This window comes from Lycium ferocissimum, chromosome 7 (assembly GCF_029784015.1).
Source record: "Lycium ferocissimum isolate CSIRO_LF1 chromosome 7, AGI_CSIRO_Lferr_CH_V1, whole genome shotgun sequence".
NCBI lineage: Eukaryota > Viridiplantae > Streptophyta > Magnoliopsida > Solanales > Solanaceae > Lycium > Lycium ferocissimum.
In genome coordinates, this window is record NC_081348.1 from 54,197,756 (window position 1) to 54,258,703 (window position 60,948).

Consider the following 60,948-nt stretch of genomic DNA (forward strand, 5'->3'; position numbering starts at 1 on the left):
TTCACCATAGCGGCCTGATTTTCTCCGCAACCGATTTTTCATGTTATATTTTACTTCTCTATAACAACATTTTACCTATAACAGCAGGGGGAAAGATCACGGATGCCCCCTCAAACCTAAGTAATTATCCGCCAATACCCCCATTTCTTTCGTACCTCCAAAAAAAAATAAAAAATATTTACCCGAGATGCCCCCAGTTATGATACCAACATGATATATAAATATACTGAGATGGTATCATGGAAGATGCTTCAGTCCTTCTCTTAGTCCTCCATGACACCATCACGGTATATAAATATACTGAGATGGTATCATGGAAGATGCTTCAGTCCTTCTCTTAGTCCTCATGATACCATCATGGTATATAAATATATTGAGATGGTATTATGGATAATTGTGTTCATTTATTCAAAAAGAGACATTTTTTTCGGAAAAAACCTCGATGATACGATCGTCTTATATACATATACCGTGATGGTATCATGAAGGACTGCTTCAGTCCTTCAATGATAAACTCCCCAGGACCATGCTACTATCATGGTATATAAATACACTGAGATGGTATCATGGAGGACTGTTTCAGTCCTTCACTTAGTCCTCCATGATACCATCGGGATATATAAATATACTGCGATGGTATCATGAAGGAAGGGATTTGACCGAGGGGTATGTTGGTTAAATATTTCCAGCCGGTGGGGGAAGAAACGAAAATAGTTCGGGAGGGGGTATGGATGGGTAAATATTTTATTTTTTTAGGAGATTTAGTGATGTTTTCCCTAATAGCAGTGGCGTTCATTATAGCCGTACACTCTTTGTAAAATTACCTCTCTATAACTGTCATACTCAAATATTGTGTAATACTCCCTCCGATTAAAAAAAAGTGTCTACTTAGCCTTTGTTTTTTGTGTTCAAATATACTGTCCACTTACCTAATTAAAAATGAATTAACATGATTTTTTTCAGATTTGCCCTTATTAGATATTAAGCGACCAAATCCCAATACTTATTTAATTTGGGATAGTTTAGTCAAATTACTTATTTTTGCCTAGGAGTCATTATTTTCTTAAGAGGTGTGTAAATGGCTAAGTGAATAATCTTTTTTAACAGGGAGAGTAATATTTTGTAAGAAATATATTATTTATAAAAATAAAATATTAAAATATTTATAGTAATCATCCAAAGAAAGCTATTGAATTCCTTTTTACTGAAAGTTTGGACAAAAAATCTTCATTAATTCAAGCATTATATGTCTGGAATTTACGAAACAACCTACAATTGTAGAGTTCTTACATCAAACTTGAAATATTTAAATTGCATATGTTTCTTAGATTTTAATTCTTTATCGGGTACGGTACAACTAGTTATGAATTTATTAGTTACTTCAATTTTTAATTAATGAAACATAAAAATCAATCTAGATTTTAGAATTAACAAGTATTTAGTTTTCGTTTATAACATAAAAAGTACAGAAAATAATTTTTACGTACTTTTATTTATAAGAGCTAAATAAGATCCAAACATCAAATACCAATATACATACATAGCACCACCTCACTAAAACAGCTATGAGATTTTCGGACAAACGCTACCAGTACATAGGTTTGACCTATAAGATATAAATAATAACTTCCTAGCATATTGGTTCTCTACCAAACATAATAACTTCCTAGCATATTGGTTCTTACATCAAACTTGAAATATTTAAATTGCATATGTTTCTTAGATTTTAATTCTTTATCGGGTACGGTACAACTAGTTATGAATTTATTAGTTACTTCAATTTTTAATTAATGAAACATAAAAATCAATCTAGATTTTAGAATTAACAAGTATTTAGTTTTCGTTTATAACATAAAAAGTACAGAAAATAATTTTTACGTACTTTTATTTATAAAACTAAATAAGATCCAAACATCAAATACCAATATACATAGCACCACCTCACTAAAACAAATTATGAGATTTTCGGACATAGGTTTGACCTATAAGATATAAATAATAACTTCCTAGCATATTGGTTCTCTACCAAACATAATAACTTCCTAGCATATTGGTTCTTACATCAAACTTGAAATATTTAAATTGCATATGTTTCTTAGATTTTAATTCTTTATCGGGTACGGTACAACTAGTTATGAATTTATTAGTTACTTCAATTTTTAATTAATGAAACATAAAAATCAATCTAGATTTTAGAATTAACAAGTATTTAGTTTTCGTTTATAACATAAAAAGTACGTAAAAATAATTTTTACGTACTTTTATTTATAAGAACTAAATAAGATCAAACATCAAATACCAATATACATACATAGCACCACCTCACTAAAACAGCTATGAGATTTTCGGACAAACGCTACCAGTACATAGGTTTGACCTATAAGATATAAATAATAACTTCCTAGCATATTGGTTCTCTACCAAACATGTAGTTTTACAAAATTGAAAGCTTTTTCTTTTTTTCCGTTAAAAAGAGGAGCTTATAAAGATTGAACTTGTGATTTCTTATTTAGAAATGTAGCTCATAAGGATTGAACTCTTGATAGATATTAGATCAATGGGACAAAGTCAGTTCATATTTTTTTACATAAAAAAGCTGATTCAAAATTTGAAAAAGGCGGAACATCATTAAATTGTTGGATTTCACCGAATGGCGACGAAATTTTCAGTGATTATTAATAGGTGGAGTCATGGCAGACTGGTAGCGTGAGAACCTGAATAAAATTTTTATAAAGGATTTCTAAGTGAATTTGATTAAGATAGAAGTGATTTGGAGCTCTTTGAGGGAAGGGTTAATCAAAACAAGGAGGAAAAATAAGTAAAACCGCAAAAAAAAAATATTAAAAAAAATAATAATAAAGAGAGACTGGAGTGAAGTCTGTTAAATAAACAAAAGGACACAGGACTGTGTGCCATATAAATTCGACGAGTGACCCTATTGTCAACAAGGTGTCCAATCAAATGAATTGTCGCTCTTCATGGTACTATACGTAGAGATTCTTTTACCGAGGTTAATGGTATGACAACACCAACCCCCCCGCCCCCCCACGCCCCACAATGATATACGTAGATCTGCCTCTGTAAAAAAAAGTTTATTTTGTTACCACTCTGTCTCAATTTATGTGATATATTTTTTTAATCTGTTCCCAAAAGAATAATACATTCATATATTTAGAAATAATTTAACTAGAAACTCCCCCTTTTATCATTTCAAATATCTATAGCTTGTTTTAAACCACAAGTTTCAAAAGTCTTCATTTATTTCTTAAATACCGTACTCAGTCAAACTATATCACATAAATTGAGACGGAGAGAGTACAAGTGTATTAGGCAAAACTCACAAATTTCTGGCTTGTAAGGAGATTGGTGGAGCAGTATAGGGAGAGGAAGAGGGACTTACATATGGTGTTCATCATTATAAGGCATACAACGAAGTCCTTGAGGAGGTTCTCTGGAGATACTTGGAGGCTAGAGGGTACCTATGACGTACACTAGGACGATCAAGGACACGTGTGATAGAGTCAAGACCAGAGTAAAGATCGTGAGAGGAGACTTGGAACACTTTCCAATTGTGATGGGGTTGCATCAAGGGTCAGCCCTTAGCCCACTTTTATTCGTCTGAGTAATGAATGTATTGACGTAGCAAATTCAAGTCGAGGTGCCATGGTGTATGTTATTTGTGGATGACATAGTTCTGATTGACGAAACTCGCAATGGAGTTAACACTAAGCTAGATGTTTGGAGACAAACTCTGAAATCGAAAGGGTTCAGGTTGAGCGGGATTGAGACAGAATACTTGGAGTGTAACTTCAGTGATGTAGTGCATGATGCTAACGTGAAAGTGAGACTTGATACCCAGGTCATCTAAAAGAGAGGCAGTTTCAAATATCTTGGTCTATTATCAAAGGAAATGGAGAGATTGATGACGAATGTGTTACGCATCGTGTTGGTGCGGTGGATGAAATGGAGGCTAGAATCAAGGATCTTGTGTGATAAGAAGGTGCCGCCTATTCCACAAACTTAATCAAGATCATTCCAATACCATTCTAAATCAATATTTTACGGAAGCGATGGTTAGACCAATTATGTTGTATGGAGCGGAGATCATCCTTCTCCATCAACATGTTGATCGGTCATAGAAATCTCACGTTCGGCACTTTCTTGAAGATTAAGGTGGCGGAAACGAGGATATTGCGATGGATGTGTAGGCATATAAGGAGAGATAGGACTAGAAATGAAGAGATTCAGGACAAGGTGGGGCTTTCCTCTAATATTATCATTTTGTCCCTAACCTCGGTGGAGGACAAGATGAGGGGAAAAGAATGTCGCCTTAATTTTATGATTCGGGCATGTGAAGAGAAAATGCACGGATGCCCCAGTACGGAGGTGTGAGAGGTTGACTTTGGATGGTTTTAGGAGGGATAAAGGTAGGCCGAAGAAGTATTGGGGGGAGGTGATTAGACAGGACATGACACGTATTTTAGCTCACTGAGGACATAACCTTAGATAGGAGGTTATGGAAGACACGGATTAGGGTAGAAGGCTAGTTGGTAGTTGAGCGTTGTCACGCTTCTCCTTTCATAGACACGGATTAGGGTAGAAGGCTAGTTAGTAGTTGAGCGTTGTCACGCTTCTCCTTTCATACTTTTAGTTGTAATATTATTTTTATAGTTTCTTGCTCTTATATTTTTGTTATATTTGTGTTTCTTGTACTTCCATTATAGTGTGATTTTATGGTAGTTATGGTATTGTCCTTTTTTTTTCTTTCCAGAATGCTTTGTCATGCTTTATACTGTATTTTGCCATTACTTCTATTATTTCTTTTTCCAGAGTGCTTTGGTTTGTTTTTCTTTGAGTCGAGGATCTATCAGAAACAGTCTCTCTACCTTCCAAGGTAGGGGTAATGTCTGCGTACATTCTAACATCTCCAGATCCCATTTGTCAAATTACATGGGGTACTATCGCGTTGTTGTTGTTTATTTTTATTTGGATAAGCAGAGCAATCTTTTAATTCCACTGTTAAAGTATTTTTTACTATAAAAAATATTGTTATCCGTAGTAAATTAAGTCTAAATATAAATTTTATGTCTAAATATTAAAAGATAATATTCATATTTACATCGAAAATATATATGTTATAAATCGTATTTTAAGCTCCGTCATTCTTTTTTAAATTAAATTATTATACATTTTTAATTCTCTAGTTTCATTATATACAATGTATTTGGGTTATTTGGAAAGGTGGAAGGATTGGTAGAGCTTTGTACATTATTCGTCAAGTCGTGCTAGAATATGAAGGTTCACCAGAATAAAACTAGCTATTCTTTATTGGGTTTGCCAGTAATTCAGTGTCTGATATTTGTTTTGAAATTCAATTTATTTAGATTCATATTAGAAAATTGCAATTTAATTAAAGAGGTCAATGACTCTTTAGCAAAAACGACTTCATAGCTAGAATTTAACCCGATATCATTGATTAAAGATGAAAGACATATTAATTACTTGCCACTCTACATCTACTATTGTTAGGGATATAAACTATTTTGTTATTTGTGGTAAGTTATTAAATAGCTTATTTGTGGTATGCTATTGACTTATTTCATAGTGATTTGGTAGACCGACATATCAAGAAGGTAGACGTAGGACAACACGGACTCTAATCTTTTTTATATTCTTGAGAAAATATATGTTCCCCACGTGTGTGGAGGGGACTGCGTGTTTTGCCAAGTCGGTGAAAACCTTTTAAAAAAAAAAAAAAAAATTGTAAGGGAAAGTGCACGTCTTATTCTTGGAAAAGTTTGGAGAATAAGAACCATGGAATTGGAAGTGAATTTTCTTTTTATAATCTCTCTATTTTTGTCAAGGAAATAATATTGGGAGAGGACATCTTTTCACGTTTCAATGATATTTTCCTTGATATAGCTATTTTGTTGTTTAACAAATCTATATTCATTGAAATATAAAATGTATTGCATCGCTTAAAAAGATAATTGACTTCATTTAAGTATACAAGTCATATTTTTACTCGCACTCCGTCTACATAACTATATACCATTACCAGTAAACTTCCTCATTTGTTTACATTTAATGGATGTCTAAATCTAAATGGTTCAAAATAGAGGTGTACATGGATCGAGTTGGTTTGAATTTTTTTTTCGTCGGGTTTTTAAATTTATACACCAAACCAAATCAATAAAATTTGAATTTTTCAACTTCGGGTTTTCTCGGGTTATTCTATTTTCTCGGGTTTCTCGGAGTTTTTTCAGGAAAAGTCTTCATACAAAACATATGAACTTTTACTTCAAATATTTATTTAGTCCTAATAAGATACAACAATACAATTAAGGTGTTTCTTAAGAAAATAACACAAAATATGAGATGAGTAATGACGTTGTATTAAAACATTCAACAAAAAGATAATAAAATCGGTTAAACTAAATATTGCTAATTAATAAGCCATAAAGAAAATGACCATAATCTAAAAATACTAAGTCATGCTAAAATAAGTACGGCTAATAAGTATTAATTACATGACAAGAAAAAAAGGTTAAGTTACGTATTTTCACTCTCTAGACCAATTATGCGAAACTAAAAAATAAATATCCAACATTATCATCATTCCTAATCGTAGAATTGAATTTATTTTGTTAGCATTAGTGTTGAGTTGATTTTGGTTTAGACTTTCTTTCAGTTATTAACATCCAAGGTATATAAAACTTATTGACATTCAAAATTCTAAGTTCAAGCTTGAAAAAATATGATAATAAATAAAAAACTACGATAAAATTTAAGAAATATTTATAAATTACATTACAAATAAATATTTTTATTTATAAAATATTTTAAAAATTGAATAAATGTATTGTCGGGTTGGTTTGGTTCGGTTTGACTTTTTTAAGCTAAAACCAAACCAAACCAAACCAATTATGATCGGATTTTTTTTCAACACCAAACCAAGTCAAACTGTACCACTAGTCCAGTTTTCTCTCTCGGTTTAACTCGATTTATCAGCTTAATACGGTTTGTCGGTTTACTTTATATACCCCTAATTCAGACCTTAGACCATTAAGTACATTTGTATACATATTCAAGTGCTGGAAAACAAACAGTTTTAATCATTCGGTGTTTAGATATAAAGACAATATCTTAGAGCCTGTTTGGATGGGCTTAAAATAAACAACTTATAAGCTGAAGACTTATTTAAAAAAAAAAAGTTGGGGTAGGCTAACTTATTTTTTTTGGCTTATAAGTCATTTTTTTATAAAACCGCTTTTTTAGATAAAAATGGCTAAGTAAAATCCAATTATTTTTTTCGCTTATTTTATACGCAAAAATGGCTTTTAAGTTACAAATTAAACACTCAAAAACTAAAAAATGTACTTTATAAGCCAATCCAAATGGGCTCTTAATCATTGCATTAAAATTTAGACGTCTTAATCTTAATAAAAACAAATCGCTATAATTTTCACTCAACCCACCTAAATGAATCAACAATTATATGTAATTCGAACTTTCGATCTACCCATCAGTGAGGGTAGTGCTCTAGCATTAAAACAGGCATACGTCGTCATGCTAACTAAATAGTATTTTAAAATTTAATGCTTTTCATTCTTGATGATCATAACAAACCTTTCTGTCAGTGCTGCATCTCCCTTTATTGTTTTATATTTTTGTAGTCATCCGTTCACTTTTTACTTATCCACTTTTATCTTTACACATCTTTTAAAAATTAATAAATAACGTATGTATTTACACTTACAATATATAACTTAAATTCTATTCCCTCCGTTCACTTTTACATCATCAGGTTATTTTATCAGTTGTAATAAATAACATAATTTTATTTTCATAATTTTTTAAGTTCTACATTTTAACGAGACTTTTAGATATATTTTTGAATGATCTAATGATGTAAAAAAATTATTTATACTAATAATTTATAAAACTGAAACTCGTTTTGTATATATTTCATCTATACTTTTACCATCAATCATTTAACTAATGTATCATTTCATCTAGTTCACCGACAAAATTCATTTTTTTCTTCCACAATTCAAGCTACCAAATATTGAATTATAATTATTTTCAAGAAAATATTGAAGAGGTATTTAGAGTTAAAAAGAAGTCCAAATTCTCAACTTGCGAATTAAGTAAAGATAATTTGCTCTGTCGTATTTTACTTTTTTCTTGGTTGAAAGGAAAGAAATCATGGAGAAACACCGTGAAACATACATTAACTACTAGGAGTATTAGAATTGCTTTTCGTTTACTTTTTGGAGAAACATAATTTCTTAATTATATATTCCTTTCCCGAATATTCAGCCAAAGTTCTGAAAATTCTCTGACTCTTAATAGTTGTTTGGTCAAAAACTTAAATCACAATTACTCCCTTCGTCCAAAATAAATGTCATGTCACCTTAACAAAAATCTCATCTATTAAGAACTCAATAAATACATGAAGTTTACTAAAACATTTCTATTTATTAAATATTTTAATAATTAAACAATATTAAAGAGGACTATTTCTTTAAAATTAAGGATATAATTGAAAACACTTACTAATTTTGTCTTGAATTCTTAACTTTTTTTTTTTGCACGGATTGCCCTTCATTTGGGGTGGTCTTTAATTTTTGCCCTTCATCTAATATCTCGGAGATTACTGGTTCAACCCCCGACTTAGTAAAAACAAAAAAACAAAAAGAAATTTTTGCAAGACAGATGTTTGGATTCGCAAATTTTACCTTCAGGCCAAAATTCTGTCTTGCGAATCCAAACTCTACCTTGCGAATTTTTAAAAAAATTTTGACTGAGAGTTTGAATCTGAAATCAAAGAATTTTTAGCGAAGCCAAAAATTAAAGATCACCCCAGCGAGGAAAATCGTGCAAATTGCCCAATTTTTAATGACACTTATTTTGGGATTTTTTTTTTTGGCTAATATATAAATGCATTTCGTTTTCTTTTTGGAGAACAATAAATTCTTAATTATATATTCCTTTCCCGAATATTCAGCCAAAGATCTGAAAATTCTCTGTCTCCTTAGTTGTTTGGTCAAAACTTAAACCACAATAATAATTAATTAAAAAAGCATTAATTCTCTACAATCAAGATTTAAATCTGCGTGCAAAAACTGTCATTATCTTATTGGCTTAGTTTGAAAGTCAAACTACGTTATTAATCGGCGCCGGCTAGCCGATTTTTACTCTCCGCGTAGCCGAGTAATTTACATTCCATGGCCCACCGAAAGTAATTAAAACACACAGCTGCGATAAACGGTTTGTCACTCGAGGTAACGCTAACGAAGCTTCGGTGATATTATTCTGATGCCACGTGGATTACTCTTTTCAAAATCAAGTAAACTTCTCTTTGTACCGTGATGTTTGAGTTTCGAAAGTCAAACTGTTTAATTTTAATAATATATTTAAATATATATACATCTTTAAGCAGTAGGCGTTTGGGCATATGGTTTGGGATTCAAATTTGAAATCGACATTCGTATGTGAATAAAACTTCAACTTCAATTCAAAATCATGACTTGAAATCTCAAATTCTCCAACAAGCTGTGATATCAATTTTTTAAAATGTAAAACTTAATTTATAAATTTATATACTGCTATTTTGTTAAAAAAAGACTCATGCTCGAAGTGAAGAAATTGTCTTACCATGTGGAGGGATTGTATTAAAGAATACATAATTACTACTACCGTTGATTTATTGGTCAGGTGGATCTTTGCAAAATTATGTGTATATGAAAATTTGTAATTGCAAGTATTTATGTATAAAAAGAATTACATGGAGATGAACAATTTATTAATGCAACACCTTAAGATATTCCGATACCTTATTTATGAACTATGATTTGTTCATTTGTTAAGATTGTATAAGAGTCGGAAAGTATTGATAAATTCACAAATTGTGGGGCTTTCGTGTTCCTAAGGAAAAATACAACTTAAGAATTGGAAATTGCATGCTCAAACAATTTTTTTACTTCAAATCAACATAATTCTAAAACAATGATTAGAAATCATGTCCAAACAGGCCCTTAAACTTTTTAAAATAAATTTTACATATTTAGGAACTAGTTAAAAAGTACTACTTCTTGCGCCCCATAATAAGTGTCACCTTAGCCAAAAACACGCATATTAAGAAACCAATAATGTGATGTCAAGTTTACCAAATTACCCCTATATAATAAAAATAAATTACTTTTACCTCTTGATTAGAGTATACACAAGAAATAAACCTTTTGACATTGGGAATCCAACAATACCAAGTTACTACGTGGCTTTTCCAATCATCATTAAGGGTAGAATTGGAAAAAACTAGCCAATTTATGTCTTGGTTTCCTAAGGTAACACTTATTATGGGACAAAAAAATTTGGCTAAGGTGACACTTATTATGGGACAAAAAATTTGGCTAAAGTGACACTTATTATGAGACGGAGGGAGTATAAGTCACATTTATTGACAATTCAAAATATTTAAAAATAATATGAAAAATTGCTAAGGAAAAACCCGTTTATCTATTAAAATTCGGACAAAGCACATAAATTAAGATGAAAGGAGTATTAAGATAGAATTATAATGGTGGTTGAGATCACTTTGCTCTTAAGCAAAAATCTTTAATTTAAATTTTCAAACATAATAAATTGTTTGATAAGGAGTGTTTTAACCCTCTTAGGGATGGTTTGGTAACCGAAATTGAGTATTGTTATATACACACAGCGTTTGATTGACATTTCGTCTCCACTATAAGAAATACTTGTGGAATTGTAGTGTTATTTCATATTATGAGATTACTTTTACAACGATAAAACTTAAAATATCATGATACCAATAACCTTGAGTTTATTTCTAGAGAGGTAAAATTACACCCTAAGTAGGCAGCTTAGCTGTCCACAAAATTGGCTACAAATTCTAATTCCTAAGAAGATAACAGTTATCTAGCTGATTTTTTCTTATTTATTTAAACATTGATAGGTATAGTTGACATGCGCACAATTGACCGAAATACCATAAAACAATAATAATAAAAAAAAATATACTTAGTGTAATTCCATAAATGTGGTGCGGAAAGAGTAGTGTGTATGCAGACCTTACCTTTACATTGAGAAGGTATAGAGGCTGTTTTCGAGAGACTCTCAGCTCAAAGAAAATTAAAAGAGGTAGTCGCAACAAACAAAGACAATAGCAAGAGAATAAGATAATAGAGACTAAAGAAATAACATATAGTACTAGAAATCTAAGAATAAGAGAACTCACGAATAATTTCCCAATTACCCGCTGCCCTTCTATCCTAATTCTCGATCTCCATAACCTTATATCAAGGGTCATGCCCTGCCCAATCACCTTATCCCGATACTTCTTATGCCTACCTCTATCCCTCCTCAAGCCCACAACGGCAAACCTCTCGCACTTCCTTACCGGTACATCTGCGTCTCACCTCCTCACATGCCCGAATTATCTCAACCTCACTTCACATCTTATTTTTCACGGGGACTACTCCTACCTAGTCCCGGTATCTACATTCCTAATCTTATCTCTCTTGGTGTGCCCACACATCCATATCAGCATCCTCATCTCCGCTACTCTCATCTTCCGAACATGAGAGTTTTTGACTGACCAACACTACATCCCATATAGTATAGTCGGTCTAACCACCATTCATGTAGACCTTACCTTTAAGTCTTGGCGGCACATTCTTATCACACAAAGCACTAGAGGGCCTCTATTTCATCTACCCCACCGCAATACGATATGTGACATCCTCGTCAATCTCTCAATTACCTTAGATTACATACCCCAAGTACTTGAAACTTCCTCTATTGGGGATGACCTGTGTATCTTCTCACGTCCACGACCGCTTCAAGAGTCACACTGAGCTTACACTCCAAGCAATAGATTTTGTCCGCTCAACTTGAAAACTTTTGACTCCAGATCTAAACCTTCAGCCTCGCGTTAACTCCGACTCACGTCTCGTCAATCAGTACTATGTCATTCGCAAATAACATGCACCAAGGCACCTCCCCTTGAATGTGTCGCATCAGTACGTCCATCACTAAAGCAAATAAAAACGGGTTAAGAGTGGATAACCCCATCACTACTGAAAAATGTTTCGAATCTCCTCCCAAAATCCTGACCGAAGTCTTAGCACCATCATACATGTCCTTAATAACCCTAGCATAAGCTATAGGAACACCTCTAACCTCCAAATATCTCCATCATTATTAAAATAAAAAAATAAAGGTAAAATTATAAAACTTTTGTATTATACCACATAATTTATTTTTAATGCAATGAACTGAACACTGAATAATTCAATTACTATTCTCTTCTAATCCCTATATAACCTAATTCATGAATCAAACAATCCTTTTGAACACTGAATAATTCAATTGCTATTCTCTTATAATCCCTATATAACCTAATTCGTGAATCAAACAATCCTTTTGGATCTACGATGCAAATCTGTATTAATTGGATTAAAGTTCCTTCAAGTAAAAGAAGGAGAAAAAACAAGAATACAAAAAAAAGGGACATAAAACACAAATTGACCTTAAAGTCCTTTAGTGTGACAGACGTCAGTTGTCTATTGGATTGCCTCTTAGTAAATGTTACACTTGATTAGCACCAAAAAAAACCAGAAAAAACATTACTTTAAGAAAACAATAGCAAAAAATATACACTATTAAACATATTACACACTCCTCCTCTCTATTTCTTCTTTCTTTTTCTCTCTCACCAGCAAAAGCCAAAACTCTGGTTAAAGTTTTGTAACTCTTTTGATTTTTTGGGGCTTTCTTTTCCTCTTGAGAAAAGGAAAACCTTACAATACATATAGAAAAAATTCATATTTTTATAAATATATATTTATATATATTGGTAGTGTTTTTAGTTTGTTTGGTATTTGTGGAAAGTGGAAGCTATGGGTTGTTTCTTTTGTTCTGGTGATCCATCATCAATCAAGAAAAGAGAAAGAAAAAGAATCCAAGGGAATAATAATCAATATAAAAGAGATGATCAATCAAAACCCAAACCAGGTTTGTGTCTTTTTTATACATAAAATAAAGTTAGATTAATCAAGAATTGTCAATATTGTGCTTTTTGTACATAAAAATATAGTTGGATTAATCAAGAATAGTCAATATTGTGTTTTTGTACATAAAATAAAGTTGGATTAATCAAGAATTGTCAATATTGTGCTTTTTGTACATAAATAAAGTTGGATTAATCAATAATTGTTGATATTGTGCTTTTTGTACATAAATAAAGTTGGATTAATCAATAGTTGTTGATATTGTGCTTTGTATACATAAATAGAGTTGGATTAATCAAGAATTGTCAATATTGTGCTTTTGGTTTGTGTGTATTTGGAAAATTCAATGTGGGGTTTGTTGGGAACTGATAAAAGATTGAGTTTTGGCCTAAAAAACTGATCTTTTAGTGATTCTTGATTTGTGTTGATCTGATTATTTGTTTTTATCATTGCATGTATCTGTGATTTGATTGTTGTTTCTTGATTCTTGTTTGTGATTATGCATGTTAAAAAGGGTATGTTGAATTGAAATTCTTGATGTTTTGTTGATTGTTCTTAGAAGAAAAGAAAAAGTTTAATTCTTGATGGGTATTTTTGATTTAAAAAAAAAAAAAAAAAAGTCGGTGGTTTTTTAATTTGAAAGTCTAATTTCTGATTTCTAGGAAACCTCTATTGTACCAGCAATTGTAGACATCATCTGTTGGAACTTTTGACTTTTTGGTTATTTGTTTATTTATTTATATTTTTTTTGGGATGGTTTTGATGTTGCTGATTGTTGATGTACCACAGAGGTATAATTACCCCTCTTGCTGTAATGCAATTTAAAAGTCTCTTTCTTTGTTTTGTCTTTTGTGCTCAAGAACTTCTTTCTTTCCTTTTAGATTATGTCATCATTGGTGTACTATTTTGTGAGAATCAGTACATTTTTGGCTTTTACTATACATGTGCTTGTTCATGTCCTTTTCTTCTTCAAATGGTCCTCAGTTTCTTTCACTCCTCATGGTTTTTGTTGCCTATTTGTGTGTGTTTTTTTTTTTTTCGGTGGTTTAGATACGCTAAAGGCGAGCGAGAATAAAGTTGTGAAGAAGGAAGAGGCTGTAGATGCAAACCAATCTAATTCAACTAGGATGGATGGCGATTGCAGTAGTGTTTCCAGAAATGAGGAAACTGATGGCATTCAAATTAACGGAGTGAATAAGGCACGGCCATTTAAATTTGATGAACTGGTAGCCGCAACAGAAAATTTCAAAGCAGCGTACTTCTTGGGTGAAGGAGGCTTTGGGAAAGTATATAAAGGACGTTTGGCAGATACTGGTCAGGTCAGCTCGACTCCATTGTTTGCACGGCTCTCTTGCTTTTTTGAAACTTTCTTGCATTTATTCTTTCTTTGTACTCATAAATGGTTGAATATAAGGGGTCGTTTAGTTCGAAGATTAGTTATGCTAGGATTAGTAATGCTGGGATTAGTTATGCTAGCATTATTTGTTATGGATGTTTGGTTTGTTGTATTAAAAATGACACGCATTGCATAATTTCTAAATAGGACTAAATAGGGTGTATAAGTATAAGAACAATACTGGTACTGTTAATGCCATGATTTACTATGTGTAAGAATAGTACTGAATAGGGTGTATAAGTAACTCTACGTAATATACCCTACCAAACAACCCCTAAGGATGATTGGTTTTTGCTGAGGCCTTTTTTTTCGCGTGTGTGTGCAGGTCGTAGCCATCAAAAAACTCAACCCTGATGGATGTCAGGGCAACAGGGAATTCATTGTGGAAGTACTCACTTTAAGTATGGCTGACCACCCTAATCTTGTAAAATTAATCGGTTATTGTGTCGAGGGACATCAGAGGGTGTTGGTCTACGAGTACATGCCTCTTGGTTCATTAGAAGACCATTTACATGGTATGCCATACACTGAAGAAATACCATTGAAATTTTTACTTCCCAACAAATTTTAATTTCTTTTCTCTGGATAATGTATGTTGCTGCAGACCCTTGGCCAGATAAAAAACGCCTTGATTGGAACACCAGAATGAAGATAGCTGCAGGTGCTGCAAGGGGCCTGGAATATTTGCACGATAAAATGAAACCGCCTGTTATTTATCGTGACTTGAAGGGATCAAATATTCTGCTTGGAGAGGGGTACAATCCAAAGTTATCTGATTTTGGGTTGGCTAAAGTGGGTCCGCTTGGAGACAAGACCCATGTCTCTACAAGAGTAATGGGCACATATGGATACTGTGCACCAGATTATGCTATGACTGGCCAACTGACATTCAAATCAGATATCTACAGCTTTGGGGTTGTTCTTTTGGAGATTATCACGGGCAGGAAAGCAATCGACAATACAAAATCTGCTGCGGAGCAAAACCTTGTTGCTTGGGTAAGATATCTTTTTCTCTAGGTCTTTCCATATGTAAATTTGTGAGGTTAGTTGTTATAGGACATGTTGGTCCTTTATTACTCCAGTCAAAATATCTCTGTCTCTTAAGTCTTGCCATATGTAAATTTGTGTGGTTATGTTGTTATAGGACATAGTTTGTCCTTTATTACTCCCTCTATCCGAATGTATGTTGCACTTTGATTTTTAGTTTGCCCCAACAAGAATGAAACCTTTCTATATTTAAAAACAATTTAACTATAAACTTCTCAGTTACCGTTGATGAATGATTTATAACCACACAATTATATGTGGCTTGTTTTAGAACTCTTTTCTTTTTTTCTTAATCTCCGTGCCTAGCCAAAGTGCATCACATAAATTCGGACTATATAAATTTTACCCTCCCGCATGTGTAATCTAACTCTGGATTTTTTTTTTTGATTGGTAATCTAACTCTGGATTTAAATGTGGGCATTAATGCGGAGTTACAAGTGTGAGGATGAGCTAACTAGAGTTAGCTCTGATATTATATTATGTGACAGAGTCCGAGTGTCAACCTAAAACATAAGGCAATGATTGGAGATTTTGAGCGATCCAAGACCTTTTTAAATCCCATCGAATGCCTTTTATACGTAACAGTTTAGAAGGTCAAGATAGAAGTTCTTAGTCAATAAGTTTACTGCTTCCTACTTGAAAGAATGCCTGTAATTGATTTAAGCAGCCACGAAGAACGGGCTAACTTTTATTAAGAATTGCTCCAATATTTTTCTGGTGTGAAGGTCAAGGTGTACATTTTCCCCCTTCCCTTCTTCCCTGGTCATTTCAAGCATCGCTTAAGAATCTAGTGTTGGTTTAATCAGATTGTTATTGCATTTGTGCCTTTTAATCGTCATAGTTGTTTAGAGTCTTTAGTTCAGAATCCTGATAAGTGACTGGAAAATTACATTATCACACAGATTCATCAAATAAAAATGTAAGAGGTATAGCACAGAAATACGTGCTAGCTTTTTGGACATGATAATCGGGTATATATGGGTTGTAAAATATTCTTGCTTCTGTATCATTGAAACATCTATTCAGCAGCTGTGCCTGATATATTAGATGAAGCCCTTATTTGGCATGTGTGATATGTCAATTCATATGTTAAATACTGATCATAAGCTTTTACACAGCTACAATTTGATTTCCTTTGGGTAAGGAAAGATGTATTCTGTCAAAAATTCTACTCTATCAATAAAGAAAAGTTGATCTGAACACCATGCTCTGACTTGTTAAGAAACTATTCTTTTCTTTATGTTTAAGACACCTGAAAACAGCTAACAACTATGTGCTGAAACATACTTTCGCTATTTGTTGATATCATATTATTCTAGTTGCTGCTGATTGTTAGTTTAAAGAGTAATACTCCCTCCGTCCCAATTTATGTTTCTCTTTACTATTTATCCGTCACTCTATCATATCATTCTAGTTGCTGCTGATTGTTAGTTTAAAGAGTAATACTCCCTCCATCTCAATTTATGTGTCTCTTTACTATTTATCCGTCCCAAAAAGAATGATAGCTTTCTATATTTAATAACAATTTAACTTTAAAATGACCATTTACCCTTAATGAGATAATTTATAGCCATATAAATATCTATGGCTTATTTTAGATCACAAGTTTCAAGAGTCTTACTTTAATGCTCTAACTCCATACCCAGTCAAACACCTTCACATAAATTGGGACAGAAGGAATATTGCCTTTTATGCAACCATATACACATGCCACTTTGGCATGGAATGAGCCCCTAAAACCTGATTTGATAATCGTAAATAGCCTGTGATTGGATCTGACCGATATCCTCCTCGTCCTCTCACCCGAGGGGTAGCGGCTACGGGTTTCCATGTCATAAAACAAAAAAAAAAAAAAACGATTAGACCAGTGAGAAACACCCCTTACAGATTATAGTATTTGAGAGTCCTACTTCTGTTTTGTTCAATCATTACAAGATTCTGCTGATGAAGCTCTTTATTTTAACATGATAACTCTACTTGTGCAGGCGCGACCACTGTTCAAAGACCGAAAGAAATTCCACCAGATGGCAGATCCAGTACTAGAAGGTCATTATCCAGTGAGGGGTTTATACCAAGCTCTTGCAATTGCTGCAATGTGTGTCCAGGAGCAACCTAATATGCGGCCTCTCATTGCCGATATTGTCACTGCTCTCAACTACCTTGCCTCCCAAAAGTATGACCCCGAAACACAGCCTCCTGTCCAAGGATCACGTAGAAATTCGTCTTCTAAAAAATCCAGATCAATAGATGAACAAAAGACCCGTGTTAATGTTGATGGACATGAAAGAACGAATTCAGAGGACTAAATTAAAGAACCAAATTGGTGCCCCTTACTGGTTTTCATCCAGGCTGGTCTCGTCTGTTCACAAATCTTGGATGTTGCTTTTTTGCCTGAATCCGACCTTTTCGGGTTAATGAAGGCTTTTAAGCTAATAGACAACTTGCCTTGTTATCAATTTTTGTTTTACATGATAACAGGTGCAGCTCAAATTCTAACGTAATATAAGCCGAGTTCTTGTTTTGCATGATGATAGTACTCCATTATGTGGTGTAAATGGAAATGCTAGTTAGTGTGTAGATTCAAAGGTATAAAGAGGACAGAAAAGATGAAAGTTAGATGTAGGAGTATTAGCACGAACAATTATCCCATTGTTTCGACCTTCCTTGGTTTTTTAATCTATGAACCTGTTGACTGGTTTATGGTCATTCTTCTTTTGTTGCTTCTAAAATTTAAACTTCTCCTTTGCTTTTTTGAGTGTGTCACTGTTTTGAGGTGGAAAAAGAGACATTTCAGGATGAAGAGAGTAGTATGACAAAGTTGGTTACTGTTACAAGAAAATGGGCCTTCAGCTTCAGCCTATCTTAATTTTCAAAGCTACTAGTGTCCAACATCATACAAGGAAAGCATAGCATGTGAAATTTATAGATTCGTGATAGTGGCTATTTTTTAAGACATGGTTGCAAAGTGGCTATTTGTGAATTTTAGCGTGGCTGTTTTGAGATAGAAAAAGAGATACTTCAGGATGAATAGTAATGCGACACACAAGTGGTTACAGGGAAAATGGACCTCTAAGCCTAATTCAATTCTAAAAGCTAATTTTATGAGTCAAAATTGTTTGAGATTATACAAGGAAATAACAAAACAATTTTTCAATTAAGTGGGACAATAAACACCTCTTTTTCCCGGTACGGCGATAATATAACATGGGATAAATCAAGAATGAAGATTGCTGTAATTTTGATACCATATTAAGAAAATAAACAGGGTGCGTAACTATATCCGAGACACAAGCTTATAAGGTAAGACTTGTCCTTACAACATACTGATAAAACAATTTCTATTCACCCAACAAATGTTAGACATTTTACGTAAACAAAACGATAGTCCTTTCGAAGTAAAGTCTCATTTTTTGAATGTATTTTTTAGGGAGTAAATCGTTTTTTTTTTTCAATAATTTTAAGTACTTGATTATTCACCATTTTTACTTTATAGAGTATTTTTCATACAATTTTTAAAAATCTAAATTTTATTTTAAAAAATGGAAGAATATATATTCAAATTTACACTGAAATTTAAATACTTTGATCCTCATACTCTAAACTCATAAAGTGGGACAAAACAGCACTACTATTTTAATACTCCTATTGAGTATTGAGTTCAGACAGTATGTGATGATAAATCTTGTGGACCCAATTGAAAGAATAAATTAGACGATTATATTTTAACCTCTAACTTTAACACTAGTATTAAAGTACTCCGACTGTAACTTCTCCCTGCACTAAGAGTACACCTTCAAGATTTGAAAACTTACCGCGAGCTTAATAGCACAAAAGGATCTTATGTACAAATGTACAATAATGCTCTGTCCTTTCAATTTAAGCGTCTTATTTTCCTTTTTAGTTTGTCCCAAATAGAGTGTTTTTTTCTATATTTAGTAAGTTATCCAACCTTCAACGTTTTACATGACAAGTTTAAGACCACAAGATTTTTTTTTAATTTTTTTTTATTACATACAAGGTAGGGGAAGGGGATTACAAAGTTGGGATTCGAACCCTCACCAACAAGGTGAGCATTCAAGTAACCAACCAACTAAGCTACTAGATCCCTACTAAGACCACAAGAATTAAATGACTACACACAACTTTAATTTAAGACCACAAGATTTAAAAATCTCTCTTTATTTTTTAAACTCCGTATACAGTCAAACTAAAACACTTAAATTGAGACCTAGCAAGTAACTTGTTAGCACCCTTCTTTTATTTCATTTTTTGTTTCTTTCCCAATATGAAACCGAAAGAAATTAAAGCCCACTTCTGCAATCTTCATGTGGGAAATTCTCCCGCCTTACCAACAAACTTAACCGCAAGTTGTAACAAATATAAGAATCAATCACACTTTCATATCAACCCCTTCTTATTAATTCTTTTTCTCCTAAACCTCTTACTCTCTCTAGATAGCAATGCAGAGAAATAAAGATTTGTTCCATCCAAGAAGGAAAATGGAGGATAATATTCTTCCACTCTACTTTAACCACTCCTCAGTTTCTCGTAACAGGCGCATTTCTCTTCCTAGTTGGCTTTCTGGAAAATGGATTCATCTCATTCCTATAGGCATCTTGCTCTCTTTGTTCATTCTTTGGTGGTTCTCTTATCCAGGTACTACATTATACTACTTCCCCGTTTCAATTTTTTTGTCTGGTTTCGACTTGACACAAAGTTTAAGAAAGTAAAAAAAAAAAAAAAAAAGAATCTTGTGGTCTTAGATTGAGTATGTCAGATGAAAAGGTGGAATTAAATATTTGCCAGAAAATGAAAGATGTTCTTTTTTAAACGGACTAAAATGGAAAGTAAGACAAACAAATTGAAACAGAGGGAGTTTGCCAAATTCTTCATTAATTATTCTGTTTTGCATATACCCAAATTCTTGATTAATCGTTGTGTTTAGCATATATCTAGATTCTTGATCTGAAAGTTAAGCTAAGTACTTGTTTTGATTGTGCAAATTGCAGTGTTGTTGGAAATAAGGGATGGAAGAATAAAAGATATTCACAAGATTATTATTGATGAAGTTGTGCCTGAGTCATTGAATGAAAATACTGCTCACATTGATCTTACTATCCTGGCTATAGCAACTACAACTGTTTCTGCACCGGCTTTTTCGTCAATTCCTCAGAGACAACAAGTTGAAAATGGAAATGCTGAAGTGTATAATGAAATTGCGGCAGAGCCAATGAGCAATTATAAGTTCGGTTGAAACAATTTGTTTTTTTTTTTTCCAGGTTTTACAAACTATATAGTTAGAATGAATTCTTGAATATAAGTGTTGGTCTGATTGAGTTTTGAAGCAGAATTAGTGGTGAAAATCTGTTTTGGATAGTTGCAGAGTAATCTTGATCTGATAATCAGTTTTTGTACTTAGTTGTTGTAATCTGGGAACTGATTACTATTGTCTAATGACAAAAAAGAATCTTCATGTTTTATCATTTAGTACAATTCTTCTTCATTCTCTTATTACTCAAGCTCACTTTAATTTGTCAGTAGCATTTTTGCTGTCTTGTTAAACCAGGATTTTTCTTAAATCAATCATTTTGAGCCAATCATAGTGTTACAGGAGCAAGAACTTATGGTAATATTAATTTATTATGATTAAATGATAAGATAAGGTGTGAATGTGTATTACTGTCGTCTCACTTTATGTGAAGATTTTACTATTTGGGGAGTCAAATAATATTTTCTTTGACTATAATTGTCTCAATCTTTTTTTAAATATTTTGAATGGTTTGTTATGTCAACTTGTAGTAATTTTCATGTAGTTTATAAATATATAAATTTTGTTTCAACAAAAAATAATAAATGATTTTATATGGAATTCATAGTAAAAATTAAGTTTTACAAGCTTCGTACTCCGAACACCTTCACATAAATTAAGACATAGGGAATAGTTAACAATAATTTTGTGATAACCATATTTATAAAGACATATGTCATATTCGATTTATATAAATACCAGGTAATTTTTTTTTTACCGGATAGGTTGGTCTAACTTTTACACAACATAAGAATAATCAATTATAGCTCTTTCCTATTCATATTCACATAAAGCGAACCAAAAAATAAAGCAAATTATTTAAATAACAGTATTTCATATGTTCTAGTTTATGTGATACACTTTTCTTTTTATACTATTAATTGCAAAAAAATAAATAAAATGAAACACTTCTAAATTTATAAACAACTAATTTTACATCTCTCTATTTTACACTTAATGATAAGCTTTTATAAGCATACAAACATTATGCTATAATCAAGGCCATAAGTTTAAGAAGTTTTATAGTCACACAAACGTTATAACATGGAACACAAATGTCGATTGTCTTTTATCCTTTTTTTTTTTTGTTAAATTCCATATCGATTCAAATTATGTCACATAAATTGAAATGGAGGAGTACTATATTTGAAATCTATCGGTAACCTACATTACTAATACATGTGTAACCCTAACCAGCTACCGAACAACCCCACTATTTACTGAATGTGGTAAGAGCCCCTAGTGTCGAGAATATATTATTTCTATCTTTTATAAAAATATGAGTACTATTTTTTTCTTAATATATATGTTAAAATTGCCTTCGTAAATTTGTCCCCTCCTTTTTATAACTTGTTTGAGAAAATTTACATATATTTATCATAAAGTCATTCCAAAATTTACTCAAAAGTGTAGCACTCCAAATATTTACCGTCTTCTTCTGCATTCCCATTCTCCCAATTACTCACATATAATTTCCACCAGATTTTAAAGAATTACAGCGTAATAGCAACAACAAAAAAAGACACGTGGCAGTGGCACTCCAAAATATATATATATATATATATATATATATATATATATATATAAAGAATTTGGCCAAATTCAACAAATTAACCGACTTTTAACTGATTAGCTACTATAATAGTCTTACATCTCATGTAACTGTTGCATACGCATCCCACTTTACAGAAAAGAATTCAAGAAACTCCTCTCTATAGCTAAGCTTTGTGTTCATTGATTGATTCATAATGTTCATCAAATTGGTAAACTGGAAGAAGAAGGCGGACGAATTAATGTTCCACACTTTGATACGTGTTCATCCACAAGTAATACAGCAACACCCCGCAAGAGCCATGAGAGGAATAAGGCTAATCAACTGGTTTATTCTTCTCTTTGGTGTCATCTCCGTCATCCTTCTTTTCTACTGCTTCTTCACCTCTGCAGGTATATATTACATGCTTCTTTTCTTAATTAGCTTGCCTGTTCAAATTGGTCCAAGAAAAGCTTTCGGTTTCCAATTGTGTTAGTTCTTTGTTGTTGCAGCATAATATTTTTCTCTGTCCTTTCTTGTTGAAATGAATGTAAATGTTTTGCTTTTTTTGCTTTCATTATGATGATCTGTTCATTTTAGTCGAAAAGCCTTTTCAATTGTGGTTTTTGCTTTCATTATGATCATATTCTCAGTTCATTTTTTGGTCCAAGAAAAGCTTTCAGTTTGTAGCTGTTAGTTCTCAGTGTCAATAGATAGGGTTTTGCTTTCTTGTTTTGTTTTTTTGCGTTCATTATGATGATCTGTTCAATTTAGTCGAAAAACTTTAGGTTTCTGGTTCTGAATTTTTTTCTTTTCAGTTTTCTTGTTTTTTTGCTTTCATTATTGATGATCAGTTCATTTTAGTCGAAAAGTTTTCGGTTTCTTTTCTTACTTTTCAGTTTTCTTGTGTTTCATTGTCCATAGATTTGTGATAACTTTCTGTGAAATACGTGAACTGTTAAGATCAAAAGAGGGTTCTTCTTCTAATTGTCACGCTATTCTTTCCTTGTAATTTCTTGTTGAAAAGATTTGTTGTCCATTGGATTAAACTCTCCTTTAGATATATTTTTTTGGTGTTCTTTATGGTTAACCATCTTTCCCCTTTTGTCTTTTATGATGATTTTGTTGGTAATTGGAACATTTATGATTGTTGGAACAGTGAAATTGTTGGGAATTAGCACTGGAAGTGGAAATAGAAACATCACTGTTTACAACATGAATCATTGGTGGACCGAAAATAGAAAAATGGCTACTTCCAACAACGATCAATGGACTGAAAACAACACCAATTATTTTGATCTTTCAATCTTAGCATCAGAGACGACAGCGAATGTCAAAACTCCACTGCATAATACTAATGGAATAACAATCGATCCGATTGAGCATGTGAATGAAACTGATCAAGTTCCCGTTGTCTCTTTAGCATCAACAGACATAACAAGTGGATATCTCACTCGTCCGAAAGTCAATTGTGCCTTAAAATTTGGCACGACTGATGAGACCACGTGTCATCCATCACTGGTTCTGATGCCGGAACAGCAGCTAACAAATAATCTTGATGCATCTTCGCCGATTGGGGTTGACAATGAAGCTAGCTGCTTGGCATTCGATGTGGTTCAAGAAATGAACACTGAAATTGAGCAAAATTGATTGAAGGTGTTATAAATAGTAAACTGTTTTCACTGTTATGGTAGATGTTAGTACATGTTAGGTAGGTATTTCTATAATGAATTCTTACAAGTATATGTGTTTGGGGTTGATTGAAGAGTAGTATCAAACTGAGGAACCAAAGTTGTGGATTTGCAATCGAATTAATATCTGATTCTTTGTAATGGAACTATTGATATAAGTGAATGAAACAAAGTCTTGCAATTGGTCCCACTGAAATGAGTATATTCAAGGTCATTTGAGTATTTGTTCTACATAGATATTCAAGTGCGACGTTGTTCAAAGGAGTAGTAAAACTGGTTGTGAAGATCACATTCTAACATGCTCTTTTTGTTAACTACTATTTTTGTTAGTTTTCTATCTTTGTTTGTTTATGACAATCTTTTATGAGCAACAATTTTAGATATCAACTTTGTTTTCAGCGTTTGTACAATCTATACTTCGAATGAATTTTTAGCAATAACTGTTGGGTTGATTGAATTTTTGAAGTATATCAAACTGATGAATCACAATTAATGGTGAAATCTGTTTTGTATAGTTGCAGAGAAATTTTGATCTGATAATCAGTTTTTGTACTTAGTTGTTGTAATCTGGAAGCTGACTCTTACTACTATTGTCCAATAACAAAAAATAAAATCTTCCTGCTTTATCATTCAGTACATTCTTCTTCATTCTCTTACTCAAGTTCACTTTAATTTGATAGTAGCACTTTTGTTATTATTTTAAACCGAGGTTTTTTCTTAATTGATTAATTATTTTGAGCCAAGCATAGTACTATAGGTTGGCGCAATTTTTACATACCAAAACAAAATAATTAATTACTCCTATTTTGTTATTCAAAATCACATAAAGCCGACCAAAAAATAAAGCTAATTACTTAAATAATAAGTAAGATATCTACCAATATACATACAGAATCAGATCCTAGTTTTATTTGATTCAAGGTGTTACTAGATACTGATAACTGATTGTGGTAAGAGCGCACGGTGTGGATGAGAATATTATTTCTATTTTTATTTTTTATTAAAATGTGAGTAGTATATTTTTCATAATATAATAATTTTTCGTGCGTTTTGAGAGAACTTACATAAAATTTAATCAAAAAGTTACATTCGAAAATTTACTAAAAAGTGTAGCGCTCCAATTTTGTTTACCGAATTCATTAATAGGACGTCATGCATTCCCTTTTTACAACACGCATGCAATCATATTTTAATTTCCACCTGATTTTTATACAATAAAAAACCCAGCATAATAGCAAGAAACTGACATGTGGCACTCCAAGTTTTATCCTTTTTCTAAAACTCACAAGTAATTGTATTTTAATTTCCTCCTTATTTTTATTTTATACAACAGAAAACCCACCGTTATAGCAAGAAAATGACGCGTGGCACTGCAGGTTTTTATTCCTTTTTTACAACTTACATGTTATTGTATTTTAATCTCCAACTGATTATTATAGAACCAAAAATACACAGTGTAACAATAGCAAGAAAACAACACGTGACAGAAGCACCCAAAACAACAAAAAGAGTTTTGAGCCAAGCATGGTACTCTAGGTTACGCTCCTCACATAACATTCACAGACGGATCCCATTTTACAGAAGAAGAAAATAAAAGAATTCAAGAAACTCCCCTTTTCTTAATTGATTAATCATTTTGAGCCAAGCATAGTACTCTAGGTTGGTGCTATTTTCACATACCAAAAGAAATGAATTAGTTACTCCTATTTCTTATTCAAATTCACATACCAAAAATAAAGTTAATTACTGAAATAATAAATACTAAATCTATCAATATTTTTATAGAATCAGATCCTACTTTTACATAGGAATATTTGATTGAAGGTGTTACTAGATGGAGTACTGATTACTGAATGGGGTTAGAGCCCCTATTGTGGATGAGTACATTATTTCTATTTTTAAATTAAAATTTGAGTAGTATTTTTTTCTTGTTCATAATACGGTAAAGTTTTCTTCGTAATAAACTTATTTTATAACTTGTTCGAGAAAAATACACACTCCCTCTATTTCAATTTATGTGAACCTATTACTGTTCGCGGAGTCTACACGGTAGTTCTTTCACCACGTTTTCTTACATTTTTTCTAAATTATATCAGTTAAAAATTATTATGGCTTATAATACAACACCTTTTATGTAATTTCTAAATATATAAAATTTATTCTTACAAACTTGAAAATTTATTTCAAAATTAACGGTCAAAGTCATAAAAGTTGATCCGCGTGTTCAGAAAAAATTCACATAAATTGAAATGGAAGGAAGTATAAAATTATTAAAAGTTACACTCAGAAATTTACTCAAAACCTGTAGCATTTCCATGTTTACAAGTATTTTATCGAAATGGTTTTTAAGGAATCAACCTACAGGAATAGCGAGAAAATAAGACGTGACAGAGGCACCAAACAAAAAAAATAAAATGAGTTGGCGCCAGTTTGAACAAATTAAACTAGGGCCTCAACTATATACTCCTTAGGCTCCTCACATAATAATAATCACAGAAAAGTAAAAAAAGAATTCAAGTAACTGTTCTCTATAGCTAAGCTTTGTGCAGAAGTGATAATTGATTAAAGATGTTCAGCAAATTGCTAAATTGGAAGAAGAAAATGGATGAATTCATTTTTCTAAATTATTTTCAACCACGAGGATGGGTGACGAGAGGAATAAGGCTAATTATAAATTATCATGTTCATTCTTAAATATATAAATTTTATTTTTATCTGAATGATACATTTTGATGAAATTGAATTTATGTCAAAATATAAGGTTGGAAAGTTATAATGCTTTTTCTTTTCTTAATTTATTTGCTCATAAACTCTTTAGTTGTGTGTTGGCTTTCATTATGAGATCATCTTCTCTGGTCATTCTTGTGTTTCACTGTCCATAAAATTTGTGATATCTTAAGAATCGATATTCTTCTAGGAATATGAAATGATTGGACATCTTGAATCTTCTTTGTTCATATTCTCTTGTTCTTTTATTTTCTTGAGTTTCAGTGTCATTTTGTGAACTCTTAATAATCTGAAAAGAATGGATGGGGTTTGATATCTGAAAATAGAAATAAAAATGACTAGACCAGTGAGAAACACCATTCGAATGACCTAGATCCTATTTATTAATCATAACTCTCAAATCCAGGTTATAGTATTTGACAATCTTGTTTCTGTTTTGTTCAATGACGATTACAAGAATTTGCTTGATCAAGCTTTGGCTTGCGATTTTTTTTTACTCCTTCCTTTTTTTTTTTTTTTTTTTTAACAAGCAAGGGGGTTAGGTCTAAACTTTGTACAGAAAAACAATTACCATATCCATGTATATAATCACATATATACAAATATTTCATCTTAGGGACTCATTTCTATACACTAAATCATCTCTTATGATTATTTAACTCTTTATTTTTATTGAATAAATAATTGTTCTATAATAAATGTTATATCCAAACACATGGTTAATAGTATATATCTCAACAAAAATAATCTTTCCCTAAACAAGACTCTTTAATGACTACATTGTAAATATTATTGTGTTTTTTGTATGAGAAGAAAGCTTTTGAAGAAAAATGGAAGAGTCCTTTTCAAGTCAATTATAACATAGAATTAAAAAAATGAAAATTATTTGTGTTGAAGGGGAAAAAAATTAAGGGAAAATGACATAGGCTACCTACTCAAGGCTCTTTATTACAAAACATAACGATACTTTTCCTCATTTACAAAATATAACGGATCTTCATTTTTCATATTTTTTTAATTTTTAATTTTTATTTTAAAAAATATATATATTTTAATTTTTCTCCGAAAAAATTCATATAAATTGAATCGAAATGTGAGAATTTTTGTATGTCCAAATTCATATAATCTATATACATGTATATATGTGCGTAATTTTTAATACAACTCCGCCACTGGGACCTTGTCGATATTCTCCTCGTCCTCTGAAAAGAATTGAACGGGTAGAAATAAAAATGACTAGACCAGTGAGAAACACCCCTAGCAGGTTATAGTATTTGACAATCTTGTTTCTGTTTTGTTCAATGACGCAAGATATATTTTTTTAATATTTCATACATTTTTCTACACGAAATTTGAGAGATTTTTTTAGGGCAATCCGTTAAAAAAATGAAAATATTGTATAAAGGCTCTTTATTACAAAACATAACGATCCTTTTTCCTTATTTACAAAATTATATATTTTTCAATTATATATATATTTTGTTGTATAAAACCGTATTAATGTATTTTCGTAATTTTTAAACAGTTTTCATAAACAAATTTTTGAGCGTTATGAGCGAGATACACATAAAATGTGATTTTGAGAGATTTTTTTAAGCCTTAAATATTGTATAAAAGTTATATACAATTATATACAATGTTGTTGTAGCTGTATTAATTTTTCAGAAACCTAACATGAACGTTATACGCAAAAAATGTGAGTGAAATTTTAAGCCTTGAGCTAGATATACATAATTCATACTGTTTTTATACACAAAATGAGCGAAAATTTTAAATCTTGAACCAGATATACACTATGTATATATTTTGTAAATTAGATGCGAAATGGTATTTGGCTGTAATTTTCTCATCCTAATATGTATTGATGGTGTAAAAAGTGTTTAGACATTAAGTCATTTACTCCATTAGCTAAATTATAATTTCTTGATAAACATTATTTGGCTGTAATTTTCCCATCCCAATATGTATTGATGGTGTAAAAAGTGTTTAGACATTAAGTCATTTACTCTATTAGCTAAATTATAATTTCTTGATAAACATTACTCCCTTGATAATTTGATAAATCTGATAATTAACCTACTATCACAATTTAAATTCAGTAATAGTATAATTTTTTATATTATTAGTGTATATATCTCCAACTTTGCCCTCCTAGTTTAAAGTAGCAGTACATACATACTCCCTGCACCAACAGTACACCTTCAAGATTTGAAAACTTACCCCGAGCTTAAAATCACAAGACTTTGGGGTGTACAAAGGAAACCGACAAACCGCACCAAATCGACAATTCGAATCAAATCGAAAAAAAATCTAATTAGTGGTTTGGTTTGAGAAAGAAAAATCCGACCGCCATTGGTTTGGTTTAGTTTTAACTAAAAAAAGTCAAATCGAATCAAACAACCCGACATTACATATATAAAATTTTAATAATATTTTATATACAAAAATGTTTATTTATTGTATGAAAGTTATATACAATGTTGATCAATTTTTGTACTTAGTTGTTGTAATCTTGGAACTGATTACTATTGTCTGATGACAAAAGAATCTTCATGCTTTATCATTCGGGAAAATTCTTCTGCATTCTCTTATTACTCAAGCTCACTTTAATTTGTCAGTAGCATTTTTGCTGTCATTGTTAAACCAGGCTTTTTCTTAAATCAATCATTTTGAGCCAATCATAGTGTTACAGGGGTAAGAACTTATTAGCATCAATGGTAATATTAATTTTATTATGATTAAATGATAAGATAAGGTGTGAACATGTTTTACTCTCGTCTCATTTTATGAGAAGATTTTACTAGTTGGAGAGTCAAATAATATTTTCTTTGATTATAATTGTCTCAATCTTTTTTTCAAAAAATATTTTGAATTGTTTGTTATGTCAATTTGTAGTACTTTTCATATAGTTTATAAATATGTAAATTTTGTTTCAATAAACAAAAAAAAGACTTTATATGATATTCATAGTAAAAAATTAAGTTTTATGAGCTTCGTACTCTAGCACCTTCACATAAATTGAGACATAGGGAATAGTTAAGAGTTTTGGGTTAAACTTGTCCCTTATTTATGAGAGTAGGTTCATTTTAGTCCCTTAAATATTATCCTGAGCATATTTGATCCCTTATCTATTGGAGTAGGTTCATTTTAGTCCCTTAAATATAACACTAAGTATATTTAATCCCTTAACTATGCTAAAGTGGGGCACTTTTGGTCCCCTAATAGAACCCGTTTAAAAAGTAACGGTACTAAATCCATGTGATACTCATGTGACTCGTAAAAGGCTAAACCCATCGGATAAAATGCAATGCAGAGTAATGACATTTCTCTAAAAAATGCAACTCATATAAGATATTAGCAAAGCAACCCATAATATTTGGATCATATGGTTGGTAACCAACTCTTAAACGGTAATCTGACAGTACACATGGAACCGTTCCACTTATTTTGGAAGCATGTGAATATAAAGTTTTTTTTGTTAAATATTAAAAAATCAAAATTCTTTTTAACAACTGTTATAAATTATCTTAATTTGCATTTAGAAGCATGTGAATGCAAATTTCAATATATTAGATAAAGTTTCTGCCTGTTTTAAAGAATGAGTTTAGTATTTTTGTCCAATGAGTTTAGCCTCTTATAAGTCACGTGAGTGTCACATTGGTTTAGCACCGTTACTTTTTAAACGGGTTTTATTAGGGGAACCAATAGTGCCTCACTTTAGCATAGTTAAGGGATTAAATATGCTTAGCATTATATTTGAGGGACCAAAATGAATCTACTCCCATAGATAAGGGATCAAATATGCTCAGGGTAATATTTGAGGGACCAAAATAAACCTACTCTCATAGATAAGGGACAATTTTAACCCAAACCTCGAATAGTTAACAACCATTTGTGATTACCATATTTATAAAGACATATGTCATATTCGATTTATATAAATACCAGGTAATTTTTTTACCGTATGTGTTGGTCTAACTTTTACACAACATAAGAATAATTAATTATAGTTCTTTCCTATTCCTATTCACATAAAGCGAACCAAAAAATAAAGCAAATTACTTAAATAATAGTACTTCATAGGTTCTAGTTTATGTGATACACTTTTCTTTTTATCATATTAATTGCAAAAAGTAAAATAAAAAATGAAACACTTCTAAATTTATAAACAACAAATTTTACATCTCTCTATTTTACACTTAATGATAAGCTTTTATAAGCATACAAATGTTATGATATACTTAAGGCCATAAGTTTTAGAAGTTTTATAGTCACACAAACGTTATAACATGGAACACAAACGTCGATTGCCTTTTATCTTTTTTTTGTTAAACTCTATATCGATTCAAATTATGTCGCATAAATTGAAATGGAGGAGCACTATATTTGAAATCTATGGTAACCCATATTACTAGTACCTGCATAATCCTAACTAGCTACCGAACGACTCCACTATTTACTGAATGTGGTAAGAACCCCTAGTGTCGATGAATATATTATTTCTATCTTTTATAAAAATATGAGTACTATTTTTTTCTTAATATATATGTTAAAATTTCCTTCGTAAATTTGTACCCTCCTATTTATAACTTGTTTGAGAAAATTTACATATATTTATCATAAAGTCATTCCAAAATTTACTCAAAAGTGTAGCATTCCAAATTTTTACCGACTTCTTCTGCATTCCCATTCTCCCAATTACTCACATATAATTTCCACCAGATTTTAAAGAATTACAGCGTAATAGCAACAACAAAAAAGACACGTGGCAGTGGCACTCCAATATATATATATATAAAAGAAGTTGGCGCCAAATTCAACAAATTAACCGACTTTTAACTGATTAGCTACTATAATAGTCTTACATCTCATGTAACTGTTGCATACGCATCCCATTTTACAGAAAAGAATTCAAGAAACTCGTCTCTATAGCTAAGCTTTGTGTTCATTGATTGATTCATAATGTTCATCAAATTGGTAAAGTGGAAGAAGAAGGCAGACGAATTAATGTTCCACATTTTGATACGTGTTCATCCACAAGTAATACAACAACACCCCGCAAGAGTCATGAGAGGAATAAGGATAATCAACTGGTTTATTCTTCTCTTTGGTGTCATCTCCGTCATCCTTCTTTTCTACTGCTTCTTCACTTCTGCAGGTATATATTACATGCTTCTCACTATGTTTTCTTGCAGCATGATATTCTTCTGTGTTCTTTCTTTTTGAAATGAATGTACTGTTTTTTTTGCTTTCATTATGATCATCTTTGTTCATTATTGATGTATTGAGGATAATGTGGTTTTTGCTTTGATTATGATCTTCTCATTCTTGTCGAAAAAACTCTTCTCTGTTCATTTTGGTCCAAGAAAAGCTTTCACTTTCTTGTTGTTAGTTCTTTGTTTTGTTTGTTAATTTTCTTGTGTTTCAGTGTCACTAGGTAGGGTTTTTCTAATTGTGTTTTCTTGCAGCAAAATATTCTTCTCTGTTCTTTCTTGTTGAAATGAATGTAAATTGTTTTGGGATTCTAAGATTTATGATTGTTGAACAGTTAAATTGTTGGGAATTAGCACTGGAAGTGGAAATAGAAACATCACTGTTTACAACATGAATCAATGGTGGACCGAAAATAGAAAAATGGCTGCTTCCAACAACGATCAATGGACTGAAAACGACACCGACTATTTTGATGTTTCAATCTTAGCATCAGAGAAGACAGTGAATGTCAAAACTCCACTGCATAATACTAATGGAATAACAATCGATCCGATTGAGCATGTGAATGAAACTGATCAAGTTCCCGTTGTCTCTTTAGCATCAACAGACATAACAGCTGGATATCTCACTCGTCCGAAAGTACATTGTACCTTAAACTTTGGCACGACCGATGAGACCATGTGTCATCAATCACTGGTTCTAATGCCGGAACAACAGCTAACGAACAATCTTGATGCATCTTCGCCGATTGGGGTTGACAATGGAATTAGTTGCTTGGCACTGGATCTGGTTATGAATACTGAAATTGAGCAAAATTGATTGAAGGTGTTACAGTAGTCCTTTGTTTTCAGTGTTATGCTAGAAGTAAGAAAGGTTTTAGTAGGTATTTCTGTAGTGAACTTTTACTAGTATATGAGCTAGTTTGGGGTTGATTGAAGAGTATTAGACTGAGATATCACATTTGTGTATTTGCAGTACGAATTAATATCTGATTTTCTGTACTAGAGCTATTGATCAAGTAAAACTGAAAACAGAGTCTTGCAATTGCTTCAATTGAGTATCATGGTCATTTTGGTAATGCTCTATAGTTATTCAAGTGCCAACGATGTTAAAAGGTACTTGAAATAAATGTTGTCAAAATCACATTTTAACTTGCTCTTTGGTTATTTTTGTTAGTTTCCATCTTTTACTTTTTTTGTTACTCTATCTATTTTGGGTAAGGTTTATGTTGCACAGCAAATAGGAAAAAAGGCACATGCGAAGTTGGAGTCAATTCTAACAGATTCACTTTGTTGACATACGCACAGTATATGTGTTCATCATACAATGTATGAGTCATATACTTAAAAGTTTTACTTGCAAATGAGGAAAGCTAAGTGACTATCATAATCTTTGCTTCATTGCAGTTTTAATAAGTAATACTGGCAATTAGTTAACTAGCTATGTTTAAGATATTCATAAAAGAGGTCAATGTAATGCAATATAATCATTTAGGCTAACTGACCAGAAAGCAAAAAAAATATTTCAGTTGATGTTTCGTAATTAATTAGGCCACAGGATTACTCAAACCAGAATGTCGTGAATGAGTTACGTTGAGCAGGTTGAGTTATGACCAGTTAGTTTACACATTGACAACCATTATCAACCCAAATTAATTTAGGGCGAGGGGTGTTTCGGTTACCCGTTTATTAATTTGACCCATTTTAACCCATCCGAATTTGAGCCAGCGAGATCTCGAATTTGAGCCCTATGAATGAAAAGAGAGTGTTTCCATTTTTAGGGAGCCTTACACAACAAAAATTCGAATAAGTTGCGGCCCAAAGTTGGTGCTGAACGCATGATAGGAGACCCATAAAGATCTTACCCACATTTTGATGTTTAACACATTAAGTTACTACGGACGAGAGGATGATCAAGTATAAATATAAGTGTAAATGATATATATCATGTATTTATTACTTTCGTGTAAACATTGAACGTGAGTAAATTCTTTGCTTATGTGTACTAGTACGATAGAAGAAAAATCAACGGAAAATATTTTTCATAGTGAATCCAATCATATCATCTAGCGATCGAATGAAAATAATATGTAGACTGTCTTTCCAATCTCTAATAATCATAGTGTAATACTCCGTAGCAAGAAAATAACTCGTGGCAGAGGCACCCAAATTAAAAGAGTTGGCGCCGAGTTCAACAAATTAACCGACTTTAGTATTATTAGGACTAAAGAAATTTATGGAGCACAAGTTATATTTGTGATATGAAGATCTTATCGGGAAAAAATCCGATAAAATCAAAAAATTGGAGAACAGTCAAGATTGAAAAAACCCGATTTTTGTTAGTTTGACTTGATTTATAAAATTTAAAACCCGTCAAAATTGATTTGATTTGATAATTGAAGAATCCGAAACAACCCCACCTGTGTACGTCGCTAATAAAATGTGTAAATTTTTCAGACATCATTTTAACCTTTTCCTAAAGGATACTTGCATGGAATCATGTGTCTTTCCCAAATTTGTATCCAAAGTGAAACAATTACGATTTTTATGAGATCTTTTAAAGAATCGTTTCCTAATTAAACTCGGATTATTAGGTGAGTTATTAACTTATTACTATCTATTAGAGTCAATCCCACTTTACCCTAAATATTTAAGGGTCGGAAAATGATACCCCCTTCAAATATATATTGAGAACGATAACAACGATAACCCCTTTATGCAATATTTTCCGGTAAATTTTTTCTTTTTTGTGAGCAAAGATCTTTTTTCCTTTTTCTTTCTAGAATTAAAATACGAAAATATAAGTAATTCTTATTATTGTCTCATTCACTTATTTCGTTGAAAATAATGTACTTCTTTTAGGACTACCTGGAATAATCTGTTAATAATTTCAAGCTACGTGGCATTCGTTTTACCTGCATGCGCATTAAATTTTTGGGTTCTTATTACACATCAATAGTCTACCTAATTTCACCTCTAATTACCTTTGGGTCATCTATGAATATTTTGTGTAGTAGTAATTAATTCCATCCGCTAAGATATATTTCACAACTATTTCCACATAAATTGATTATTTAAGCATATTTTTTTATTTTCAAAATCACTTAGATAAGCCAAGTATTTTTTTTTTAATTTTTTCTGAAACTATATAAAAAAAATTCTAATATATTTATATAAACAATTCTTTGAGGGTTATGAACGAAATACTTGGTTATATGAAATCAATTAGCATCTTATTTGAGTGTTTATGTTTATGTAAATGTATGGGCAACTTAAATCAAATAAATAGGAGTTATATATGTATGTCTTTTTCTAAAAAATCGCTATTAAAAAAATGAAAAGTCTCACCAGAAAATATTGTATAAGGCCTAAGGGGGTTACCATTCTCATTCAACATGTGGAGGAGGTATTGTTTTTTCCAACGCATAAATATTAAGGGGGTAAATTGATTCTTAGCTTAAACTCATCAAAAAAGAGAAAACACAAGCTTATGCTAATCAAGAAAAGTACCTGAGTTAATAGTTCTTTTGCTTTATATATATATATATATATATATATATATATATATATATATATATATATATATATATATATATATATATATATATATATATATATTTGGTGTGTGTGTGTTCAATAAAATAATGTAAGAGATGAATTAAAGAATTCATAAATTACCCAAAAGGTAATGTTACAGGGAGAAATTAGGTAGACTGTTAATGTGCAATTAAAAGTCAAAAATTTAATAAGCATACAGGTAAAACGAATGTCACTAAGCTTGAAATTTATTAACAAATTATTCCAAGTAGTTGTTATATCCTAAAAGAAGTACATTATTTTTAACGGAATAGGTGAATGTGACAATAATAAGATTTACTCCCTCTGTTTCAATTTATGTGAACCTATTTCATTATTAGTCAGTGCAAAAAATGAATGACTCCTTTTTATATTTGAAAATAACTTACCTTTAGATGATTTATAACCACACAAGTTTAAAAGTCTTCTTTTCTTTTTTAAACTTCGTGCCCGGTCAAATAGATTCACATAAATTGAAACGGAGGGAGTATATTTTTTCGTGTTTAAATTCTAGAAAGAAAAAGAAAAAGAAAATAGATCTTTACTCAAAAGAATTTTTTTTTACCAAAGATCTCGTATAAAAGAATTATCGTTCCCATTCAATATACGGAGGCTTTCCCAGCCTTTAAATAAAGTGGAATTGACTCTATGTATTAACAATAGTACAAATAAGGAAAAAGAGGATTTTACGTTCATAATATCAAAAACTGTAGCGCTCCAAGTTGATAGGACATCTTTGCATTCCCATTTGTTGGCGCCAATTTCAACAAATTAAACCGACTCTTAACTAACTAATGAACTACATATACTCTTACGCTGCTCACATAACAGTCACAGACAGATCCCAGTTCACAGAAAAGAGAAAAAAAAAGGATTCAAGAAACTGTTCTCTATAGCTAAGCTTTGTGTAGAGAAGAGATAATTGATTAAAGATGTTCAACAAATTGCTAAGTTGGAAGAAGAAAATGGATGAATTCATGTTGAACCTTCTTAGTCGAAACCAAGTTGCGTACATGCATGATTCTGAAGGTCAACCACGTGGATGGGTGACAAGAGGAATAAGACTAATCAACTGGATTCTTCTTGTCTTAACTTTCGGCTTTGTCGCCCTTCTTACTTTCTGGTTCTTCACTTCTGGTAATTAATTTGCCTCTTCTTATTGATCATAAGTTCTTTAATTGTGTGTTTGCTTTCATTATAATGATGATCTTCTCTGTTCATTCTTGTGTTTCAGTGTGATAGTTTTCTATGAAAATTCATGAAGTCTTAAGATCAAAAGAGAGTTCTTCTAATTGTGTTTTCTTGCATCACGATATTCTTCTACGTTCTTTCTTATTGAAATGAATTTAATTGCTTTTTTTTGCTTTCATTATGATGATGAATTGATGATCTTCTTTGTACATTTTCGGTTTCTGGCTCTTGTTCTTTTTATTTTCTTGAGTTTCAGTGTCAATTTTGTGAACTTTTAAGAAACAAAAGAGAGTTTTCCTTCTACTTGTGTTTTCTTGAAATCTCTGAAAATTATGGGGTTTGTTTGATTAATGTTCTCCTGTATCTGAACGATACCCATTTTGATATTACGAATTCTAACATCATTGCAGCAGACAATTGATGATTAATTGTATAGTTGCTTTCATAATGATTTACCCTATTTCCCCTTTTTTTTCCCATGCTGTTGATTTTGTTGGCAATTGGAATATTTACTATTGTCGTTGAAATGATTAAACAGTACTGAAATTGATGGGAAGTGCACGTGGAAGTGGAAGAATAACCGCTTTCAACAACAATCCATGGACTGACAATGATACTCTTTATACACTATCAATCTTAACATCATCACCAGAGACAACTGATCAAAATGTCAAAACTCCAGTGAAGCAAATTGAGTATGTGAAAGAAACTGATGAACTTCACATTGTCTCTTTAGCATCAACAGAAATAACAGCTGGATATAGAACTCGTCCAAAATTACATTGTGCCTTACCATATGACGATGAGACCACATGTCACCCATTACAACAGCTAACAAATAATCTTGATGCATTGTCGCCGATTGTGGAAAGTCCTGACAGAAATCCAACTTGGTCTGAAGTTGAAACTAATGGAGCTAGCTGCTTGGCGGTCGACCTGGCTGAGGAAATGAATACTGAAATTGAGCAAAATTGATTGAAGGTGCTATAGTAGTATTCTGTTTTCACTGTTATGCTAGAAGTTGATAGGTTCTACTAGTAGGCTTCTCTATAATAAACTTTTACTAGTACTGTCAAACTGTGGATATGCAATCGAATATGTGACTCTTTGTACTAGAACTGTTTATATAAGTGAATGAAAAAGAGTCTTGCTATTGGTTTAATTGAAATGAGTATTCATGGTCATTTTAGTATTGCTCTGTAGCTATCTATCTAAGTGCCAACGATGTTAAAAGGAGTAGTGTAGTAATAAAGGTTGTCAAGATCACATTCTAACTTGCTCTTTTATCACTATTTTTTTTAGTTTCCATCTTTGTTTTTTATTCTATTTTGGGTGAAGTTTATGTTGCACAGCTATTAGAAAATTAGGAACGTGCCAAGTTGAAGTCGATAGTATAACAAATATACTTAGTTGACATAAATATATGAGAGCCTGGACTCTTTAATGGTGTGAAGTGTGCTTTATTTGAAGTTCAGATTCTCTGGAAATTATGAGGGATAATTGTATGGTTGTATCTTGTAGGTCTTAATGGTGGTGTTTTCAATATACAAAATAAGTAGCTCCTTGAAACGGTTTCCATCCAATCATTCGTGAAATTCGAACTAACGACCTTAGATATAGGAGTAAAAGATTTAGCAGGCTTTTGGACATAATTTGATTGAGATTAGAAGAAAAAAAAAATGGTAAATTTGAAGTTGAAGCTGAAAAATGGTAACTTTAAGTCAAAGTTATGTTTGGACATGAAAATAAAGTTAAAATTTTGTGAGTAAAAAACTACTATAAAAGATTAAAAGAATTCCTAAAACATGTTTTCAGACTTCCAATACAATATATGATGAAGTTTGGAGTTGAAATAATGGGTTAATTTGATAAACAAAAAATTATTTGAATAATCTCCAAATATTATTTTAAATTTTGAAACCAAAATCTATGGCCAAACGGGGTTATGATCTATGTTAGTTAGAAAGAGCTTAGTATAATGTGTTTAGTTAGGATGAGGTTACCCCTGTTTAACATATTAATTTATTAGGTCAAGAGATAAATTAAGGTGAAAATATATACTGTATTAATTAATCATGATTAAATATAAACACCTATATAAATGATACTGTATTTATTATTTTCGTGTAAACATCGAAAGAGATAATCTGAATTTATAGAATTGTTGATCATCAAGTACACAAAAAAGATTAACTAAAGCACTATCCTTAGCATATCCTATTTTATTAAAGGGAAAAGGGTCAAAAATACCCCTCTATTTTGGAAAAAATTTTTTTTTTAAAAATATCGCTATATATAAGCCGAACTTATTTCTCAAAATCTCAATTATAATTATTTTTTTAACTCGTCTTATTATAAATCTTAAAGTTTTCAAATATATTGTTGGTGGAGCCTTGACGGAAATTTATCCTTTGACTTAAAATAATCCGGCCCAAATTCATTGCAATTTAATTCTAGCAATTTAATTTACCAATTTAATTTACGTAATTTAATTTGTTGTAAATCTTGTGATTTATTTGATTGTGATTTAAATTAAACCAAATATTAAACTCCATATTGTTAGGGGTGCGATCATTTGTGGAAGAAACACCTTATTGATGTTGGTGGAAATTCTCTCAAACTTCATACCTACGAACTTTAAGTGATGAGTAAACATGCAGAAAATCATGGAGAAGTGATCCTTTAGAACTCGGGTTATTATTTATGACTAAGAATAGGGAAAGTTTAAATGTGACGGTATTTAGTTTTGGGTTTAAATCATGAATTTGAGTTATTTTGGCGGATCAAATGTGGAGGGATTCAAATGACGATAGCAGATAAGTATCTAAAATACATGACATTTTATTTTCCATCGGGCATTATTCGACCCAAAATATTTGAGGGTATTCCTAGAAGTACTTGTAAGTAGATGATATTTTGATAGTCCTTTTTCCAAAGTAGAGGGGTATTTTTGACCCTTTTTCCTTTATTAAATTATACCAAACCAAATGTTAGAAAATGTACGTCTTCACTTACTGAAACAAATAGTGCCTGCTTACGCTATTCAATTTGTATAACCGATTTTTGTTTTCTTTTAATTGGCACGTGCAAGGCTCTAACGAAGTCTCCCGCCATTTCTAACAGAACAGACTGTTTTAACTATAACTGAATTTCTCCTTTCGTTTGCATATATCAAAACCGCTACACATATTCATTCTACTTTAAGAGATCCCAATTTTAACAGAATAACACCTTACATTCTTTAACTCTCCATAGAAAAAAAAAAAAGAAATCCATGAAAATGGCGGGCAGTTTCTTCAACTTTCAGATTCATAATCCAATCAGGGGTAGAAGGGTCAGAGCTCTACGACTGAATGATATTATCCCTATCTTTGTCATTGTCTTGTTCCTCTATCTGTGGATGTTCTCAACTATTGGTACGTATGAGTTTTTACATGTTCTTTTATGGATTTTCTCGAGTTTCATACATGGGGTCTTTCTTTATTTATTATGGTTGTAATTTTCTTCAGTTTTGTGCTTTTCGTTATAGATCTTCTTGATATTCTTACATGGGTTCTTTCTTTATTCATTATGGTCGACTTATTTTTCAGTTTCTTGAGTTTCATACATAGGGTCTTTCTTATGTTCATTCTGGTTGAATTTATTTTCAGTTTTGTGCTTTTCTTTGTTGATTTGCTCGAGTTTCAGTTATTAATTAGTTGGGTTTCTGTACTTAAAATGATGAGATTCTTTTACTTTTTGTGTTTTTGCATTGCCATAATCTTCTTTGTTCATTTTGGTCGATTTATTTTTTCAGTTTTGAGCTCTTTTTTTTTTCACTTACTAGTTGTGTTTCTGTACTAAAATGATGAATTGGATATTCTTTTACTTGTGTTTTTTTGCATCACCATTCACCATATTCTTCTCTGTTCTATCTGGTTGATTTTCTTTTTCTTTCAGTTTTGTTCTCTTCTTTTTTGATTTTCTAGAGTTTCAGATACTGTTTGTGTTTCTGTACTAAAATAATGAAGATTTTGAGGTGTTTTTTCTTTTTGCATCACCATAGTCTTCTCTGTTCAATCTGGTTGATTTTTTTTTTTTTTCCAGTTTTGTGCTCTTCGTTTTTTGTTTTTCTTAAGTTTCAGATACTCCACTGTTTTTGTTTCTGTACTGAACTAAAAATACTCTTTTACTTGTGTTATCTTGCATGACCATAAATTTCTTCTCTGTTCAATCTTTATGTTTCTTTTCTGATAATAATTTTCTTTTGAATGCTTTTTACAGTGAGAATGGTGATAAATGGAAGAACATTTCCCCCAGACAACCTTGATCAATATCTGAATGACACCCATTTTGATCTTTCATTTCTCAAATCATTACCAGCAAAAACAAAGCAATCACTGTCAAAATCAAACTTGAAGCTCAACAATAGAGTAACACACATGCCCAAATCTCTCAACCAAACTCAACTCCATCTAGTCTCTTTATCATCATCAACACCACCGCCGCCAACGCCACTAACACAACACCAAATCCAAGAACAACAACTAAGCAACATCGTGGCAGCATTAATCGGAGCAGGTGATTTCGCGGGTTGGGCTAATTTGTTATCCTCATCAGACTTATCATCACTCCCACTAACCGCAACTTTCTTCATACCTGGAAACAATGCCATGTCAAATCTTGAAACACAAAACTTAGACCCTTTCCTAATTGCTTATCATATAATCCCACAACGCCTTCTTTTCTCTGATTTACAACAGTTTAAACCAAACACTCGTATACCAACTCTGTTACCTTCAAAATTCATTGTTGTGACTAACAATTCTGTGTCCAATTTTACTATTGATGGGTCACACATTACGTATCCAGATGTGTATGTGAATTCTGATTTTACAGTTCATGGGGTTGATAAAGTTCTTGAATACTCAGTTTATGGTGCTGATCCTTTGTTTACAAGTCCACCAATGAACTATACTGTGCCTAATAGTGATGCTGATACTGATGATGTTGCTGCTAGTCCACCATTAAAGCAGCCAAAACCAGTGTTACCGTCGCTTTTTCCTGCTGGAAGGGGATTTAATGATGGATGGAAGAGTTCTGATTCGACAAGTTCTTCATTGGCTATTGAGAAGTTTATGATGATAATAATCTTTGTGTTTTTGATTGTTATATTTTTGCTGCAGTGAGAACTTATGGGATACTATAATGTTCTAGATTGACATTGTGATGAAGAGAATGTATTGAGAAACTAGTCAAATGCTTTGTCTTTCATCTTTGAGTCATTATGGTGAATTCATGAAGAAATGAGAAAGTTGTGCAACATTGGAACTTTTGCTTCTTAGTCTGTCTAATCGTACTTTTCTTAATTGTGTATAGTTATGTTCTCGTCTGTGCTATTCGTAAATTCTGTGCATTTGACTTGTATTTCAAGGTTAATAATAGTACTAAGTAATACCTTTTGTATTTTCAAGTGCATTAATTTTGAGTATCCAGGAAAATATGTTGGATTAGCTTCTTCTTTTGTTTGTTATTCTATTTTATTATTTAAATCACAGGCATTGAAAAAATTGATTAATCTAATTCTACGTTTGTCATTTCGTCCTAATTTGGGTAAGATACCTCTGCAATTCCATGCTTGTTGGAGGCAGTACGCTAAGATGCACAAACAATGGGGCAATCTTGTCTAAATTACTTTCAAGACTTCATACTCACTAAACTTCAATTTTTTAAATTTCGATGAATTCTCTATCAAATTAACTTTTCTTTCATCATTATTAATAGTATAATAGACAAGTCAAAATATTATCTTAAACATTATTTTATATCCAATCAAATAACGTCATATAAAATGAGACAAAAAAGTATACTACATTAGTTATGATAGGATATTCTCACAAAATATGACCTTATGTGCAGTGATATTGTTAGGAACAATATTCATTACGCCATAATCATATAATACTACAAAATAAATGTGTTACCTTTGAATAATTTAAGTTGGGAGTGGGCTGCAGAGAACAATGTTGTTATTTTCCAAACCGTCAACTCTCCAAAGAGTGATGAAAAAAAAAAAAAAAAAAAAAGAGAACTCTCTAAAGAGTCGGTTTGGGGGAGGAACTAGGAAAAAGTCTATGAGTTAAAAACTTGATATCATGATTTGTCCTTTGGTTGGTTTGGTATTAACTAATACCGATAATTTATACTTCTTCGGAGTTTTTTCACTCCAATCTATGTCACATAGTATGTATTAACATGAATTAAGAAAGATGTTTTTTTTTAACTTGTCTTAAACATGCTATAACATTTATAGCGCTTTTAAACTTTTGAAACTTGCAGTTTTAAATTTGTCATAACATTGACGTGACTATAAAGGCTTCTCATTAAGAATAAACTAAAAAATATAAAATTAATTATTTTTAAATATAATAACTATAAAGACTTCTCATTAAAGATAAAATAAAAAATAAACAATAAATTATTTTTAAATATAGTAATGTATCGTTCTTCTTTATACAACAAACTAATAAAATAGAACATAAAGAGTAACCCAATTTAGGTAACTAGTTAATACAACATAGGACAACTAATACCGATGCTAGTTATACAAATATTATAATCTTCATAAAATAATTCCTCTATAATAATCTTTGTATAACTATTACGACTCTCTCCATCCCAATTTATATGACATAATAAAAAAGAATGACGGCTTTCCATATTTAGCAATAACTTAACTCTAAAATTCTCATTTTACCATTAATAAAACGGAAAAGGCTCATTTTGATCTAAAAAGGTTTGTTTTTGGCTCAAATATACCTCAAACTAACAAGTTAAAATTAACTCTTTTAAAAAGCCAAATGGCATTTTGTAATTGGTCAATAATAAAATTCCGTAATTTAAAAAAAATCTGGAATTTTTTTTTAAATCACGGAATTTTATTATTGACCAATTACGGAATTTTTAAAAAATCGAATTTTTTTTAAATACTCGAATTTTTTTTTGACCAATTACGGAATTTTTAAAAAAGAATTTTTTTTTTAAATCTGGAATTTTTTTTTAAATTACGGAATTTTATTATTGACCAATTACGGAATTTTAAAAAAACTAGAATTTTTTTTTTTAAATACTGGATTTTTTTAAATCTGATTTTTTTTTTTTAAATAGAAATTTTATTATTGACCAATTACAAAATGCCATTTTGTCTTTTTAAAAGAGTTAATTTTAACTTGTTAGTTTGAGGGGTATATTTACAAAAAATAAAAATATTTTTATGGAAGGATATCTTCATAAAATAATTCCTTTTTGAATAGGTTAGGGGTATTTATCTTTTCCGTTAATAAAATAATCAAAAATTTCTTTGTAGATCATAAGACAAAAGTTTTTTTATTACTTAAACTCTCTCATCCTAGACGGAGGGAAGAGTTTATATGACATTTTTTTCTTTTTAATCACTTTGGGTTCCTATATAATTTATATTTTGGGCACAAAAAAATTAAATGACATTATGCTACATGGCAATGATATTTGATGAGGTGGATCGAGGCCACCTCATCACCCCTAACCCCCTAACACCACTAAAATTTATCACCTCCATTTTCCACTAACCCATTTTATTCCTCGCATGTTCCAATGAAGTAAGCAGTAAGCAAAAAATAATCCAACAAAACGGCAAGCACAATTAATTAAAAAAAAAGTGGTTCTCGTATTGAGCTGGGCTAGTATATGATTTGGGAAATTTTGCTTGTTTTGTTGGAAATAATTCACCGATAGTAGCAAACTTAGTAAAAGACTATGTACGGGTTAGATACTTAGATCTTGTTTCAGTGCAAGAACCACAAAATGTCCTAGTTTTATTCATATTGCTGGTGCTTTTATTGTCTCTCTTGCCTTTTGTTTGGTGTCTGAGAAATTTTCATTTTTTGCATTTAAAACCGCTTTAGCTCAAGATTCTGATTTTGACATGGTGGAAATGGTGATGGAGGGTGGAAATTTTAGTGGTAGAAGATAGGAGGAATAAAATGGGTTAAGTGATGAAATCCACCTCATCAAATATCGTTGCCAAATAAATAGGATGTCCAAGGTGGACAACTTTAAGTAGAGCCCAAAATATTGTATATACTAAAATTAGAATCACAAAAAAGCGTGGTAATATAAAAAGAATCAAATGCGGTAATATAAAAGATGCAAGTTGATTAAAAAAAAAAAAAAAAAAAAACTTTATGGGGCCTGTTTTGGCGTTAGGATCAGAAGCCCAAATTCCTTGGATCTGAAATAACTGCTTTTGCTTTCACTTTCCAAAATTACTCCGGCCAACTCTTGCTTCCTTTCGGAAAATTAATTCCAGCAAAATGGACTCATCAACACTGCTCTACAGCCACCTCAAGGTTTCAAATTCCAACATTATTATTTTCTCAAAAATTTTCATTTTCTACTCTTCTTTGCTATAAACACTAACTAATTATTTGCTGTCCTAAAAAAAATATCAGACAGCAGAGCCATTTTTCTTACTAGCAGGTCCAAATGTGATTGAATCAGAAGATCACATTCTTTACATGGCCAAACACTTGAAAGATATCACTTCTAAGTAACTTCCCTCATCTCACATGTAATTTTGTTATCTACTCCTTCCGTCCCAATTTAAGTGTCTCAGTTTGACTGGTTACAATAATTTAAGGACTAAAAAAAGATTTTTGAATCTTTTGGTCCTAAATTAATGTACGAAAATTTCGTTTCAATCTTGTGGTTTTATATCAATTAACTTACTAAATATAGAAAGAGAGGGACTCTTTTTGGGACAAATCAAAAAGGAAGGTAGGACACTTCAATTTGGACAGAGGGAGTATTCGTTGTTTTACAAGTGGATTTGAAATTTTATGTCTTTCACTAGTTTAGCTCGAAAGCATGATCATATGTTCCATTTTGAGGTCCTTTATTGTTGTTTTTCATTATCAACAGTGCAACATAAATTATTACGCCACGTAGCCTAATATACAATATTATACAACGTTTTACCTTGGGAAAAGTATTATGCATAATGTATCAACCTTGTATAAAGCGTATAATAGTGTTTAGCTCGAAGGCATGATACTTTCTTTGTTTCAATTTGTTTGTCTGGTTTTGACTTGACAGGGAATTTAAGAAAGTAAAGAAGGTTTTTTAATCTTATGATCTTAAATTAAATATATGTATAATGTACCAAAATGCCCTTTAATCTTGTGATCTTAAACATGCTCATGGGGAAAGTTGGAATTAAAGAGTTTCCAAAAAGGAAAAAGTCATTCTTTTTTTAACGGACTAAAAAGGAAAGTAAGACAAAAAATTGAGACGGAGGGAGTATTTGATCATATGTTCCAATTTGAGGTCCTATATTGTTGTTTTTCATTATAAATTAATGATTGAGTTGTCAATTTTTTTTTTAATAGACTTGGGTTGAAGTTTGTATTCAAGTCGAGCTTCGACAAGGCTAATCGAACCTCGTCTAAATCATTCCGGGGTCCTGGCTTGGCTGAAGGCTTAAAGGTATGAAGTGCCACTAATGTGTTTGAAAATTAGGTACTTTAATATCTGGAAGGACATTACAATACTTTGGTTTCATGTTTTTTTGTTTTGTTTTGTTTTTTTCTTGCATATAACTCCTAAATCAGTTCTAGAAAGATGCATTTGGTGAATGGAGGTCTCTTAGTTATTCTTCACTTGAGATACAAGTTTGCAGCTTGGATTAACCTGCTATATTCCAGTTCTTGTATGACATCAACTGTTACAAAAACCCTTCCAACATATTATAACCTTCATTTTTTACACTTTGTTGTAGATCCTTGAAAGGGTGAAAACAACGTATGACGTACCCATTGTTACTGATGTTCATGAATCTATTCAGGTAAAATATGTCTGCATATTTTAGTGGGACGCTGCCATTTATAATTTTTCTTGTGATATAATACTGTTTGATCGGGAGATTTGATGATCTCATGCAACATTCACTTGGGAAATTATATTACTGGTGTAATTGTGCATTATTTTTGCTTCTCATCCATTCTTATTCCTTTCTAGTTTTTTTTGACCAACTTAAGGTTTTTCCCTTCCTCAAAGTACTTTTTTGTATCATATTCCTCATTTCCGACTCTTCTAAAAATCCCATGGATGTCCTGTGTTCTATGGTTGAAGGTATAATGCTATTATTCTTCTCCCCTTTCTTAATAAATGGAGGAGAAGATTTGACAAACTTAGTGTGTTGTTGGTTCTAATGGCTCTTTATTTGTCAGAAACATATTGGATGCAAGAAAATTAGTAATTCTGGTATCCATGTAGTATGATTTTTTCAGTTCATTTATCTATTTTGTACATCAGCTCATCATTTAACAGTGGTGGTCCAAAAGTAGTTTCCCTTCCAATATGAACTGCATCTAACACTGTTTTGCCAGTGTGAAGCTGTTGGCCGGGTTGCAGATATAATTCAAATTCCTGCTTTCTTATGTCGCCAGGTTGGTCTGCTAGACATAATCTTCATTTCAGAAAGATTTTGTTAACTTTTTCAACTCAATATTTTAATAAAATTCTCAGGAAGCAGCCATATTGATATACTTTTTGGCTTTTAATGACAGACCGACCTACTTGTTGCAGCTGCCAAGACTGGAAAAATTATCAACATTAAGAAGGGCCAGTTTTGTGCTCCTTCAGTAAGTAACGTTCCTCTTTTTTTTTTTTTTTTTTCCGAATTTATGCTGTTCAATCAGTAAGTAACATTCCTCTTTTCGGTTCTCCCTTTACCTGCTCAAAACCATGATAAACTTGTATTGTCACTCTCTTCGATTCGTGGGTTTATTCTATCTATTTTTTACTTATGCTACAATGTTCTCAGGTGATGGAAAATTCTGCTGAAAAAGTGAGATTGGCTGGAAATCAAAATGTAATGGTGTGTGAGAGAGGAACAATGTTTGGCTATAGTAAGTTTTCTTCAGTTTGTTTCCACCTATTAACACAAGCTTCCTTAGTTTCTTTCTAATTGGATGAAAGCAAGTCTTGGAGCAGTTATTTTTGGTGTTTATATGTAAGCTGGAAAGGAAGGTGTTCTGCACTGGTCTTCTAGCGGTCAAAGCTAAACATAGAAAGCATAGGAGAAATGAACTCCGTGTTCATGAATGGTGTCAAACTCGGAAAGGAAGGCTTAGGGGAGTTATTAAAAATCTAACATGTATTATCTGACTCTGCAGATGACTTGATTGTGGATCCCCGGAACTTTGAGTGGATGAGGGAGGCCAATTGCCCTGTCGTAAGAGTCTTATTTATGATTGTATTTTATTATTATATTTCCTGTGAAAAGAGAAATCCACTTATATGTCTTTCTACTTATACATAGATATTTGTTTTTTAATGCGCATTTTCTCATTGAATTCTTGTTTCTCAGGTTGCTGATATAACTCATTCATTACAACAGCCTGCAGGCAAAAAGGTGCATTGTTCTTTTACCCCTTCCTCAGAGAGAACTGAAAATCTTTAAAAGGGAAAGAAAAGGAGAAGCTATTCTAGTTTACCATAGCAGATCAGTCTGGGATACATGCAGTTTATTGCCAACATAAGCCTTCACCTCTGATTCCATGACTATGATTTGAAGCTTTAGGTTTAATTAGCAGAAAATTCCTTCCTTCAGATCGTGTTAGACACCTCTGTGTACAGAATCGACCCCTGACTTTGTGCTGTTTGAATCTTTCAACCTCCAGAATCAACTGTTCATAATTTACTTTAACTATTATCGAGTAACCAATTCAGCGTTCTAAGATCATGAGTTCAATCGCATATCCAAACCATTTCTTAGGATCAAGTGTTAATAAGTTTATTCTATTTCAATAAATTGAAGTTTTGCATTCTTGTACAGCTGGAAGGTGGTGGTGTTGCTAGTGGTGGTCTTCGAGAATTAATTCCTTGTATTGCCAGGACAGCTGTTTCTGTGGGAGTAGATGGAATTTTTATGGAGGTATAAAGGAGCATCTGGCTGATTTATAAAGTTGCGATCTGCTTTCTGTATGCACTTCTTGTTTAAGAAGACAAACATGTTTACTCCTTGTCTAAGAAGACAAAAGTGAAACGGAACTGGAGAGTTGGAATCAGAATGCGGTGATATTACTTTTTGCTGGTGCATTTTTTAAAGGAAAACTTTCAAGCCATTCTTGAGATTCCTGAACTTTTAGGATATCCATTTTGTCAAAAACTTGCTTTAATTTTCTCTCAAGTATTGTCAAAAAAATTATGCTCAACTGAATCAGAGATATTTTTCATTAGGTGCACAACGATCCTCTGAGTGCTCCAGTTGACGGTCCAACACAGTGGGTAAGTTACACACAAACTATATATACTGTTGAGAACTTTGACATATCCTTTTTTGGCTCAAACGAAATTCCGCATTCTGATTTTAGCTGTTAATTTGATCAATGCTTTGGTTGTTGTATTGACTTAGCCTCTGCGCCATCTGGAGGAACTACTAGAAGAGCTTGTTGCTATTGGTGTAAGTCAATTTCTGTTTAGCATGAATTGTATATTTGACACATTTTGTTGAGCATTGTCATGCTTCACCTTTCATACTTGTAGTTGTAGTATTATTCTTTTAGTTTCTCGTCCTTAGATTTCTGTTATTATCTGTGTTTCTTGTACTTCGATTATCGTATGATTTTGTGGTAGTTACGGTATTGTCCCCTTTGTTTCAGACTGCTTTGTCATGCTTTATATCATATTCTGCCATTACTTCTTTACCTCTGCTATTTCTTTTTCCCGACTGCTTTGGTTTTCTTTTCTTGAGCTGAGGCTCTATTGGAAACAACCTCGCTACCTTCCAAGGTAGGGGTAAGCTCTGCGTACACTCTACCCTCCCCAGACCTCACTTGTGGGGCTACACTGGGTATGTTGTTAATTACACTTTTTGTTGCATATATGAGTGAAGCTAAATTTCTAAGTATCAACACTTGTAGAAGATATAAGGAGACTGTTAAGGTGCTGCAGTATATCCAAGCCACTGGGCTTTTGCGTGGGGGTGCGTTAAGCTATAGCGCACCATTGGTGCTAGAAGTATTATGACATAGGAGGGAAAAGATAGGAGAAATGCATATTCTGAAGAGTAGGTAAAGCTGTTGCCTGTCGAACCTAGAATGATGACGGTGTGGATGTCATGGTCTAAACCAGAGTTAAGAGGGTTTTAAGGAGATGTAGTTCCCTGTCTCACAAGGATACATATGCAGTTCTCCAGGGCTGTATAAATTTAGGACATTTTACTACTTTGCGGTGGTTGTGAATGCTAATTTGATGTGTGTTTAAACCAAATAGGCTTAATGCATATGCAGCCCCCGGAACTTGTCCCTTTTTTCCATTTTGGCACCTTAACTAACAGTTGTTCCTATTGAACCCCTGAACTCGTCCTCACGTGTGTCTATTAAACACAATCTGAGTTACATAGTATTCTATCTTCAATGTAGCAACATGCTAATATATATTGTAATTTAATTATGCCATCTTTTAGCTAAGATTAGCAGCAATTGAGGGGGGAAAAAAGAGTAAGCTATTAATTAAGCTGGCAGTGGAAGAGCAGAACTAGCAGAAACCGACACATCCATGACCTAAAGAATAGCTTACCACACGTTTAAAATATTACTTCACCTTCATTACCACAATTTAATTTTTGCTTCTAATAAAAATCAGATTTAGAGGGTTTAATAGACACACTTGAGGACGAGTTCAGGGGTTTAATAGGAACAACTCTTAGTTAAGGTGCCAAAATGGAAAAAAGGGACATGTTTAGGGGGCTGCATATGCATTAAGCCAACCAAATAACTAGGTGAAAGTTCAAGTTGGACACTTTGCCTCACTTAAATGGCACTTAAATGGAGATATCAAGGCATTAATAGATGCCCCTCATCACCCCATGGGCTTTGTCTTTGAGAAAGCAGCACCAGACAATAAATATAGTTGGCAAAGTGATATGTTAATTTTATTAAAACACCATGAAGGAAAAAGGACAGCCGGGTGTGCAAAGCATCCCTTGGCGCTCCGGAAGGGCTGCACCCCAAGGGGTGTAACGTAGGCTGTCTACCCTGATGCAAGCATCAATGGCTGATTCCACTGCTCAAACCCGTGACTTATTGGTCACGCAGGGATAAGTTTACTGTTGCCTCAAGGTTCTCCTTCATGGAAACATGAATAATTAAATTTTTTTCTCAAGTTCTAGATTTTACACAAAATAGATCACTGCATTAAGAGAATAAATAGATGTTGGTAAATGCAAGGAACAGAGAAAATCAAACTACTTAACAGTTATGCTGTGATTTAGCTTATGCTTTTAGCATTCTCCGTATATTTCTGTTCCCCTTTCTCCCAAGCACTTCGGGATTCTTCTTTTCGTTTCCTAATATCACATTTCTTACAGAGAGTTAGCAAGGGGAAGCAGCAATTCAAAATTGATCTGACTCCATTTCGTGATTAGGACACAGAAGTTTGGCTATCAGTAAGCAATATTTGAACCCATATACTATAAATTATGTGTTCAAGCTGCTAAGGGTTATTGCTGTTAATGTTTTACATTTATACTTTACATTGTTTTTTTTTTTTAACCTATTTTTGGAATAATGAATTAGTTTATCTAGTCCATGATTCATATATTAGTTTCTGATCTGGATATGTTTCTCAGAATTTTCTGGGCAAATAATTCACTTTGTGACAAACTACTTGTCTAATTTAGATGAAAATGTCTTTCTTCTTTGCTTTCTTGAGCCCTATGAGGTTGTTAGTTTGTATGCCTTGAAATTATAAACATCTCAACTTTCATATTCTTATCCTTAATATAAATGTTTACGACTCTGCAGAGACGATGTCTCCAGTCATTTTAGCTTACACGTGGCGATGAGCTTCCTGCATTATTAGTTTGCTGCTTCGAAGACATTACAGCGTGCGTGTATTCATTACTGTACTGAACATATACTAAATTTTCATTGTTTATTGTAATTTGATCCATGAGTGATTCATTGGTGAGAAGTGTAACACTTCCAGTGCATTTAGAAGGCTACCTATCATTTCTACCAATGCAGCTTCTTGGTGTGTGTATTGTGATAGCCATGCGATTTCAAGTCAGTATACCAAAATTGTTGCAATAAAATTCTTTCTTTGGACTTCCTATAGAACCCTTCAGTACCATATGTTTCAGTCTTTATAAGAAATTCATGCTATTAACTTACCTTGCGAATTCATTTAAGTTCTGATGTTGTTGACATACGACGTACGTTAAAAGAAAAGACAGAAAAACGGAGTTATTATAATGTTGGAAGAATTCCTTCTATGCATTCGATTGAGAAGCAGCAGTTACTAGCTGAAACTCGTGTTGTCGTGTTATCAGTCTCCAAAAAAGTAGATATGGCAGAGATGGCCACAGCAGAACATGGAAATGATGATGAAACTTGTGTTGTAATCTGAATGATTTAGGTGTTAAGAATATCAAACACCACTGATGTTGAACATGTGTAGATTAGTATTCCGGAGATTGGAAATCCAACTAGGCTTTTTTACTAAGACTGTTGCAAATTCCCTTTCTTATCCCTTCTAGTTTAAGCCTTTCCATCTTATATAGCCAAGTATTCCATGAACCTATCCCCATGTATAGGATAGAAAAGATTACAACTATAAAGTAAAAAGTTGTCTTCGAGCAAGCTCTTAGCTTTCATCAGCTAGTCTTTACTTACACAAAAGAATAAGATGGATAAAATGGGATTTCAAGGCGAAATAGCCTATATAAGCTATAAACTGTCATGTGATTTGGTAACATATTTGACTTGTACAAAAAGCTACCATGGTCAAATTAGTGTCACTTTTACACGGAAAATATTGAAAAAATTCAGGTGCTGCAAGTTCATTTTACTTCCAATGTTTGCGTAGCTTCTGTAGCCATTCTTTCTCGGATCAGTAATCTGCAATATTCAATATCTTCTCTTTTGGTGCAGAACAATCACTTCTTTTCCAATCCAGAGCTTATGGCCTAAAAATAGAGCTAAAGATAAACTAGAAAAATGGAGTTTGGCAACAAAACTAAAGCCTTTCTCCCTAGCAGCTACAATTCACCGATTTCACCATCTCTGCAACTGCCTACCCACATGTACAAATTTGATTTTGAGTTATTGTTTGATGGTAGAACACCACAACAATCCCTCCTTGGAGACTGCAGCAGGAAAAAATTAAATCCAATCAGATAAATACACAATAAAAAAAAACATTATAACAAAAGGTGGTATAGTAGATAGATGTGCCATTTTGTCCAGACACCACCGTTATAGGATTTAAGGGAAAAGGGTAAAAGATACCTATCCTACTATATGAAATATGTTAATTTTACCATCCATTGTACTATCGGGCCATTCATATTTTCGCCGTCAGCAAATCCCATCCGATTAGCTGTGGCAAATATGAGATGATTTGCTAAGGACAAGCAGGGCATAGCAACCGTTATCCAGGACTTGATTGACATCTCAATGGCCAAAAATTTACACTGTAGATGGGTCATTTTTCTTAATATATATACTATATGTTGAATCTCTTTGACACTGTGTATATATATGTACTTCTTTATACATTGACTCCTTTTAGTGAATATCATGGTTCTTCTATCGACGACAAGGGTGTACGATGAATTCAAAGTATGACGGATGGTAAAATTAAGGACAAATTGGACCTTTTTACAAAAGAAAAAGAAGTTGCAAAAATGTACCTTGTTCCATCTGTTGCTATCTGGTCTTTTCAACAAAATAATGTTGTTGATATTCTCAGGTGACTCAACTTTCCACCTGCAATATGGTGCAGGCTCTCGATGTCGATAATAAATCCCAATAATCTGATTTCTCGACCGATCATATTTAGCCGTATTCATATAATACACAAAAGGCTTCTGGCAAGGATGCTTTGTCACAGGCCTAGTGTTAAATGCATAAGCAGTATAATCAGCTCTTTTGTACCAATTGAGAAATGTCCTCGTAGGCATTTCAAGTTCTCTAGGTGAAATATTACCCCTAATTATTTGCACCACATAGCCAAATGACACTGAAATAGACCAATATCTGTCTTTGTCATAGCAAATTGATTGTTGCATTAGGCTAGCAGAATCGAGTTTTGCTGATTCGAATAGACGTTGAAGGCCTGAAACTCTGGACATTCCTGGAAATATTGGATCTACTACATCAAGATGATGAAGTGAGACTAATGGTGTCACTGGATGTGCTCCCAGTAGGCCTAGTAAGTTGCCATATACATCATACTATACTACCACAAACAAAACAAAAAATCATCAATTTCAGCCAATGATTAGTGTACTTATAAATTGACAATACAATCCAAAGGTATATAAAAATTGAGCTTCTGCTATATATAATGATAGTATGCAGTGTTTTTTTTATACTGGCAGCTTAAGACGACCTTCAACATGTAATAGTCTATAATCAATCCTAATTTGGTTAACTTTGTCAGTTAAATGACTGATAATGTGAAACAATTGAAAACGGAGTAATAAAGTCCTATATGAGTTAAAATGGTGAGTTTTATGTTTTTTATTTTCTTTTGGCTTCAAATATTGTATGTCACGTAATTGAATAGTTACTGGAAATATAGTTCCCGGTTAAGAGTATATAGTAAAGTGACTTTTCTATTACAAAATAAAGAAAAGTGACTTTATTACACCATTTTCAATAATTGACTGACTTTTCTCTTGTATAAAGTGAAGAAAAACGACTTTGTGACACCATTTGCAATAATTAAATGAGCATATAAACAATCATTTGCACATTGGATCTATGCTCCTATACGTCCACGAACGTCGAAACAAAGCACGTATATCAATTAATTATACCTAATATAGAATTCTAACTTCAAGAATTTTTAGACTATAAAGTCTCCTAAAAGATAACTACATGCAACTGTTCAGGATCTATCGAATTAATAACCTCAAGATAAGATATGTAACCTTCTATGATATGTAAAGTTACACTGATCGGTGGTGTAATTTATTTTTATATTGTTGGTACATATAAGCAAATAAATCAAGAACTGTGGTAAAAGCCTAAGCTAATTAGAGGTTTGATTTAGAGTATACCTGATGAAATCCACGTTCTTTGGTAAGGGGTACACCAAGTTCAGCCATACAAGCTTGAATTCTATCATCACTACCATATAATCCAGGATACCTTTGTATACAACGATCTTGCATTTTTTCTAACTCTTTTGCCAATGGATAACTAATTGCGAATCCACCACCACCAAAAGCCATAGCATATGAGAAAAATATATTTTGCACATGACTTTCTGAAGAGCTACCAATGTAATAATATTGGTTGTGATCATACTTTGATAATATTCTAACCACATTTTCCACAACAAATACTGTGTCATCATCCCCCATCACGAACCATCTCACATCTTTCAAACCCAATCTTAATGTCTCAGAGACAACCCTAGAAATCCTCAGAGCCGATCTTAGCCCCTGTCGATTCGTGTAAAGAAATTTTGAAGTGTCACCTGAAATTGGAAAATAAAGAAAAGAAATCATACATTGATGATCAATACTTCTATTACTACTCGAAAGCTGACACTCTTTGTGAGTTGAAAATCAGACGTGTATCTATATGTTGCAAATTTAATATGTTTAAATGTAAAAATTAAAGAATTGATGATATCCCTTCTTGACGATCAATACTTCTATTACTAGAAGCATGACACTCTTTGTGAGCTGAAAATCAGATGTACATCTATATATATTGCAAATTTTATATGCTTAAAACTTAAAAGTAAAAGATTAAGAATCGAGGATACTTCTTGACTATCAATACTTCTATTATTAGAGATCTAGCACTCTTTGTGAGTTAAAAATCACACGTCTATATGTTGCAAGTTTAAAATGTGTATATGTAAACATTGAAGGATATGCCTTCTTTTCTCAACTTTGATCTGTAGAGGTACTGGTCTAGTTAGTCACCTGATGTGATATACTCCCTCCGTTTCAATTTATGTGAATCTATTTCTTATTTGGTCCGTGCCAAAAAGAATGATCCCTTTTCATATTTAGAAATAATTTACCTTTATGCAATGATTTATAGTTACAGAAAATATATGTGCCTTATTTTACACTACAAGTTCAAAAGTCTTCTCTATTTTTTTAAACTGCGTGGCCAGTCAAGTAGGTTCACATAAATTGAAACAGAGGAAGTATAATTAACGGGGTCAACTCATGAACCTATCATTTTCGAGACGAAGCTTATAAAAGTGTAATGATTTTAGTGATAAAAACTTAAAGATTGAACTCACAGGCATTGCCTCTACTGTTAGTATTTTCTTATTTCTTAGTAGTAATAGATTTCAAATGGTGAAAAGAAGGTAATGTCAACATCCAAAAAGAAAATAAAAATCAAAAAGTGTCACCTGAAATCCTAATATCAGGTAGACCTTCATTGCTGCCAATTTTCACATGTTTATCTAACCAAACAACCCCTCTTGTCTCTCCTGGTTTCCACCACAACTTTATATACTCTTTCCTTTTATCCCACAAATTTGATGATGCAGCTACTCCAAACACAATATGCTTGAGCTCAGTTTCCGGTTCCTTTTTTCGAACATATTCTTCGGTTTTTTCTTGTTGTTCTTGATCAAGAGTGAACGAAGAAGACGCGTTCGTGGAAAGGGATTCAGTGGTGGAAATGTTTGAAGTAGTAGCACAATCTAAAGAATCATCTTTGTTAAGAATGATGTTTGAAGAGTAAATAAGATAAATGATTAATAATAAGATGAAGAACCAAGTAAAGAAATTCCGGTTAGAACGTTGAGAAGAAGTAGAAGCACTCATTATTATGAAAGAAAAAGAAAAGAAGAAAAACTAGATCATGGGGTAAAGGAGGAGGAAATTGAGTGATGGAGAAGAAAATTGGTGAGTGAGAGATGTTCGGATCAACATTTGAAGTTTGTTGTATTTTGATAACAATACAACAATAATTACGCCTAAGTTCCGAGCAAGTTGGGGTCAACTATATGATCACTTCTTCATTTAAATGCATGTCATGCATAAATTAAAATAAAGAAAAAAAAAGTTAAATATAAATATAAATAATACTAGCAAAAAAACAATAAGAGAAAACGATTAAAAAAAAGATCCTAATGCATAGGGATTGCTTTATTTTGATCCTTGATATCATTTGACAAATATGATCCTTAAAGTATGAAAAAGGTGATTAATTTGGTCCTAATTAAACCTTAATTCTAACAGAGCTTTCAAAAAGAACTGTTTAGTTTTCGAAGCGCACTTTTTTTTTATTATTTTTTTTTATAATAAATTATGAAATATTATCATACCAACAAAAGAGATCAATACATCTAAGAGAGCAGTCAAAGTCTTAACCATCTTCTAGGAAGGGTGCCAAGAGCTAGTGAGCCTCTAGAGAACTAAGTACAAAGTCAATCTATGAGAAAAGTATATATCCTACCATTTTTTTTTTTATAAATATAATCATCCATTAGAGCTTGGGCGAGTTTTATTCCATCTAGAGGTGACAAATGGGCGGTTTGGGCTGAAGTTGGGACGGTCAGGATGGGCTGAGCAATTAATGGATCAATGCCCAACCCAGCCCAAAATTTCCTTGGGCTAAGATGGACGGATCAAGATAGGCTAAAACAATAGGTGATAACCCAACCTGCCCAACTTACCCGACTTTTCATCTTTCTTTTAGAAGATATTAATAAACATTCTCAACCAACCTAATCTTCTCATTACAATTTCTCAAACTATTTATTATTCTCAGGAAATTGCAGCAGCAAAACTATGCATTGCAACTTTTTCAGAAACTTTTTTTTTTCTTTTTTGAAAAATTAAACTTGCAATTAGCCATAAACATACAGATCATCAAGTAATTTTTTCAACCAAATTGCAGAGTCAGTTGCATTGTCATTTCAAATAGGAGAGCACTAAATTAATTTTTAACTAAGTGTTTTAATTATCAAGATCTGAATGCATTGAATGAATGTTTTCTTTTCTTCTTGCAATTGAAAGAAGACTAAGTATTTTATCCAGAACATTTATAGCCTTTAGAAATTTTCGAGCTCTCATTCTTTTGCGTTGGAAAATTTTACCTTGAATTTCAATTTTAGGAAAAGAAAAATAAGTATTTCTGGGTTTAATTTATTTTAAAATATTTAAGTTAAAAGGATGTAATAAAATATCTGCAAAATTGTGCAGTTCTTATACAAATATAAAGGATACAAGGTTAATACGTGAACAAACTCTAAATCTCTATTTCTACAAATAATATATTACTTTATTAAAAAGAAATTCATTCAGATAAAATACACAACAATAACTCCCTTTTCGGTGGCCTGTTCTCATTCTAATCAAGCAATATTGTTGATGGCACAGTATTCTCAACGGGTACACTTGGGCTCCTTCACGGGTTGTACTTGAGCGAGTTCAATTCACAGGTCAATATGGGCTATGGCCCAAATCAGCCCATCAGAAAATTAAGTCATGCCCAACCCGTGAAATGTTGGGCGGGTTAAATGGGCTTGGGTCATTTTTGCCACCTCTAAATTTCCATCACAGCAAGGACTGAAAGGGATATAAGGACCTGACAGAAGAGGACTGGATGTTCTTGCTGCATCATTTGTCCCCTTCTCTAAACAAGTTAACTCACAAAAAAAAATTGGCCTTGTCATACCTAATTCTAAAACTAGGCAATTGACTCTTATCTAAGTAGAAATGCCCCTTGGCTTCTGTTGGGATGTTATGAAAATCACTATATAAAAAACTTGTCTGTTGTACCACTCTCAGTATTTCTATACATGTCTAATGTCACTCTATCTACACTTTGTATCTGTTGAACCACAAAATTTGTACTTACAGCCTGTTGAGAAAGGAAAGAAGACTTCCATCTCCAAGATTAACTCAAACGTAGCTCCCTTTTTAAAGATCTAGTTATTCGTTGCTGTCCAAATCTGATATATAATGACTCCATAAACAACAGCCATTGCCTGCTTCTTGAAATTTCTCTCTTGCACTCTATGGTGTTGTAGCTTGATGCCTATCCATCCTTGTATTCTCCTTCAGACATAGGTACACCCATAAAATAAGTGTTCTGCATTTTCCACCCAGCTATCATAACACAAAACACAGTCAGTTGCATCACATTAATCCTATTCCATCAATTCTGTTTTTGGTCAGTAGTCTCTCCTGAGCAGCCAACCATAGTATAAATATATGCTTAGAAAGTGCAATTCTTGTTCATATCAGCTCAGCAGTGGCCAGCTTAGGTGCAGTCCCCAGTAAATTCATGTAACCGCCTGAAACTGAATATCTCCTATTTTGTTGTCAGACAGTAATGCGATTGTTGCACCATGTATGCATTATGTGCTTGATCTTGTTTAGTTTCTTCGGGTATCAACTACAAGATGATGGTATGTTGACAACATCATATTAATGCACTTCTCCCTCACACTAATTTCTACATACTCGTAACTGATGAAACTGCACATAAGCGAGTTCCTCGTTTATTTTATTGTTTTTGTCAAAAGTTCCCTTAATAAGTTCATTTCCAACAGTTCAATATAACCAAAAGAAAATGAAATTAAGGTGGGACTCTCCTATATAGAGAGGCTCCCAAAAATGACCTACTTAAGTGTACCACTTAGTATTCAAAAGAAATAAATCAGCCTGGATCGAAGATGATTTTTTTTTTCCAACTCGAATTATGAAGTTTCCCTTCCCTTTCATCATTCTTCATTTTGCATATATATATATATATATATATATATATATATATATATATATATATATATATATATATATAGAATTGGTAGAGTTATAACCTCAGCGAAGAATATAATTTTTTGGTAGATTCTTTCATAGTTTTATTCTTCTTTTCTTCGTCTCAATTTACGTGTTGATAATGAACCGAGCATAAAGCTTTAAAAAATGTGGAAAACTCTTCAAATTTGTTGTCTAAAATAAGACATAGATATATTGTATAGTTATAGATCGTTTCATTAAGGATAAAATGAAGGAAAAGAAATCTGTCGTGATTTTTTTAGAATTGACTAAAAAAGAAAGACTGTCACGTAAATTAAGACGGAAGATATATTTGTTATAATTTTCAAATATTAAAATTGAAGAAACTGCATGGAATAGTAAATAACTTACTACTCCGTATTAATTTGAATAGCACATTCAGCCCTCTTAAAACATTAAACGTGACAATTTTTTCTGATTTCTGTGAAAAGCTGCAAGAACAGATTCCAACCAAAAGTTTGGGCCAAAAGCAACGTGACAGGTCCACCAAAAATCCCTCTATTTATCTTGAAGAGAAGGGTCCACATAACGTTCTTGGGCTCATGTGAGCATACTCGCACATGACCCATAATACCTGCATATTTATTGGTAGATAAGATGAATCAGATCACATGAATTGGGCCCTACCACCTGTGGGCCACCCATGGATTGAATTTAGGAAAACTTACGCATATGTACCTTCGGCCAAACTTAATTACCGACAACAGCTCATATATACAAAATCTATACACTGATATGTATTTTATAGTATATTCTACATAGTATATGTATATTGTATGTATCGTATATGTATATTTAAGTATAAATATACAAAACCTCTATATTTGTTAGCTATTTTGTAAATTAGATCACCCAAGTTATCGTGCTGTAATTATCACATTAAAAATTCACCTAGGAAGTTACACCCAATGAACTTGACAATGCACTATCTTGAATTTTGTATCGCCGCTTGTCCCATAGATAAACCTTCAAATCAAAAGTCAAAACTTGTTAAACTTGAAATTTGTCCATGGACTAACGCATGTTGAAAGTTCAAAACTACCCACCTCCAACCCGAATTTGCCCTTCAATTAATCTTTGACATGAATTGAATCTTTTGAATTTTTATTCTCATTAATCAAAGAGTAACATGAAGAGAGGGAATTGAAGAAAATAAGGGAGAGAATATGAACCTTAAGGTTTCTATGTTATATGTGGAACCAAAAGGAAAATGTCGAAGGAGAAGATTGTGATCAGTGGTATTTAAGGAAAATCGACAAACCGCACCAAATTGATAAACAAAATAAAATCGGAAAAAAAAACCCGGCTAGTAGTTTGGTTTGGTATTGAAAGAAATATCCGAACATAATTGATTTGGTTTGTATTAGCTAAAAAAATCAAATCGAGATCAAACCAACCCACCATTATATAATCATTAT

The 60,948-nt window shown here is 32.2% G+C and overlaps 7 protein-coding genes across 7 annotated transcripts; 6 read left to right on the plus strand and 1 right to left on the minus strand.

Annotated features, from left to right (window-relative positions):
- The first annotated feature begins 12,705 nt into the window (after positions 1-12,705).
- LOC132065673 (probable serine/threonine-protein kinase PBL7) lies at positions 12,706-18,192 on the plus strand. The gene is made up of 5 exons (XM_059459173.1): positions 12,706-13,038; positions 14,085-14,353; positions 14,756-14,945; positions 15,035-15,426; positions 17,463-18,192. The coding sequence occupies exons 1-5, from the start codon at positions 12,924-12,926 to the stop codon at positions 17,781-17,783; spliced, it is 1,287 nt and encodes a 428-aa protein (XP_059315156.1). The 5' UTR covers positions 12,706-12,923; the 3' UTR covers positions 17,784-18,192.
- An 840-nt stretch (positions 18,193-19,032) lies between these two features.
- LOC132062982 (uncharacterized) lies at positions 19,033-20,929 on the plus strand. The gene is made up of 2 exons (XM_059455433.1): positions 19,033-20,133; positions 20,487-20,929. The coding sequence occupies exons 1-2, from the start codon at positions 19,938-19,940 to the stop codon at positions 20,729-20,731; spliced, it is 441 nt and encodes a 146-aa protein (XP_059311416.1). The 5' UTR covers positions 19,033-19,937; the 3' UTR covers positions 20,732-20,929.
- A 1,561-nt stretch (positions 20,930-22,490) lies between these two features.
- LOC132063059 (uncharacterized) lies at positions 22,491-23,966 on the plus strand. The gene is made up of 2 exons (XM_059455491.1): positions 22,491-22,729; positions 23,476-23,966. Exons 1-2 carry the CDS (start codon positions 22,534-22,536, stop codon positions 23,964-23,966), a joined length of 687 nt encoding a protein of 228 aa, XP_059311474.1. The 5' UTR covers positions 22,491-22,533.
- A 12,287-nt stretch (positions 23,967-36,253) lies between these two features.
- On the plus strand, positions 36,254-37,982 carry LOC132062983 (uncharacterized). Its single transcript, XM_059455434.1, has 2 exons — positions 36,254-36,660; positions 37,253-37,982. Exons 1-2 carry the CDS (start codon positions 36,456-36,458, stop codon positions 37,687-37,689), a joined length of 642 nt encoding a protein of 213 aa, XP_059311417.1. The 5' UTR covers positions 36,254-36,455; the 3' UTR covers positions 37,690-37,982.
- Positions 37,983-39,895: 1,913 nt separating this feature from the next.
- On the plus strand, positions 39,896-41,882 carry LOC132063060 (uncharacterized). Its single transcript, XM_059455492.1, has 2 exons — positions 39,896-40,130; positions 40,978-41,882. Exons 1-2 carry the CDS (start codon positions 39,989-39,991, stop codon positions 41,880-41,882), a joined length of 1,047 nt encoding a protein of 348 aa, XP_059311475.1. The 5' UTR covers positions 39,896-39,988.
- A 3,075-nt stretch (positions 41,883-44,957) lies between these two features.
- On the plus strand, positions 44,958-51,786 carry LOC132062984 (2-dehydro-3-deoxyphosphooctonate aldolase 1). Its single transcript, XM_059455435.1, has 14 exons — positions 44,958-45,080; positions 45,183-45,280; positions 46,119-46,215; positions 46,508-46,573; positions 47,118-47,177; positions 47,298-47,372; positions 47,555-47,639; positions 47,907-47,965; positions 48,101-48,145; positions 48,569-48,667; positions 48,973-49,020; positions 49,148-49,195; positions 51,104-51,181; positions 51,540-51,786. The coding sequence occupies exons 1-13, from the start codon at positions 45,045-45,047 to the stop codon at positions 51,158-51,160; spliced, it is 873 nt and encodes a 290-aa protein (XP_059311418.1). The 5' UTR covers positions 44,958-45,044; the 3' UTR covers positions 51,161-51,181; positions 51,540-51,786.
- Positions 51,787-52,573: 787 nt separating this feature from the next.
- Positions 52,574-56,771, minus strand: LOC132062985 (uncharacterized). The gene is made up of 4 exons (XM_059455436.1): positions 56,125-56,771; positions 54,803-55,224; positions 53,429-53,971; positions 52,574-52,882 (listed from the first exon to the last, which is right to left on the minus strand). Exons 1-4 carry the CDS (start codon positions 56,543-56,545, stop codon positions 52,775-52,777), a joined length of 1,494 nt encoding a protein of 497 aa, XP_059311419.1. The 5' UTR covers positions 56,546-56,771; the 3' UTR covers positions 52,574-52,774.
- Between the last annotated feature and the right edge of the window lie 4,177 nt (positions 56,772-60,948).

What these genes read in the sequence shown, in the direction of transcription:
- LOC132065673 (XM_059459173.1), top strand. Translation starts at nt 12,924, where the DNA reads ATGGGTTGTTTCTTTTGTTCTGGTGATCCATCATCAATCAAGAAAAGA. An exon ending in GTTTGGCAGATACTGGTCAG is followed by an intron (nt 14,354 to 14,755) that starts GTCAGCTCGACT and finishes GTGTGTGTGCAG; the next exon opens with GTCGTAGCCATCAAAAAACT. An exon ending in AGCAAAACCTTGTTGCTTGG is followed by an intron (nt 15,427 to 17,462) that starts GTAAGATATCTT and finishes CTACTTGTGCAG; the next exon opens with GCGCGACCACTGTTCAAAGA.
- LOC132062982 (XM_059455433.1), top strand. Translation starts at nt 19,938, where the DNA reads ATGCAGAGAAATAAAGATTTGTTCCATCCAAGAAGGAAAATGGAGGAT. An exon ending in TTGGTGGTTCTCTTATCCAG is followed by an intron (nt 20,134 to 20,486) that starts GTACTACATTAT and finishes TGCAAATTGCAG; the next exon opens with TGTTGTTGGAAATAAGGGAT.
- LOC132063059 (XM_059455491.1), top strand. Translation starts at nt 22,534, where the DNA reads ATGTTCATCAAATTGGTAAACTGGAAGAAGAAGGCGGACGAATTAATG. An exon ending in CTGCTTCTTCACCTCTGCAG is followed by an intron (nt 22,730 to 23,475) that starts GTATATATTACA and finishes TTGTTGGAACAG; the next exon opens with TGAAATTGTTGGGAATTAGC.
- LOC132062983 (XM_059455434.1), top strand. Translation starts at nt 36,456, where the DNA reads ATGTTCAACAAATTGCTAAGTTGGAAGAAGAAAATGGATGAATTCATG. An exon ending in TTTCTGGTTCTTCACTTCTG is followed by an intron (nt 36,661 to 37,252) that starts GTAATTAATTTG and finishes ATGATTAAACAG; the next exon opens with TACTGAAATTGATGGGAAGT.
- LOC132063060 (XM_059455492.1), top strand. Translation starts at nt 39,989, where the DNA reads ATGAAAATGGCGGGCAGTTTCTTCAACTTTCAGATTCATAATCCAATC. An exon ending in GTGGATGTTCTCAACTATTG is followed by an intron (nt 40,131 to 40,977) that starts GTACGTATGAGT and finishes TGCTTTTTACAG; the next exon opens with TGAGAATGGTGATAAATGGA.
- LOC132062984 (XM_059455435.1), top strand. Translation starts at nt 45,045, where the DNA reads ATGGACTCATCAACACTGCTCTACAGCCACCTCAAG. An exon ending in TGCTCTACAGCCACCTCAAG is followed by an intron (nt 45,081 to 45,182) that starts GTTTCAAATTCC and finishes AAAAAATATCAG; the next exon opens with ACAGCAGAGCCATTTTTCTT. An exon ending in GGGAGGCCAATTGCCCTGTC is followed by an intron (nt 47,966 to 48,100) that starts GTAAGAGTCTTA and finishes CTTGTTTCTCAG; the next exon opens with GTTGCTGATATAACTCATTC.
- LOC132062985 (XM_059455436.1), bottom strand. Translation starts at nt 56,545, where the DNA reads ATGAGTGCTTCTACTTCTTCTCAACGTTCTAACCGGAATTTCTTTACT. An exon ending in AAGAACGTGGATTTCATCAG is followed by an intron (nt 53,972 to 54,802) that starts GTATACTCTAAA and finishes GTGGTAGTATAG; the next exon opens with TATGATGTATATGGCAACTT. An exon ending in ATAGCAACAGATGGAACAAG is followed by an intron (nt 52,883 to 53,428) that starts GTACATTTTTGC and finishes TTCCTGCTGCAG; the next exon opens with TCTCCAAGGAGGGATTGTTG.